This window comes from Ornithorhynchus anatinus, chromosome 7, assembly GCF_004115215.2.
Source record: "Ornithorhynchus anatinus isolate Pmale09 chromosome 7, mOrnAna1.pri.v4, whole genome shotgun sequence".
Lineage (NCBI taxonomy): Eukaryota > Metazoa > Chordata > Mammalia > Monotremata > Ornithorhynchidae > Ornithorhynchus > Ornithorhynchus anatinus.
The window spans coordinates 4,761,683-4,833,625 of NC_041734.1; the positions used below are offsets into that span (position 1 = coordinate 4,761,683).

At 45.0% G+C, this 71,943-nt stretch overlaps 1 protein-coding gene and 1 long non-coding RNA gene across 2 annotated transcripts in view; both read left to right on the forward strand.

The window, feature by feature from the left end:
- Positions 1 to 2,771: 2,771 nt before the first annotated feature.
- ARMC1 (armadillo repeat containing 1) lies at positions 2,772 to 34,638 on the forward strand. Its single transcript, XM_001513428.4, is given in 9 exon segments — positions 2,772 to 2,812; positions 4,921 to 5,133; positions 14,327 to 14,418; positions 29,553 to 29,742; positions 32,271 to 32,300; positions 32,302 to 32,358; positions 32,361 to 32,390; positions 32,492 to 32,566; positions 33,725 to 34,638. Coding segments are annotated over 8 exon segments (849 nt in total). The 5' UTR covers positions 2,772 to 2,812; positions 4,921 to 4,956; the 3' UTR covers positions 33,923 to 34,638.
- Positions 34,639 to 68,892: 34,254 nt separating this feature from the next.
- Positions 68,893 to 71,943, forward strand: part of LOC103170185 — a 4,462-nt gene continuing 1,411 nt past the window's right edge. The window contains exons 1-2 of the long non-coding RNA XR_486004.3: positions 68,893 to 69,289; positions 69,497 to 69,660. This is a non-coding gene — a long non-coding RNA (uncharacterized LOC103170185). The remainder of the gene's footprint in view (positions 69,290 to 69,496; positions 69,661 to 71,943) is intronic.

Here is a 71,943-nt window from a genome sequence, read left to right on the forward strand (position 1 = left end):
CCTTCAGAGATGTTCCTGGTATGTGAGCATCTGGTTCTCAATGCACAAAGAAAGACATTAACACTTTAGCCCAGAGGAGGGGAACTGAACTGACACATCACCTCACCTCGTAAAAAGGTGTCCTGCGTCGGAGAACTGCTAATGACCTTGGCCAGCTTACAAAGGCAAGACAGGGCCTTTTGAGCTTTCAAAATGAGAGACCCGAGCTGAGCCACGGGAAGAAATTTTGCCGCTGGCAGCCTAACTGGTTTTAGTGTTCTCAGTTATGAAGGGAGTTTTTAGGACCGCCCTGTGCTCCAACAGTTTTTATTTGGAGACCTCTCCTTAAGATTCCTTCCCCCTGCCCCCAGTACCGCGAGCTCACTGTGGGCAGGGAATGTCTGTCATATCGTACTCTCCCAAGCACTTAGTAGAGTGCTTTGCCCTGTGATTATTAGGTTATTTCTCTTTGGGTTGAGGCCAAAACTTAATGATTGGAAGTCATTTGTACTGGTTAATACTAGAGAAATATGAGCCTCATCAATAAATTGAAACGTGTAAGAAGAGTCATACGACATCAACGAAATGTCAATATCATGCTGCTGCCTTAAAGTAAGCACTTCAAAAATACGACTGAAGACCAAAGTCTTCCAGGGCCTCAGTCTTTCCCCATACAGAACTCAGTTTATTGGGTGAGAATTGACAGTTTGTTACAAAACCTTTTCTTCCCCTAACCCTTTTCGCTTTGGTGATTTTTATCAATTTCCTAAAAAGTGATTGACTAAAGACTAGCAAGTGTGCTTCATCGCATCCTTGTAGCACTTGTGATGTAAATGACTATTTTTTTTTCATTCCTTGCAACACTGTATTTTTCAAAGTGTGTGGAAGCGAAATGATTCATGTTAATTTTGGGTTTTTTTAGCTGGGCAGCCGCATTTGAGAATAGCTCGTCCAAAATGAAGATGAAATCACAAACTTACATGTTTCGATTTCCTACCCAGCTATTCCTGTGTGATCTATGAAACCTCGGTTTCAGTGTCTAAAGGATGGCACGACAAGTCCGTTTCGATCAATATTTGTTGAGCGCCTTCTGTATGCAGCGTGCTGAGCTATAGGAAGTAGCTTAGTGGAAAGAACACAGGCGTGGGAGTCAAAGGATCTGGGTTCGAGTTCCCAGCCCCACCACTTGCCTGCCAGGTGACAGTCTCTTAATTTCTCCATGCTTCAGGTAGCTCGTCTGGAAAATGGAGATTCGATACTTCTTCTCTTTCCCCTCTAGGCTGGGAGCCCCATGTGGGTCAGGGATTGCGTCCAGTCTGATTACCCTCTCTTCACCCCAGTATTTAGTACAGTGGTTGGCTCACTGTCTTGCCTTATGCCGTCGAGTCGTTTCCGACACATCTCTCCCGGAACGCCCCGCTCTTCACCTGCAGTCGTTCTGGTGGTGGATCCATAGAGTTTTCTTGGTAAAAATCCGCAAGTGGTTTACTGTTGCCGCCTTCCGCCCGATAAACTCGAGTCTCTGCCCTCCATTCTCTCCCCTACCTCCACTGCCCAGCACGGGGGAGTTTTGATTTGTAGCCGACGGCCTGCCACCCGCTAGCCACTGCCCAAGCTAGGAGTGGAAAGGACAGGCCTCCGCTTGACTGTCCCTCCCGTAGCGATGGATAGGTGAGATAGTGCCGGAATAGTAGGGAGTGTAAATTCTCCTACAATGAGGGGACTATTTTGGGTGAACCCTCCCACCCCTTTAAGAAGAAACTCCAGTTCTAGTGGAGCACAGCTTAGTAGACAGAGCCTGGGTTTGGGAATCAGAGGACAAGGTCATGGGTTCGAATCCAGGCTCTGCCACTTGTCAGCTGTGTGACTGTGGGCAAGTCATTTAACTTAATCTGTGCCTCAGTGACCTCAACTGTAAAATGGGGATTAAGACTCTGAGCCTCATGTGGGGCAACCTGATTACCCTGTATCTACCCCAGCGCTTAGAACAGTGCTCTGCACATAGTAAGTGCTTAACAAATACCAACATTATTATTATTAATAATCCCGGCTCCACCATTTGTCAGCTGTGTGACTTTGGGCAAGTCCCTTAAATTCTCTGCGCTTTAGTTACCTCAACTGTAAAATGAGGATTAAGCCTGTGAGCCCCAGGTGGGACAACCTGATTATCTTGTTTCTACCCTAGTGCTTAGAACGGTGCTTGGCACATAGTAAGCGCTTGATAATTACCATCGACATTATTATTGATGGGTTGTCCCCTACACCAAACATGAGGCCATTTCTCCACCACCGTCTCACATTTTTTTTTTAAATGGTATTAAGCGTTTAATAATAATGTTGGTATTTGTTAAGCGCTTACTATGTGCAGACCACTGTTCTAAGCACTGGGGTAGACACAGGGTAATCAGATTGTCCCCCGCGAGGCTCACAGTCTTAATCCCCATTTTACAGATGAGGTAACTGAGGCACAGAGAAGTGAAGTGACTTGCCCACAGTCACACCGCTGACAAGTGGCAGAGCCAGCATTTGAACCCATGACCTCTCACTCCCAAGCCCGGGATCTTTCCACTGAGCCACACTGCTTCCCATATGCCAGGCGCTCTACTAAGCACTAGGGTAGACATGAGATAAGCAGGTTGGACACGGTCCCTGTCCCACATGGGACTCACGGTCTTAATCCCCATTTTACAGACGAGGGAGCTGAAGCCCAGTGAAGTGACTTGTCCAAGGTCACGCAGCAGACAAGTGGTGGAGCTGGGATTAGAACCCAGGTCCTTCTGACTCCCAGACCTGTGCTCTTTCCACTAGGCCACGCCGAAAGAAACGTGCGGAGGTAAGACTGTTCCCCCATCCCGCCCCTCTTTTCTACCCAAAACGTAGCGTGAAAAACGCATGTCCTCGAGGACCTGATGGCTTTATAAGGAATTCCCAGAAATATGATGAGATGATTATAGGGGGCGGGAGTGGGTGCAGATGATCTGTGGTGAGGTAAGAGCTTTCATAATAATAGGTCTCCCACCACCTTCCCCCCTGCTTCTTTCTATTAACTTTGCTTCCTGCCTCCGTCGGCCTGTGGTTCCGTTTTTGAGTTGTCCACCTTCTGGTCCAGCGGAAGAATCCTGGCTCAGGGGCCCGGTGCGACCTGTCACTACGAAGCCTGGCTTTAAGGCAGCGTCAGCACAGCTTCTCTCCTCGTCGTGCCGTTTTCTGGGCCGTTTCCAAGCCGCTTTAAGATGCGGAGCGATTCGGCCACGGCTGCTCTCCGGTCCCGGGGCGGGGGGCCGTCTCAGCCGCAGGATTCGGTTCCCGCCACCGTGCTCCGGCCAGCCGAGGGTGGATGTGGAGAGAAGAGGAGGGGGTTTTGGGGTTGATGGGGTCGGGGAGAGTATGGCGGGACCACGGGCTCTACTGGGACCGCGGAGGTCCGGAGCTGGATCCAAGCGTTGACCGTAGACCGTGTATCTCCCTTCAGTATGCGGTAGCGGGAGTAGAAATGGAATTTAGTGAGCTCCCACTGTGCGCGGTTCACTGTACCGAGCCATTGGGGAGGTGCAAACTATTTTGTCTTCCTCAAACAGGGAAGACAGGCATAACATCCCCCAGATACGGTAGTCCTGAGGGCAGGGATCTTGCCCACCGACTGTATTGTTCGTATTCCAAGTGCTTACTACAGTGCTCTGCACTCAGTAAGTACTCATGCCATTAATTGATATAAAAATGTGGAGAATGGACAATAATAATGTGGTATTTGGTAAGCGATACTATGTGCAAAGCTCTGGTGTGTAGGTACAAGTTAATCGGATCGGACATAGTCCCCATTGCACGTGGGGTTCAGAGCCTAAGGAGGAAGAATAGGCAGTTCACCCCCATTTTACAGATGAGGTCATTGAGGCCTAAAGAAGTGAAATGACTTGTCCATGGTCACATGGCAGGCAGGCAGGCGGTGGAGCTCGAATTAGAACCCAGGTTCTTTGACTCCCAGACCCTTTCATTTGTTCATTTATTCATTTAATCTTGTTTACTGAGCGCTTATTGTGTACTAAGCACTTGGGAGAGTACAAGATAGACACATTCCTGCCCACAACAAGCTCACAGTCTAGAGGGGGAGACAGGCATTAGGATAGATAAATAGATAAATTACAGATGTATACATATGTGCTAAAGGAACAGGAGTGAAGCAGGTCTGGTTATTTCAGGGTTCTGAAAAATAAAATCATAGCTTATTTATGCTAGCTTCTGGGATTCCATAGCCATATATAAATCTGAAAGTGAAATCTGGTCTTTAAAGGCCAGTTCCCAGGGTGTAATGAGTTAAAATATGAAAGTGAAAGTGCAGTTAAATCTGTGTACAGTTGTCCTCCCTCCCTATTTGAAGAAGGTGGTGCAGGGAGTGATGGTGAAGTTCAGCAATGAGCGTACAAGTGTGTGTACGTGAGGCCAGAGAGGCCAGTGTGGGGCCCATAGTCTTGGCCACGTTGCAAACGCAAAAAAGCCATCCCTCACATGGTCCTGTTTGATTTTTGTGGCTTCTGGTGCTCTTTTCTCTTTAGCATCCTTGTCCCTTAGGAAGAGCTTTTGCTCAAAAAGAGCTACTCCCGTCGTGACAGCAGGACATATGCTGGTGTTTCCTCGGCAACTAACTCCCAGTTTTCGGTGTAGCACAGGGTGGGGTGTTTGCGTAGATACGCCCGTATTTAACCGAACAGCGCATCCTTGTACCGAACTAGCTGCTTTGGCCCCTCTGCCTAAGTTCAGGACCGGTTTTACGTGTATTGGAAACTGAAGCACGGTCCGGTCAGTTTTCCTCTAGGTAAATTTCAAATAGCCCTTCACTTTTCAAGTTTTGGGTGGCAGTCGAGGGGATTTGTTCTTGCTACAGCTGTGCTGTTGTCTACCACGGTGTTAAACAGGACTTCATTTCTTTTCTTTTTTTTTCCATAGAGCACTCGGTAGGATTTCATACATGTGGCATAGAGGATGAACTCCTCCACCATGAACGAGGAGCCCGACGCGCTGTCGGTAGTCAACCAGTTGCGGGATCTAGCGGCCGACCCGCTAAACCGGCGGGCCATCGTCCAGGATCAGGGATGTCTGCCGGGCCTCATCTTGTTTATGGATCACCCCAACCCTCCCGTGGTCCATTCAGCTTTGCTGGTAAGTGATACCGCTCTTCAGTGGGCCCGCCTGCTTCAAAGAACCGGGGCCCTGTGATTGCTCTCCCCCTGCCTCAGTTTTGCATCCAGGGTGGGAGTCCCATCCCCCAGCCCGAGAGCTGCAGCATGGCGTACGGATAGAGCACGGGCCTGAGAGTCAGAAGGTCATGGGTTCTAATCCCAGCTCTGCCACTCGTCTGCTGTGTGACCTGGGGCAAATCACTTTACGTCTCTGTGCCTCAGTGACCGCTTCTGGAAAATGGGGTGGGTGCGGCCTAGACCACCTTTCCCTTGCCGGTCAGTACCACCTGCGGGGCCGGCACGGGAATGCCGGAAACGAGTGCCGTCCCCCAGGGTGGTCGTGGGGCGGGATCTGTGCAAATTAATTTCTTGAGCTAAACAGGTAAATGATTTAAATGGAGAAGGGTGCTTCTTACTTCCCTCTCCTTCTTTAGGTAGTCCTGCTCTCTCTCTACTTCCACAGTTAATAACTGTGCTATTTATTAAGTGCTTATTATGTCCCAAGCACTGTACTAAGCGCTGGGGTAGATACGAGGTAATTGGGTTTGACCCGGTCCCTGTCCCACACTGGATTCAGTCTTAATCCCCGTTTTACAGATGAGGTAACTGAGGCCCAGAGAAATGAAGTGATGGTAACCCAGCAGACAAGCGGCGGAGCCGGGATTAGAACCCAGGTCCTCCCGCCATCCAGACCCGAGTTATATCCACCAGGCCACACCGCTTTCCAGTTGTGAGATTAGACTGGGACCCCCGTGTGGAACAGGGACCGTGTTTGACCTGAACCACCTATATATGTTCCAGTGCTTAGAACAGTGCTTGATACGTAGTAAGCACCTAACAAATGCCATAATAATATTAATTGTGTGATATGGTTCAGGGACAAGATGGTGGTGACTATTGATCTGGGTTTTTGCAGTGCTATATTTCCACAATGTTTCAGGCAGTTCACTCATTCTCACGGAGGTTTGGTTCTCCAAGGTAGCACAGGTCATTAGTAGCGTTCTTTGAGGTAGGTTGCTCTGCTTCCGGCTGGGATCCCCACACCAGTTTGAGATGCCCAGTTAGGGCTTGGGAGAGGGAAATCATCATCATCAGTGGTATTTATTGAGTGCTGACTGTGAGCGGAGCACTCTGCTAAGCCACTTGGGAGAGTACAATACAAAGGAGCTGGTAGGCATGTTCCTTGCCCACAGTGAGTTCACAGTCTAATCAGTAAAACACCAGGTTCTCTGTAGTTTTGGAAAGCCCTTAGTGAAAGAAGGTCATGTACTTGGCTTAAGAAGATCATTCTTTGGTGGGGTGGAAGGGGAATCCGTTGGGGCAGGCCTCTAGTTTAGGATCATAGCATTTTATGATAGATCACCAGCTACCAGGGCAGAAAGGGTGTCGGTGAATCTCAAATTTGATAAAAGGTTTGCTAGAGAAGGTTGAAAGTAATAAAAGACTGAAAGGGGGCCTTTGGATTATCTGTGCACTTCAGTTTTCTATTTTTATCCTTGAACCCTACTACCAGTCAGTCAATCAGTGGTATTCATTCAATCATTTATTCATTTAATAGAATTTATTGAGCACTTCCTGTATGCAGAGCACTGTCCTAAGCTCTTGGGAGAGTGCAGTACAACAGGATTAGCAGACACTTTCCCTTTCAGCCATAATGAAAACTCAGCACAGACAAAAATACCGGGCAACTACCAGCAGAGCTAGGCCAGCCTGTCACTCGCCAGTGAAACCCACGACGGGAGGGAAAAAAAGGACACCCGTAAAGCATTTGAATTTGCACAAGACGGTCGGTAAACGTTGAGCCCCCTACAAGTTTGTGGCCAGCAGGATGCTGTCTAAAAGGTGGTGTGGGGAAGCAGAGCTGAGTCGCAGCCAGCTCCGGACTCTGTGGATTTCAGAAAGGGAAGTTCAGATGTTCCAAACTGGACAGGAGCCAGGCAGAAGCTCGGAGATCGTTAAATGCACGGGCCTGCCCCGACCCTGCTGCAGTCACCTTCTCGTCACCTTTGGAGAAAGGAATGATGGAGAAAAACAGAAACCGGGAGCCTGGGTTTTTTTTCTCAGCTCTATGGAAGTGATGTTGATGCCAGCAGTGATTTTAAATGAATACACGCTCCTTTCTATAAACCTGTTAAACTGCTGGAAGAAACAAAATGTCTTACTCTTTAAATTGCTCTCTAGCTAGTATCGGGCTCTAGAAAGGTAAATGTTGATTGCCTGTTAAAGAAGATTCTGATCCTAGGAAGCAATGTGGCTTAATGGATAGAGCATGGGCCTGGGAGTCATAAGGACGTAGGTTCTAATCGTGACTCCACCACTTGTCTGCTGTGTGACCTTAGGCAAGTCACTTAACTACTTTGCGCCTCAGTTATCTCATCTGTAAAATGGGGATTAAGACTGTGAGCCGAGCCCCGTATGAGACTTGGATTGTTTCCAAGCTGATTACTTTGTATCTACCCCAGCGCTTAGAACGGTGTGTGGCACATGGTAAGGGCTTAATAAATACCATAAAAGAAATCTAAGTGAAGTATTTATCACAGAGTGAGTGTCTCTTTGTTCCTTGTATCCGGCTGCCACTTTTCAGTCGGTCCTACCCTGTTTGAAGATTTATTCGTCAAATTAGAATACTTAAGAGAGGAAATTTGGAAAAAAATCTCTGGAGTCCTCTAGACTGTAAGCTCTTTGCGGGCAGGGAGCATGTTACCAACTGTATTATAGCGTACTCTCCCAAGCAGTTAGTACAGTGCTCTGTACGTAGGAAGTGCTCAATAAATACTGTTGTTTGGAGACAATCTTAAAGCTTTTGCATTTTGACTAAGCCCTCCCTAGTCTAAAGATCTGTAACCGCAGTAAACTTTTAGAAGCTTTTAGTGGTTACAGACATGGAAAGCTTAGGTAAGTTCTTTGTAGCCATTTAATAGATCGACTCTCGCATTCTCGGACCCATGGCTTCAAAGGAGGACAGCCCTAAGCAGGGGGAAGCAGGATTTTTAACCAATAGTATTTATTGAGCATCTGTTGCGGGCAGAACACAGTACAAAGCAGTTGGGATTGTTCAGAAGATAAAGGAGATAGAATCTCCGGCACCATGGAGCTTATTCATTCAGTTGTATTTAATGAGCGCTTACTGGAGCTTACAGTCCAAGGGGGCGACAGACATACGATAATTTACAGTTGCGGAAGGTGGGTCTGTTGCGTTGGTGTCAAACACCATTTCTCTCCCTGCCCTGAGGCAAATTTGGTTGCTTGAGTATCTGTGTTGTTTGACTCGTGGTCAGAGGGAGCGTGACCTAGCTCCATGACCGTCCTGAGAGCTAGAACACTTCTCATCTTCCTGGTGCTGCGTTCCTCTACCCATGCTGATGGAGAGACATCCTGCCTATTTGGTCAAAGGCATCAGTGGGCTCACAGTGCAGTTAATGTTTTGCTTCCCTAGCGGGCCATGGGGCAAAGCTTTGAGCAGGTGGGTCAGAGTGACCTAAGAGATCTGCTTTTACCCTTCCCCCACTCCTGCCTAGTTGCCACATTGCGGGGGATGTTGAAAGCCTAGTGACACCTGCCCTGTGGAGTCTTTTACATGGAGACAGTTTGGGAGGTGGTGTTCCGGTACTGTGTCTTCCTCTTTGACTGTATTTCATGCTCAACACAAGACCATCCTTTGTAGCCGAAGACTCGAGTCCATCTTGGTGTGCTCTTCCAAGTTAAATAAGCCTCCCCTCATGCGTGCAATCATCCTGCTTTTTGGCCTCGAGGGAGGCGCTGACCAAGGACTGAAAGTCTGCTCCCTCTGCCGCTGCCTGTCTGCCTGCCAGCCTGCCAGTGCTGGGGATCCACGCTGAGGGGAAAGAGACGATTCTCCGGAAACCACCTCGGGCTTTGAGTCATTTTCTCTCCATTCCTTCCATCCCGTAGTTCCTGGCTAGCTTTGATCTTTAGGGAAAGGAAAGAAAGCCGGTGGAAAGCTCGGCTTTGGCTCAGGACCCCCCGCCCCACTCACCTACCCTATACACCAGGGCACTCCACGGTTACGGTGGCTTTACGTCCCCCTACCACCTCCCTTCGCCCCACTGCTCCATCCCCCCCGTCCCCAATCCCCGCCTCCCCCTAGTTCCCCCCACAGGGCAGGACAGAACCAAAGACTGTGGCCAGGCAGTTGGTCTTGTTAGGTGGCTAAATTAATGTCAAGATTTTGGAAAATCAGAGGTGCCCTCACAGTGAATTTGGGCAAAGTTAGTGTCCACTTTAAAGCAGATATTGTAGTGTTTAGAATGACTCTGAAACTCTTGAGGATTTTTTTAAAATGGCATTTAAGTGCTTACTACGTGCCAGGCACTGTACTAAGATACAGGATAATCGGGTTGGACACAATCCCTGTCCCACACATGGCTCACAGTCTTAATCCCCATTTTACAGATGAGATAACTGAGGTACACAGAAATTAAGTGACTTGCCCAGGGTCACCCAGTAGATGAGTGGTGGAGCTGGGATTAGAATCCAGGTCCTCTGACCCCCAGGCCCATGCTCTTTCCCTTAAGCCACACTGTCCCTCAGGACTCATCAAATGTGGCAAATGGTGAGTAATTCTGCTTCCTGAACGCCAAGAGCCTCTTGAAAGTAGTTGGTGGAAGCAAATCGGATGTGTCCACTTCTCCACTTTTAATTGAATTGTGTTTGAGTAGGGTGAAATGGGCTTGGGAAGGGAATATGACATATGGTGAAGCAATATGCAGCCAAATATTTCCCTCACCAATTAAACTAGTTAGAATGTCCTTTAGGAAGTTAACGGGGTGGAGGCCTGACAAAGGTTTTCTTGTTTTTTTTATTTAATGACCACTCCGTTTCCTCAGCCTGCCACCCTCATTCATCCACTTGATTCTCCTCATCAATCTTCTTGTTCCTTCCTTCCCTCCTTGCCCCATACACACATTGAGTGTCTTTCGTAGCAGTTCCCTCTTCTCATTGCACATGGATACTGGCAAATAGCATTTCTCTCCAGAAGTGCCATCTCTGGACTTCTCCTCCTTTATTGAGGGAAAAAAAAATCTGTACTGAAAATGTTGAGCTTTTATAAATCTTCCTAACTCAGAGGCAATCAATGAGTCGCTATTCTGATCGCTCTTTCAGAAGCCAAGCTTTCTTCCCAAGGGTAAATGGGAAGGCCAGTGTTCCTTAAGACTTTAGTGTAGGATTTGGGGAAAAAGGAAAGATTTGTCATTAGATATGCATTTGATTAGTTTTTGTGCTGATAGTTTGCTTTGTCATCCCCACTGTCCTGTCCTGTCTTTCCGTCCTCTGTAGCACATTACTACACGTAATAGGTGCGGTCTGGAGTCACGTAGCACATACCCTCAAATCCGATAAACAATGACTCTCCCCACCTTCAAAGCCTTATTGAAGGCCCATCTCCTCCAAGAGGCCTTCCCAGACTAAGCCCCGCTTTTCCTCATCTCTCACCCCCTTCTGTGTCGCCCTGACTTGCTTCCTCTTGTTTCCTTTGCTGCCATCCCCCAGCCAAACAGCACTTGTGTCCAACCTGTAATTTTATGTATTTGTATTGATGTCTGTCTCCTCGCCTCCTAGAATGGAAGCTCGTTGTGGGCAGGGAATGTCACTTTGTTGTTGTACTTTTGCAAATGCTTAATGCAGTATTCTGCATACAGTAAGCAATAAATACGACTGACTGAATGAATGGATGAATTACCCCAAAAGGCCTAGCAACCATACTGAAACTTTGGTTTTCCTAAGGTGTTATTTCCTTGATGATCCTTGCCCACTCAGATTGGCTTTATTGAGAGTAACACAATACTTACTGTATACTTACTGAAGGCCAATCTCCTCCAAGACGCCTTCCCAGATTGTCCCACCTTTCCTCATCTCCCATTCCCTTCTGCGTCGCCCTGACCTTCTCCCTTTGCCCCTCCCAGCCCCACAGCACTTACATACGTATCTGTAATTATATTTATTTGTACTGTTGTCTGTCTCCCCCTAGTCTATAAGCTCATTGTAGGCAGGGAATGTGTCTGTTTATTGTAATGTACTCTCCTAAGCGCTTAGTACAATGCTGTGCACACAGTAAGCACTCAATAAATAGTATTGAATGAACGAATAAAAGGGTAGGAGTGCAAGGAGGCAGCAAAAATTAAACACTGGTGATAAGCCCCTGCCCCTGCCCATCCCCCCCCCCCAAAAAACTCCTTGAAATATAAAAAGTACCGGCATAAACACTCAGTAAAAAATCTAGTAGTATATAGATAATCTAGATGATAAAACTAGTAGCCACTCAGTTCTGTAATCAGTGAGAATGAAGCACTGTGGTGAATCACTGGGATAGCAGTAAGATTTTCAGATACCTTGATTTGGAGGCAGATGTTAAAATGGTGCTGTGGTTTGTGGGGGGGGGGAAATTTCTGAGGAAAAATGGATTTTTCTGTACGGATGTGGACCGAAGACCGGGTGCTTGCATTAAAAGTAGCTAATGTGGTTGGAGTTGGCAAAACCATCAAAGTCACTTATGTAATTGACTGATTCTGTGTTTGAAGTCTCAGAATTGAGCATTTGCAAGAACTTCTATAACCTGCCCCATCTCTAGAAGATTGGGCCTCAAAGATGTTGAGCCCTTGTTCTGAAGGACGAAAAATAGGAAGTTGTTAAAAGATACTAGCAGTAATGTTTAAGTGACTACAGTGCACAGAGCACTGCGGTAGATCCTGGGGGAAATAATACCCAGGTGAGAATTAGACACGGCCCCTGACCCTCCAGGGACTCCCAACCTAAGAATAAGGTGGGGAAGGATTTGGCGACAGACACGTATGGGGCAAGTTGAAATGTTAGAAATACAAAAAGCAACATAAAGACAAAGTTCAAAGTCTGTCGTGTGGGACCAGTAGGGGCCTCAGGGTTTAGCCACCCAGGTCATCAAGAGTCCAGTGATACTTAAAGCCTTCCCAACATTCTCAACTTTGTAGAATAATAATAATAACAGTAATTGTGGTATTTGTTAAGCATTTACTGTGTCAAGCACTGTTTTAAGTGCTGGGGTAGATTCAAGGTAATCAGGTTGGACACAATCCCGGTCCCATATGGGGCTCACAGTCTTAGTCCCCATTTTACAGATGAGGTAATTGAGGCGCAGAGAAGTGAAGTGACTTACCCAAGGCCACACAGCAGACACGGTAGAACCAGGATTAGAACCCACAGTCTTCTGACTCCCAGACTCGTGATCTTTCAACTAAGCCAAAAGGGCTCACCCTGATGGTGACAGGAACAACAGCCCACCATTGGGGAAAGTCATGTGTTTTGGCAGAGTGGACTTAATAATAATGATGGTATTTGCTAAGTGCTTCCTATGTGCCAACCGTTGTTCTAAGCGCTGGGGTAGATACAAAGTAATCAGGTTGTCCCCCGTGAAGCTCACAGTCTTAATCCCCATTTTACAGATGAGGTAACTGAGGCCCAGAGACATGAAGTGACTCGCCCAAGGTCATACAGCAGACAAGTGGCAGAGCTGGGATTAGAACCCACGACTTCTGACTCCCAAGCTTGAGCTCTTTCCGCTAAGCCATGCTGCTTCTCTATGAAAATGACATGGACATGAAAGTGACCTAGAGATGACTTATTTCAGTGATTGTAAAATTGCAATGGCTTAAATCCATTCCATCCGCAGAAATGAAGACTTTCATTATTGCAGTCATTCTCCTAGAGTTTTCTAATGGGTGAACCACCGAGTGTTTTCATACCGCGGAGTGTGGCAAAGTTAGAACCAGCAAGAGGAGATGATTCTTTCATGTTGAATATTGAGTATGTTATAGTCACTAAAAATAGTGGTAGAAAAGATGTATTATGGGTGAATTTTTAAATAGGGTAACAATTCTTTCCAGATAGATCTAAATTGAGATGAAAAATAATCAGTGGATTGGAGAAGCAGCGTGGCTCAGTGGAAGGAGCCTGGGCATGGGAGTTAGAGGTCATGGGTTCGAATCCTGACTGCGCCGCTTGCCAGCTGTGTGACTTCCGGCAAGTCACTTAACTTCTCTGGGCCTCAATTTACCTCATCATTAAAATGGGGATTAAAACTGTGAGCCCCACGTGGGACAACCTGATCACCTTGTATCCCCCAGTGCTTAATACAGTGCCTTGCACCTAGTAAGCGCTTAACAAATACCACCACCACCACCACCATTATTTATAAAGTTCCCACCCAATTCATATTAAGTTTGGTTCTGTCCTCAAAAATTGTACAATTACTTCAATTTAGGGAATAAACTATTAACAACATCAGTTTTCAGTTTTTTTTTAAAAAGAGAGGCACACCACCATGGGGATCTTTTTTTTTTCCCTCTGCTTCCCCTCAAGAGTTACCCAGGTAAGAAAGTAGACTTTTCTCCACACATTGTACCGAATGCCAGGCATTTTTTGGAATTCATCCGAATTGCACGTACTACAGTGATTACTTTTTCCCCAACTGCTTCTAAGTGTTTTGAGGTGGCATGTTCAATTTTGGTTTTTAACCCCTGGGCTTTAGAGCTCATCTTTGCATACGTAATTGTGTCTGCAGGTGTTTTCATTCACCTGCCTTCCAGAGTTCGTAGGGAAACGTGGGACTCAAAAATTATTTAATCTTAGGCACATGGAATGAATGATGTTTAAGATGAAAAACTTCTCATCAGAGAAGCTGAGCTAAAGTGATAATTGTTTCATTTGAAGCTCTCATGGCTTTTTCACTGATTCACTAGAATAGTTTTGAGCAGTGGGCTGGCACAGACCTCCACCTCCTGATATTTCTTCAATTGCAGCTTCTGTGGTAGCCATAGAAAAACTTGATCCTTCAAGCCAGATTCCTAGAAATATCATGGGAGGGATAGGAGGAATTTTCTATGCAAGGGAGTTAATTTTGAGCTCATGCATTTAGCCGTAGTCGTATTTATTGAGTGCACTGAACTGGTAACTAGAGTCTCTGCCAGCCTGCTTATTGAAAAGCCCAAGGTTAGCAAAGTTATTTCACATTATAAGTGTCTTGGGTAGCAGAATGTTAAAAAAAAAAAACAACAAAAAAACAAAACTTCATTGCCCAGCATAAGTAGCTTTATTTTGGAATGTTCTTGGAAACAGTTTGTTGGGATTTCTACCCGCTTTTGGAGAACTAACTTTTCTCTCTCTCTCTCTCTGTGTTTCAGGCTCTTCGCTACTTGGCAGAATGCCGTGCCAACAGAGAAAAGATGAAAGGGGAACTGGGTATGATGTTGAGCTTGCAAAATGTAATTCAAAAGTAAGTACAGTACACAACAGATAGATGGTAGATCTGAGATTAGAACCCAGATCCTTCTGACTCCCAGGCCAATGCTCTATCTACCAGGCCAACACCATAACTGAAATGCACATAGTCTCATACATTTATCTTTATGTCCTTTGACATAGTGGAAGATGCTTTTGATCACGATTTTGTACGTACCTTAAATGTATACTTGTCATTTTAACCCAGAAAAAATCCATATAGTCTAATCTTAATTTCATTTCTTGCTTTAAGGAATACATTGTTCTTTTAAGAATTTAATTCTCTGAGTATACTGGGATTGTGACTTACCTTCCCAAGTAGCAAAGAAAGTTTAACTGGTGATTGTAGGTGGACAGAACAATTGATGGGCAAGCAATGTTCATTCTTCAGGGTTTGTCTGCTAGAGAGTCATTTGGAGTGTGTTTGTATTATTTACTTCAGTGCCATCTGCTAGGTATTGATGTGACATGGGATCAGGTTTTGGCATTCTTCTATAAACCAAGTGGCACGAACCGTCTGGGAACCGTGTCTGAAGCCTTCTGTGGTAGGAGGGGCTTTGAGAACGATTCTAGGTCGAATGTAGAAATGCGCTGTGCAGATGACATCCCGAGGCCCTTCCCAGGCTTCTTTGTTTCCTGACCACATGTAGAGGAGTCATAATATTTGAGAGATTTGTTAAGCGCTGCCTATGTGCCAACCACTGTACTAAGGACTGGGGTAGATACAAGATAATCAGATTGGGCACAGTCGTTGTCCCACATTGGGTTCACGGACTAAGTAGGAGAGAGAACAGGAATTCAATCTGTGTTTTTCAGATGAGGAAACCGAGGCACAGAGAAGTGAACTCTGTTGTGTCATACTCTCCCAAGGTACAGTGTTCTGAAAACAGTGAGTTCACAATAAATACCACTGATTGAAGTCCCTTCCACTCTCCTACTCCCCTCCACTACCAGGGACCATTTCATCATTTTGCAAATAGGTAGAAAAAATACTAAGTCATGTTTTTCTGGCACCCCATTTCCCCAGAGAGTTAAATACTGCCTCCGAAGTGCTGTGAGTCCAGATCCAGATTTGGAAAAGAAAAATGCAGGGAAGTGGCCCTTCTACCAAGATTTGAGCATATCTTCTGTGGAAACTTGAGTTCTTTTCATGTAATTTCCACTGGGGACTGCCCACCCATCAGCCCTGGGTTGGACGAGGCTCTCCTTGGGTGCGAGACCCCTCTCTGATGCCAGACCCTCTTCCAGGGTACCTCCAGCAAGAGCAGCCTGGCCTTTGGGCGAGTCTCCTGAAGTAATCCCTCCCACCCCCAACCCTTAGACTTGACAGGCCTCACTCTTGATGACCCCCTTTCCTGGAAGTGGGTAGATGGCTGCTGTGGGAAGGGGGGCTATGTGGACCCTCCAGGCCCCGAGCTGCAGGGGACGTGAATGGGAGTAGGAGTACTTATTGAGTGCCCACTTGGTGTGGTGCACTGTACTAGGCGCTTGGGAAGTAGAGACTTAAAGAAGTGACATGTTCCCTGCCTACCGGCAGCTTACACTTAAACAGGGGCAAGGGGCACAGTTTCACCTCTTCCCCACTTTTTCTCGTTTTGCCCCCGGAGCCGAGTTGGTTGACCCTCTGACTTTCGGAGCCTCTGGACTCCCTCCGTGGTTTAGGCTGGTTTACAGTCCCCTGGAGGCCTAACTCATTCCTCACATTATCCAGAAAGCCTATTCCTTCCATCATTGATTTCTTCTCCACGTATTTTACGCACAAAGGTTTTTGCTTCCTGAATTACAGCTTTTGTCCTGAAAGAAGGGCTCCGGGAAACTAAAGGTGTTTTTTTGGGGTTTTTTTCCCCCTCTTTTCAACCTGGCTCCTGCAGAATGATGTGGTAGATATGCTGAGGAGGCTTTTTGCTATTGTTTTGTTAGAGGCACATCCTCCACCTGTTATTAATCATAATAATAAGAAGAGTCATTATTGTTAGCAGTATGACTCTGGTACTTGTTAAGCACTTATTATTTACCAAGCACAGTACTACGCTCTGGGGTAGATAGAGGCTAATCACGTGGGGCTCCCAGTCTAAATAGGAGAACCGGGATTTAATACCCGTTTTACAGATGAGGCACATAGAGGTTAGCTCCTTCATTCGTTCAGTCGTATTTATTGAGCGCTTACTGTGTGCAGAGCACTGTACTGAGCTCTTAGAAAGTACAGTTCGGCTCGTTGTGAGCAGGAGGTGTGTCTACCAACTCTGTATCGTACTCTCCCAAGTGCTTAGTACAGTATTCTGCATACAGTAAGCGCTCAATAAATCCAATTGATTGCTCAATCGGAGTGACTTGCCTGCGGTCACCCAGCAGAAAAGTGGCAAAGCTGGGGTGAGAGCCCAGGTCCTCTGACTCCCAGGCCCGTGTGCTTTCCACGGGGCAACGCTGCTTCTCAGTCTGAGCAGCATCGAAAATAATCTCCGCTTTTTTCGTCTCTGCCTCTCGGACAGAGCGGAGAGAAGCGACTGCAGTGAACAGAGGTATGGGATTCCAAGCATCTGTTCTCCAGACGTTGCTGTTCCCTGGCAGATGTGTGACTGGCTGCAGGTGACTGATCAGTATCTTAAGTTCATCAGTAGATGTGCTCGCGCCTGGGGGCTGCTCGATCTCTCCAATTGTTTGTCAGGCAGGGCGGAGGGAGCCAAGCGGTGAATCTGAGGGAAACGCAGTTTCTTACCCTGATAATTGTTGCGTTGGATTTGGTGACGCCAGGGCCGCTAAGCAGCCAGGATGAGAAAGAGAGAGAGCCGTCAGAGCATCTGTTTCTGGTTAGGAGGCCTGAGTTAGGGTGAGTCATAGCCGTGTTGTGTGGAGCCGCTCATCTGAGGAGACACCAGACGGATAATCCCACACCCCGAAGGCCCCAGAGGGCAAGGGAAATCTGGAAAGGCCGGCTGCTCCTTGATTAGCCGAAGAGAAAGACTAAGCCTGGCAGGGAGCGCTGGGGAAACCAGAGAGGAGGAGGCCGGTAGGGAGAGTCGGAGGCGACTCTTCAAAGGGAAGGCAGGGAAAGTGGGGACTAGAGAGAAGGACTGCTGTGCCCCTCCCTTTACACATAGCCGTTTCTTACGGAACTTTCCTCACGTGTTCGCTTTGCCGAAACAGTCACAGATTTCTCTCCCATGTAATATGAGTCACGGCGGTGAAAACTGGATCGATTTCAAAGTTACTGTCACCCTGAGTCTTGCCCTGTGAAGTGAATTTAGAGTTTCCTGTGACACTGGATAAGTCTGCCGTTAATTTAGCAAGAGACCAGAACTGGGACACGAGCATCCTAGTGAGCACCAGAGACTAAAAGCCCTTCTCTGGATCTGCCTTTTTAGCTTTGGAGCCCTTTTTCAGCAGAAATTCAAAGACTTCAGCTCCAGGGAATGGAATCTCTAAAATCCAGTTGAAGATCTACCCGTGGACAGGGATTTTCCAGGAAAAAAAGTTTTGAAAGAAGATAGGCTGAAATGGGAAGGGTGCGCTGTATTGTAACCTGTTGTTACTAAGGAGAGGTAAAATTTTGGGATTTAGAAACGGAGGGATGATTTGTCACTAGGCTTGTGAAATTTTGCTAATACTTCAGGAAGAGTGCCTAGAGGGGAATAAAAACACTTTCTGCATCATTTATTTTCTGCTTCTCTTGGCTCCCTCCCCTTGCTTCTTGGGAATGTTCATTTCAGAGTTACAACAGACATCGTGGCTGCCCTCCTTCCATCTGCCCCCTTCTATTTCCTGTGAGGCAGAACCCTTTTAGGTTGCAGTGTCCCTGAACGGAACCGGATAAGGGCTGAGCCAGCAGGTTGAAATGAACTCTTTCAAGTCCACCATCTGAGTGCCATAAATAACAACTGAGAAAGACACAGCACAAGAAGAGAAGAGGGAAAACGATCCCTTTAAAAGGAAGTTTCCGAGTTTGCCGTGAGGGGTCAGCGGGCCTTTAATATTAACATTGGTGTATTCACTGGTTTTATGGAGAGTGCGGAGATCCTAATGGGTCCGTATGGACAATATAAAGTATCATTAGCAGTTTCTCGAATTATAATGAATTAGGATTTATAGCCTAGGAGGAAATATACTCATTTTCTGTTCTGAGGGAAAGTGACTTCTGATGGATAGTAAAGGTCGAAGTTCACTGATTTTTTTTTTTTTTTTTTTTTACTAACACCATTTTGATACTCTTTTCAGTATCGCTAACGCGTATTAAAAATAGTGACGGGGGAACCAATATGCCGAATAGCTCTTATTATAGAACAGCAAATTACAGAGAGTAAAATTCCAATTACTTAGCTAAAAGAGCTTTTCAGGATAGGCCTTATTTGCCCGGGTGTCAGGCTTAACAAGCTGAACTAAATCCAGCACATTAATCAGCTCTTCCAATTTATTACTTGCCTAAGAAGATTAGGGCAATTAATATGAGTTTAATTACCTAGGATCCCTTGCAGATATAACCCCATCGTACCACTGTGATGCCAACCCCTCCCTTTTCCTCTCTTCTCCCTCCCCCTCCTTTATCTCAGTTTTAGTCTTTCGAGCAGTCGTAAATTTTTGGAAACACGAGTCTCGACTCGAGCTATTGATTTTTTTATTATCTTGCGTTTTCCCTTTCAGACGTTGAGAGGAATCTCTTAAATGAGCCAGCAATATGACTGAACAGACCCATAAGACTTTGAAGGTTCTTCTTGGGGGAGATGCTGTCTAGTAGCCAGAAGGTCAGCCTAAGAAGGGAGGCCTCAGTCCCAGATGCGTTTGGCCCTCTGGGTCACCTTGGGCAAATCATTTTTCTTCTCCTTGTCTCACAACCCCATTTAGAAATGAAGATAGCATTGTCTACATTGAGCTGTCTCGTAGGAGTCCGGAAGGGACTGGTGAAATCGTGTTCGCTAAGGCCGTGGAGCGCCACGGGAGAACACGGACTTGACGATGAGAGTATACTGTCCCCGATAGAATCGCATCAGATGATTTAATGGTCTCTATCGATTCGTTTTGGATTTCGAGAGGTATTGAAAACTCTAGTCAGAAATAGGCAGTGTTAAAGGTCTACGGACTGGCTTGTAATTCTGACCTAATTCGGATTTTATGGGGAAACTGGCTTTATGGGCAGGAAATGTGTCTACCCACTCTGTTACATTGTAATAATAATAATAATTCTGGTATTTAAGCGCTTACTATGCACCGGGCACTGTACTGAGCACTGGGGTGGATACAAGCAAATTGGGTTGGACACAGTCTCAGTCCCCATTTTACAGATGAGGGAACTGAGGCACAGGGAAGTTAAGTGACTTGCCCAAGGTCACACAGCAGACGAGAGGCAGAGCTGGGATTAGAACCCGTGGCCTTCTGATACTCAGAGCCGTGTTCTATCCACTACGCCATGCTGCTTCCCGTAATTATACTCTCTCAAGTACTTAGTACAATGCTGTGTACACAGTAAGGGCTCAATAAATAGGATTGATCTAACGAGCTTAATGATCTGTAAATGTTAGCCCTGTCGTCCCGCCCATTTTTATTATCTGAAGATGACAAATATTGCTAGGCCCATACACATTATTGTTGTTCTTGATAATCCAAATTATTTCTGCCATTTTGATTCTAAAAGAATAATCCTTGTCCGAGTTTGCATTATCGTGAAGGACAAAAATAACTTCACCTTTCCTCTCCTCCAAACCAGAAGATGCTCTATACTAAAAAATGGGGACTTTAAGGTCTTTTCCAGCTCTGTAGTTTCATGTCATGGAAAGTTTTGTGGGAGGAGCCTTCACTAATTCACACAAATGTGCACAAATCTTTCTTCTGAAAGGTTAAGTGATATTAAAAAGGTAATGTTTCTCTTCAATTCCTATGTAAACCCCGCATGCCAATTATGCTTATTTTTATGTGAAAGGTTTTTTTTCTCTTTGCAAAATGAACACCTGTTCCATTAATTACCCAGAGAAGGTGTTGTAGGTTGTAATGTGTTGCCAGCTGTGGAAGCTGATGATACTGAAGTTGTTAAAACAAGCTCTTCTCAGAAATGAAACCATTGACTTCTGAGTTGAACGCAATTTAAATTGTATTTTAAAAGGCGGGGTGTTTGAAGGAGAATTGAGGAACGTGGACATGTGCTATAAAGGAACAGAATCATGTGACATGTGCCTATTTGAGGAGCAGATAAGACTGGCTCGGAAAAGGAAACATGACTGGGAGAAGTCTAACTCATTGGGCAGTTCTTATGGGAAAGACAGCACGAGCCTGGGAGTCGGAGGACCTGGGTTCTAATCTCGGCTCTGCCCCTGTCTGCTGTGTGACCTTGGGCAAATCACTTACCTCTTCTGAGTCACCTCTTCTGTGCCTCATCTATAAAATGGGGCTTCGATTCCTGTTCTCTCTCCTACTTAGACTATGAGCCCCATGTAGGACAGGAACCGTATCCAACCTGATTAATAATTATGTTGGTATTTGTTAAGCGCTTACTATGTGCAGAGCACTGTTCTAAACCCTGGGATAGATACAGGGTCATCAGGTTGTCCAACGTGAGGCTCACAATCTTAATGCCCATTTTACAGATGAGGTCACTGAGGCACAGAGAAGTTAAGTGACTTGCCCACAGTCACACAGCTAATTGGCAGAGCCGGGATTCGAACCCATGACCTCTGACTCCCAAGCCTGTAGTCTTTCCCCTGAGCCACGCTGCTTCTCATCTAGCGTGCCTCTATCCACCCCAGCAGTTAGTACAGTGGCCGGCATTTAGTGAGCACTTTTAATAAGTACCATTTAAAAAAATCGTGATGGAGGAAGAGCCAGCATGTAGCAGTCTAGCCAGGAAATCATTTCGGCATCCAGCATGAACCCTGGAAAGCAGTCTTGGCAGGAAAATGAAGCATCTCCTTCATGTAGGTCCCTGAAACTCAGCAGTGGCACCTCACCCCGGAACATCGTAATACTCATTAAATGCTGAAGTTGGCTAACATCTCAAATGTTAGAAATGCAATGACCTTTCCCATAAACTGTGGGAACAGTTATCAGGAAAAAGTGCTGAGGCAGTCGCAGAAAGAAATAGTCTTTCTGACAGCTCACTGAAATCCACAGCCAAGAATGCCTAGGATAATTTTGAAAAGTGAGTGTAGTGTGGGAAGGCGGGTGGAGGGAGAGAGCATGAAGGAGCAGCCCCGCTGAAAGCCTGATCCTGTCAAGGGAGCGACCGAGGAACGTGTTCGGCAGACAACTTCAGCTTCCAAGATTCATGCGTTATTCAGTGGAAAGAGCACGGTCTTGGGAGTCAGAGGTCGTGGGTTCCAATCCTGGCTCTGCCACTTATCAGCTGTGTGACGTTGGACAAGTCATTTAACTTCTCTGTGCCTCAGTAACCTCATCTGTAAAATGGGAATTAAGACTGTGAGCCCCATGTGGGAAAGCCTGATAACCTTGTATCTACCCTTGTGCTTAGAACAGTGCTTGGCACATAACAAATACCACCATCATTATTATTATTATCTATTTACCTACCCACTTCCATATCATGACATAATTGTGGTATTAGGGTACTTGAAACCTCCCCCTGACTAATCAGGGAAACAAGGTTTGTTCCTTGCCTAAATTGATATCAGCCAGGTGCTTAAAAATGAGATTCTCTCCCCCCCACTCCATTTCAAGAGAGGTCTTCTGTTTTCAGTCCAGGGGAAGAATGGGGAGCTAATCGAATGCCCAACCCACAAGTCTGTTAACTTGCTTCAAAAATACACCCGGACTAAACAGACAAACCTGAAGGTTTTGTTGAGAGATAGGGATGAGTTGAGTCTTTCACTTCCATCAGTAGTATTTACTGAGCATCTGCTGTGTGCAAGACTGCTGCAATAAGCACCTGAGAGGGAGAAGCAGAATTGCCTTAATGGATAGAGCACGGGCCTGAGAGTCAGAAGGAACTGGGTTCTGGTCCTAGCCCCGCCACTTGCCTGCTCTGTGACCTTGGCCAAGTCACTTGACTTCTCTGTGCCTGTTACCTCATCTGTAAAACGGGAATGAAGACTGTGAGCCCCATGTGGGACATGGACTGTGTCTAACCTGATTACCTTGTACCGACCCCAGAGCTTAGATCGGTGTCTGGCACATAGTAAGTGCTTAACAAATACGATTAAAAAAAAAAAGTCAGATCCCTGCCCTCAAGGAGCCTAGTTTTTAACCTCTTTTGAGGTATTCCCTCCTTTTTGAGTGGCAGAGATGTGGGTTCCATTCCAAAGGAGTGCTCCAGGAAAGAGCATTAAGTTTCAGTCAGCTCCTGGATTAATTAATGATGAAGTAGCCAGTTTCAGGGGCTCCCAATAGAAATAATTAGGTTCAGCATGTCTTGCCAGCTCTAATGGGTAACATTTTAGTGCTTCTCTCGTAAATAACTGTCCCAAATAGAAAATGGGAACCGGCCACATGAATGGAAGGATTAGGGACTTGGTTAATTCTAGAAGAATTCGTGTTAGGCAAAACCAGCCTCAGAATTGTATTCAGGAAGAGATGACTATTTGGTAGATGGACATTTATTTAATCATTTTACCATGGCACTCAAATTAGTGGAGGGTTCTCCATTCTGATTGAACTGGGTGCACTCTGATCTAGGGCATCGAGATTTCAAAATCGCATCAAATCAATCGGTCCATTGAAATCTTCACCCTTTATCCTGTGACCTATATGCTTGTCTTCAAGAAGTTTAAAAAATTCTGGGAGAGGGAAACAGAGCTTCCTCAGTAACTTTGTTTATACATTTTTTTATGGTTCTTTTGAGCATTTATCTAGAAAAACACAAAACTTTTAAAAATAAATCTGAAAACCCAGAGGTTTCAGGTCAAACTCTGAATTTGGCCTAGTTCCTCATCAAAACTACATTTGTTATGAAAAAATTCAATTTGGAACAAAACATTATGAACTGAATCGGAAGTGCTTTACTGATAGCTTCTTAAGTAACCCTATCATTTTAAGACAGTATTTCTCTAAACATGCTTGTGGTTCTGGTATTTATTCAACCATCTTTGATGTTGGGGGAGAGAATAATCTTATCATACTGACAGGCTATATTATTGACCTCAAGGAATGTTACAGTAATGTAGAAATATTAGGCTTGAAGCTCGAGAATTAGGTAACCTCCATTGAGTTTTAAGATAATTGGCGTCTTTTCTGAAGGGCACCTTCTGTTAATAATGCAAACAATTTTTGGAGGCCTCTTTTAAAATAGGTTTTAAACCGTAATATGTTTGAGATGTCCAGATGAAAGGACTTCAAGTACTAGTTATTGCTACTCAGAATAACCAGAGGACATAGAAATGAGTGCAATATCTAGGCTAATTGGCATGGCCCAGTGGAAAGACTACAGGTCTGGGAATCAGGAGACATGGGTTCTAACCCAGCTCTGCCACTTGCTTGCTATGAGACCTGGGGTAAGTCACGTCACTTCTCTGTGCCTCAGTCGCCTCATCTGTCAAATGGAAATTCAATACCTTTTCTCCCTCTTATTTAGACTGGGAGCCCCAGGAAAAACAGGGACTGTGTCCAACCTTATTAGATAATATCTCCCCCACCATTCAGTACAGTGCCTGGCACATAGTGAGCACTTAGCAAATTCTACAATTATTATTATTTCGATTAATGGCTGATGAATGGCAGATTCCTGATTGGGGCATGTTTGTCAAGGAAAATGGACCGACACAAATGTAAAAAACTCCAGGCAACTGGGCTTCAGAAAGTAGTGTATTTTGACAAGTTGTTTAATTCGCGATTTATCTTTTCGATTATTTGTACGCTGCACACAGAAACCTGCTTCCATTTTGATACAGCCAAAGCCACATATCTGATTAGTAAAAACACGCTTTACTAGTCAGTCCTTTGATACTCAGTATGGTCTATAAAAATAATAAAGTTCACTATCAACTTTTCTTCACATCAGTGACAGGAAAACTTTCTCAATAAGTGGACTGAGATTGCTTGCTGCTCTTTTATGTGGATATCTCTTTAGGCGAATATTTGACATTGAGATGTCAAACCGTATTTTAACCACGGGAATAATAATAATGTTGGTATTTGTTAAGCGCTTACTATGTGCCGAGCACTGTTCTAAGCGCTGGGGTAGACATAGGGGAATCAGGTTGTCCACGTGGGGCTCACAGTCTTCATCCCCATTTTACAGATGAGGGAACTGAGGCACAGAGAAGTTAAGTGACTTGCCCACAGTCACACAGCCGACAAGTGGCAGAGCTGGGATTCGAACTCATGAGCCCCATTCGATCTCATGGGAATGTCATGAGAGTATGTTGTGTGTGTCTGTGTACGTCTGTTTTATCACTGGCCATTGGGTAACTGGTAATTCGGGTTAAAAGCATCAAATAAAAACTTGTATCTTGGTAACTGTTCACTAGTTGCTCTTTGATCCAGATGGCTAGTACATTTTCTACATCAGACATTTATAAGCAGAAGTTTAAATGTTTTAGTTTTCTTTTTATTTTAAAGGGCCCAATTTAATGCTGATTTAAATAATGGAGTAGTCTGAGGGCAATATATCATTCAATTATTCATTGCTGAGACAGTTTCCTAAGGCACCTTCCTGTTAATTTCAAATATAGAAATCCTTGTTCAGCTATTGCCTGTGATGGCCTCTTTGCACGTGCTGTTGAAAACTTAATGGAAATAATTATCCCGAATCAGTCTCCTACTACCTTTAACCTGGTACGAGTGTCTCTGAATGAAATAATGGCTCAGAAGGATCAGATGAGCCATTCACATTTTGATTTCTTCCACACTCATGTCTACATCATTTCAGCTTTGTTGGTTCCCCAATGTGTAAAACTGTGTTTAGGCCAAAAGAGCTACGGACCCAGAAAAATGTTTTTATGAATGAAACCTTTTCAGAAAGCTCTAGACCTTTCAGGTAAGTTTTGCCATATTGATTTTTAAAAGCAATACATGAAAAAACCATTGAGGATTGGTGGTTGACAGACCCAGAAATGGTTAATTTCTCCCCCCAGACAATAGAATAGATAGTAGCCTTAATATTTTTTCCTCTCGTAGGTGGTTATAGTTGACACTGGACCTGGACTGCCAAGGCTGGGAATAATGCTGTATTTGCACAGTGCCCTAATTACCCCTCTCTTTTCCTTTTCCCCACCTCTCAATAATAGTAACAATAATAATAATCGTGGAATTTACGTGCCAGGCACAGTATTAAGCCCAGGGATGGAGGCAAGCAAATCAGGTTGGATACAGTCCCTGTCCTACATGGGGCTTAACGGTCTTTGAGATAACCGAGGCACAGAGAAGTGAAATGACTTGCCCAAGGTCACCGAGTAGACAAGTGGGAAGCCATGCTGCTTCCCCTCTATCCATAGGCTATCTATAGTATGTCTGTGTGTGTCTGTGTCCGTGTGTGTCCATATTTTTGAAATGTGACACAGTGAAGCGAGCACGGGCCTGGGTATCAGAAGGACCTGGGTTCTAATCACAGTTCTACCAGTTAGTTGCTGTGTAACCTTGGGCAAGTCACTTTAAACTTTTCTATGCCTCAGTTTCCTCAACTGTAAAATGGGGATGTTTGCTCTTCTTCCTACTTAAACTGTGAGCCCCACACAGGACAAGGTCTGACCTAATTGCCTTGTACCTACCCCGATGCTTAGAACAGTGTTTAGCATAAAGTATGTACTTAACAGATATTTTTAAAAAGGTGTCCCTGATTACATAGCAAGAATGGGATGGAAATCGATTTGCACGTATATATTTCTTTTTGCCCATTCTTAGCATGAGTTTACATATATTTGACTGGACACTTAGTTTGCTGTTTCCACCCTTGAATGAATTTCTATGTTTGTCTCCCCCATTAGAATTCATTCATTCATTCAATAGTATTTATTGAGCGCTTACTATGTGCAGAGCACTGTACTAAGCGCTTGGGATGAACAAGTCGGCAACAGATAGAGACAGTCCCTGCCGTTTGACGGGCTTACAGTCTAATCGGGGGAGACGGACAGACAAGAACAATGGCACTAAACAGCGTCAAGGGGAAGAACATCTCGTAAAAACAATGGCAACTAAATAGAATCGAGGCGATGTACAATTCATTAACAAAATAAATAGGGTAACGAAAATATATACAGTTGAGCGGACGAGTACAGTGCTGTGGGGATGGGAAGGGAGAGGTGGAGGAGCAGAGGGAAAAGGGGAAAATGAGGCTTTAGCTGCGGAGAGGTAAAGGGGGGATGGCAGAGGGAGTAGAGGGGAAGAGGAGCTCAGTCTGGGAACGCCTCTTGGAGGAGGTGATTTTAAGTAAGGTTTTGAAGAGGGAAAGAGAATTAGTTTGGCGGAGGTGAGGAGGGAGGGCGTTCCAGGACCGCGGGAGACGTGACCCAGGGGTCGACGGCGGGATAGGGCGAGACCGAGGGACGGCGAGGAGGTGGCGGCAGAGGAGCGGAGCGTGCGGGGTGGGCGGTAGAAAGAGAGAAGGGAGGAGAGGTAGGAAGGGCAAGGTGATGGAGAGCCTTGAAGCCTAGAGTGAGGAAGTTTTGTTTGGAGCGGAGGTCGATAGGCAACCACTGGAGTTGTTTAAGAAGGGGAGTGACATGCCCAGATCGTTTCTGCAGGAAGATGAGCCGGGCAGCGGAGTGGAAGAATAGACCGGAGCGGGGCGAGAGAGGAGGAAGGGAGGTCAGAGAGAAGGCTGACACAGTAGTCTAGCCGGATATAACGAAGAGCCCGTAATAGTAAGGTAGCCGTTTGGGTGGAGAGGAAAGGGCGGATCTTGGCGATATTGTAGAGGTGAAACCGGCAGGTCTTGGGTAACGGATAGGATGTGTGGGGTGAACGAGAGGGACGAGTCAAGGATGACACCGAGATTGCGGCCTGCGGGACGGGAAGGATGTCGTGCCATCCACGGTGATAGAGAAGTCTGGGAGAGGACCGGGCTTGGAGGGAAGATGAGGAACTCAGTCTTGCTCATGTTGAGTTTTAGGTGGCGGGCCGACATCCAGGTGGAGACGTCCCGGAGGCAGGAGGAGATGCGAGCCTGAAGGGAGGGGAGAGGACAGGGGCGGAGATGTAGATCTGCGTGTCATCTGCGTAGAGATGGTAGTCAAAGCCGTGAGAGCGGATGAGTTCACCGAGGGAGTGAGTGTAAATGGAGAACAGAAGAGGGCCAAGAACTGACCCTTGAGGAACTCCAACAGTTAAAGGATGGGAGGGGGAGGAGGCTGCGGCGTAGGAGACCGAGAATGATCGGCCAGAGAGGTAAGAGGAGAACCAGGAGAGGACAGAGTCCGTGAAGCCAAGGTGAGATAAGGTATGGAGGAGGAGGGGATGGTCGACAGTGTCAAAGGCAGCAGAGAGGTCAAGGAGGATCAGAATGGAGTAGGAGCCATGGATTTGGCAAGAAGGAGGTCATGGGTGACCTTAGAGAGAGCAGTCTCGGTAGAGTGGAGGGGACGGAAGCCAGATTGGAGGGGGTCTAGGAGAGAATGGGAGTTAAGGAATTCTAGGCATCGATTGTAGACGACTCGTTCTGGATTTTGGAAAGGAAGGGTAGTAGGGAGATAGGACGATAACTGGAGGGGGAAGTGGGGTCAAGAGCGGGTTTTTTTTAGGATGGGGAGACGTGGGCGTGTTTGAAGGCAGAGGGGAAGGAGCCCTTGGAGATTGAGTGGTTAAAAATAGAAGTTAAGGAAGGGAGGAGGGCAGGGGCGACGGTTTTAAGAAGGTGAGAGGGAATGGGGTCCGAGGCGCAGGTGGAGGGGGTGGCACTTGCGAGGAGGGAGGAGATCTCCTCTGAGGGATACTGCAGGGAAGGATGGGAAAGTAGGGGAGGGGTTGTTGGGGGGGAGGGAAGAGGCGGAGGGGTGACTTTGGGGAGCTCAGACCTGATCGTGTTGATTTTCGTGAGGGAAATAGGTGGCCAGATCATTAGGGTGAGAGATGGGGGAGGGGAGGAACAGGGGGCCTAAGCAGAGAGTTAAAGGTCCGGAACAATCGGCGGGGGTGACGGGCATGGGTGTCGATGAGGGAGGAGAAGAAGCTTTGCCTGGCGGAGGAGAGGGCAGAGTTAAGGCAGGAAAGGATAAATTTGAAGTGTGTGAGGTCGGCTTGGTGCTTGGACTTTCGCCAGCAGCGCTCGGCAGCTCGAGCATAGGAGCCTAGGAGGCGGACGGAGGAGGTGATCCAGGGCTGTGGGTTAGTGGAGCGAGAGCGGCGGAGGGAAAGGGGGGCGAGAGAGTCGAGATGAGTAGAGAGGGTGGAGTTGAGAGCGGAGACCCGCTCGTCGAGAGTGGGAAGAGAGGACAGGGCGGCAAGGTGAGGCGAGATGCTATTGAAAGACGGATGGGATCGAGAGAGCGGAGGTCTCTGTGGGGCGAGTAGCGAAGATTTGCAGGGGAGGGAGTGTGAGAGATGAGGCAGGGTGAGAAGGTTATGGTCAGAGAGAGGATTTCAGAGTTGGTGAAAGAGGAGATAGGTGCAGCGGTAGGAGATGACGAGATCGAGGGTGTGACCGAGTCGGTGAGTGGGCGCGTGATGGTGGGAGGAGGAGGTCGGCAGAGTCGAGGAGGATAGCAGGCGGGCGGCAGGGGAGTCGTTGGGTACATCCGTATGGATGTTGAAGTCTCCAAGGATCAGAGTGGGCAGAGAGAAGGAAAGGAGGAAGGTGAGAAAGGGGTCAAGGTGGTTGAAGAAGTCAGAGGTGGGACCGGGAGGGCGGTAGATGACGGCGACAAGTAACTGGAGTGGGTGGTAGAGGCGAATGATATGGGCTTCGAAGGAGGGGAAGGAGGGGGGGGGGGAGGAGGGATAGTGCGGAAGCGGCATCGGGGCGAGAGGAGGAAGTATGTATAGTACAGATAGAATGTATATTGTATCTGGGCAGGGAACATATCTTGTGCGTAGTACAGTTCACTGTACTCAGTAAATGCTATCACTACTAACACAGTTTAGGGTGTAGCATTTTGTACGTCGAGACTGCTTATTAACTCACCTAAGTGCACCATTCTGTTAAAGAAGTATCATAATTGAAGACACGATCCTCTTCCTCAAGCCTGAGGTGCAAAATGATGAAAACACGACAGGAATACAATCAGAACTTAGTACGAATTTGTTTTTTTCCTCTTTCTCTTTAAGGACTACAACTCCAGGGGAGACTAAGCTTCTGGCCTCTGAAATCTACGACATCCTTCAGTCTTCCAACACGGAAGACACCGGCAACATGAACGAAATGAATTCCCGCCGGCGGAAAGCGCAGTTTTTCCTGGGAGCCACAAATAAACGCGCCAAGACGGTGGTTTTACATATAGACGGCCTTGATGATTCGGTAGGTGTGTCCCAGACGCCCGAGCCGAAGGCAGAGTCTGGTACAGAGGAAAAATCACGTGACTAAACTCCCGGCTATGCTTCGCGTTTCCTTTACACAGGGAACAACCTAGACCAGACCCGAGCAGGCTTAATGAGTCCTCCCTTCTGACAACCGACATAGATCTGGGCAAGCTCGTTTCTTAAAGCGCAACCAAAGGGTCAGAATATTTCTTAGCCGCCTTTTCTGTCCCTTGCACCTTTGGGTCTCGAGCAGGGGACAGCTTGTGCCCTTCCTCTCGGTTTTCCTTCAGCAATCTGGCCGGCCAGTCATCGGGACCAGCTTTTCATTTTGAACCCAGTGGCCAAAAGGAAGCTGGAGGTGGGGGGTTTCTAGTAGGTCAGGAATTGGAAGCTTTTGCAAGCTAATAGGCCAGAAGCCACCACTCTGAGTCTTCTCAGTCCTGCTTGGAAACTGGCGGATCTTGGCTAAGATCCGGGATGGACACGTCTGGGAGTCCAGCTCAAAAACGTTGTGGGTGGCCGAGAAAAAAACCACCATCCCGCTTCCAAAACTGGCTCTCGCCTTTCAGTGCACATGTTTGGGCCCCTTGGGAAATTCTCCACAGCCTCCTTACTTTTTGCTCTGCTACTGTCTTTACTTAGAGCTTTCCAAGCGAGTTAGCTTTGAGTCACAATCAGGACGTAGCTCTGCAGGGAGTGGCCCTGGATTCACATCTGTGGGAACCATTACTTGCCCTTGTAAACTTTTTACCAGCAATCTATGGGCCTTTATGCTGGTCTTTGAGGGGCCCATGCCAGTCTGAGCCCGTATTGTAGTACGCGTGTTGCGTGGGTTGCTTTGTTTGGAGTGAGAGTGTCTCCAAGCATTTCCTAAACGTCAAAGAAATGGCAATCGTTTCTTGTCTTGCCGCCTGCCAAGTGAAATACGTCATACCGGTGTTGGCTTCGGCCCATCTAATCTCAAGACCTCCGTCTTTCTTACCGACAAATGAAGGTGAGGTAGCACTTGGCAGGTCGGCCTCTAATCGTCGATGCAAAGATGTGCCTTGCCCGTAGCTAAAAGTGTGTCAACGAATTTAAATGATGGAGAGAGGAGAAGCAGACCTTGCGTTGCCAGAGCCATCAGCATGTTTTCTCAGCTCATTAGAGGAGTTAAATAAAATCTGACTGTGTTCTGGCTGGATTTAGCTTCTGCTCTGGAGTCACTTCAGAAAGCTGTCAAAGAGAGGTCAAAGGTATTAGTTCCAGCCCCATCGGGTCTTACAGTTTAATGGGGGGGAGAGAGTAGACCCCCCAAATGATCAATTTATTGATTTTAATAAATACGGTAGGCAGGAGGAGAGTTTTTGAAATGAGACATAAAGCAATTGAAGAAATCAGGAAGAAAATAATGGGTGCTGAGGTGGCTGCTGTCATGGCCCGAGACCCATCAGGTTTGGATCAGGAGCTAGAAGAATAGGAGAAAGGTGCAACTCAAACCACTACTCCTCTTTTGAGGGAAGAAATTTTGTTTCACAATGTGTGGCCGGTGGCCCTAAGAACCTAAAACCCACAGTGGTTGATCCCGGTGGTTCTTGCAGTAACTCAGTTATAAGAGATACTGACAATTATGATATCTGTTAAGCACTAAGCACAGAATACTGTCCTACTCGTTGGAATAGACACAAGGTAATCAGGTTGAATGCAGTTCCTGTCCCTCGTAGGCTCCCAGTCTAGGTAGGAGGAAAGCAGGTATTGAATCCCCGTTTTTCCAAATGAGGAAATGGAGGCACAGAGAAGCTGAGTGACTTGCCCAAGATCACACAGCAGGCAAATGGTGGTCCTGGGATTAGAACCAAGGTCCTCCGGCTGTCAGGCCCGTTTTCATTCCATTAGGCAACACTGCTTCTCTGTTAAATAAGAAAATGTCAGCACTGCTCCTCCACCCCCCAAAATGTCCATCATTATGGAAGAAAGCCTTTGGGGTAAGGCGGTAATGAGAAGCCCAGTATGTGGCTCTCACTGTCGCTTTAAACATTGGCAGTTCACTGCTTTTTCAGTCCAAAACTGTGCTTTCTCAACACCAGAGGTACGTTTATGGTGTGCGCTGCCCCAGAGGAGCGGTAGCTGAAAGATCCAGGCAGCTGCTTTGATGCGTTCAGTCAGTACGGATACAAGGTGTCTGATAAATAGCAATTTAAACACTAACTGCTCATCGATGAGCACTTTCAGTCAATCAAAACTTAACCACGGGGACTGTTTAGCTGATGAAATGGAGAAAAACACTCTCTCCTTTTCAGCACTTTTTCTCCCCTGATTATTTACACTTGATTCCATTCTGCTTGCTTTGAGATGTAAGCAAAAATTGTCTGTCTTCTTTCTGGGAAAATTCCTAACAGACTCAGAACTAATGCTTAGGTTTCTAAGGAATCAGCTCAATTATTCCTCTCATTTTCCAAAATTATGTGAATATCTAGCCCAGAATGCCATGAAGCAATTCCTCCTTTTTCCCCCATTTCTAAATGGTTGTACTTTCTTACTTTTCAGTCTCGGAGAAATCTGTGTGAAGAAGCCTTGTTTGAAAATTAAAGGTGTCATTAGCTTTACCTTTCAAATGGCAGTTCAGAGATGTGTAGGTACGAATCCGTTTCGGACTTGAAAGCGGAGGTGGGTGCTTTAAATGGATTATCAACGCTTCAGGTTAGTTGCGGAATTAGCACTTGGCATTTTGCTTGTCCTCTTTTCATTTTTTTTTCCTCCTGATCCAGGCATTTGCCACAGCAATAGCATCTACCAAAGTATTGAAAGCACAGCAAGTTGTGAAAAGTGAAAGCGGAGAAGAGGTGAGAGACTGGTTTTAGTTAATAATAATAATAATGATGTTGGTATTTGTAAGCGCTTACTAGGGTGCAGAGCACTGTTCTAAGCACTGGGGTAGACACAGGGGAATCAGGTTGTCCCACGTGGGGCTCACAGTCTTAATCCCCTTTTACAGATGAGGGAATTGAGGCACAGAGAAGTTTACAAGAGAAGTTAAGTGACTTGCCACCAGTCACACAGCTGACAAGTGGCAGATCTGGGATTTGAAACTCTATGACCTCTGACTCCACAAAGCCGTGCTCTTTCCCACTGAGCCACGCTGCTTCCTATCTACCTGACCTGGAGCTTTTTGGGAAAATCTAGGTTTGCCGGGGGGTGAACTATTTCCAACATAAAGAGTTGACAATGAATGCGGAGGGTTGTAGCCAGAGATGTTCGACACTGCATCTTTGGAGTATGGGGCCGTAAGAGGGGGTGAGCAGTCGGGCCACTCACTTCCTGGCTCGATTGAAGGTGGCGGAGTTTTGGTGTGTTATTAGCATTAACTGGGACGACAACATGCCTGGAGGGAAGGTGTTGAGGGCAGGGAAGAATATCGAAGAGTAGGTTTCTTGCCTCCAACGGTGGTCTGGCACATAATAAGCACTTAACGAATACCATTATATTATTATGAGCACTTACTGTGTGAGGGCACTGTACTCAGCGTTGGAGAGTAAGTATACCATTACGGTCGGTAGTCACGTTCCTGCCCACAGTGAGCTTACAGTCCAAAGGGAGGAAGACAGGTAAAAAGGGGCCCTGAGAGTGTTCGCATATAGCCGTGGACACGGGGACATTCCCCCACGTTGACGGTGAAATGATGGTCCTTGTACAGGCGGGCCCTAAGGTCTCAGATGTAAGGACCCAAGGGACCGCTGGGGGGTTGTTTGTCGATTCGGGAAATCCAACCGCTAGATCTCTTTTGCAAGCTTAGAATTGCCAGGAGAAATACAGCTTGCCAGTGTGACCCCACGCTGCCGCGTCTCATCCTCGGAAAGCGAGAAACCCTTTAGCATCATTTTCCTAAACTGCATTCCAAATCCTTCGGGCCTGGGGGGAATCTCCACCCAACAATATTCCTCGGTTTCGATCCCCTCGAGCCCCGGTGCCGATGATGACACTTATCGTTTCCGCTTTCTCAGATGCTGTCCCATTCCAAGATGCCCCTGTCGTAAGTCGAACAGAACACCAGACCTCCCTGATACCTGCCCGAGGACGAGAGCCCCACAAAGGAACAAGATAAAGCCGTGTCTCGCGTCGGCTCCCACCCAGAAGGCGGAGCCAGCTGGCTGAGTACGGCCGCCAACTTTCTTGTCCCGCTCTTTTTACTTGGTGACTGAAGTCTGGGGGCTCGAAGAACTGCGACCCCCCCCGACGGGGGCAGGGGGAGGGTCCAGTTTTCCATTGGCGTGGTGAAACTGTCAAGTGCAATTCGCAATAAGATATCAAGGGGAGTTTTTAGATGACGTATGCTGCATATCCATTTTTACCGGACGTTTAGCCTGCCTGGCGGTTGAAAGGACAGAGGCCTCAGATGGAATTGCTTTTGTTTTGGTTATATTATTTATTTTTGTTTTTTAATTTTGGTGGTTTTTCCTGAACATTTTATTGCCTCACATTTTTATATGGGTCCACTATAGAAAAAAACAAAAACACAAACATTTATTGCATATGCAGCTTTAAGTTTTTACTTCACATTGAGCCATGTGATTGGGAAAACTCATTTTCACCTTGTCTCAGGACCTTACCGAGAAATTCTTTTTTAACTCTAATGTGCATGAATCAATAAGCCTTTTTTTGTTTTTCTTTTTTTTTTGTGTGTGTGTCTCCCTTGTTCCTAATGAAGGATGCTTCTTTTGGTTCTCTAGGCCAGAAATCTAGAAGACAGTAGATCTACATTGTCTTTCTACCTTTTTTTTTGCCTATCCATGTTCACAGAACCTGAGTTTCCTCCACTCTTTGTATATGAGACTTTCTATGAATTGGGATATCCAGTAAACCCCTGTGTACACGTTAGTAATTTCCCAGCCCTCAAACCACTGAAGTCTGATGAGATTTGCAGGCAAAAATCAACGGAGTAGGGAAAAAAAAAACCCGGTATGAATGGGTAGATTATGTTGTAAAGCAACTTGTTCTTAGGAGAATACGTGTAGATGAGTGTGTGGTGTGCGTGTGTGTACATTTATACGCTAGGGACCACCGACTGCTAGTAGGCTGACAGAACAAGTGCTGGAAAGCCGCGATCTGCTGGGGTGTCAATCCCTATAGCTTTACCTGCGGTAGGAAGTGGCTTGGGAGCCTTAGTCTACTCGTTGCACACTGTCCTGCGACTAGCAAAATATCAATAGCTAGAACTGACATTAAACTTGGAAAAAGAAAAGCAAAATGAATGCCTAGAATTGCCATTGTGCCATTACGCGATCAAAGCGGGTTTGCAAGCTACTTTTATACAAAGAGTCTTATTCTTTTCACTTTGTTATTGTGTGCCCGGCCCACAGCAACAACAGCAACAAAAAGCTTCATTTGAAGGGTCAGTGGTTTGTGGTTTTTGGAGAGGAGGCAGTTAGAATATAAATATTTAGATATGTGACGCATTAGTAAGCTTTGGAATATTTGGAAATCAAAGTTGTTCTATCGTATCTACCAAAATGCAGACAACGAACCGCCAATCCATCGTGAAAAAAACAAAACCCCTTTCAGCAGGCAGAAAACGTTCTTTGTAACAACATCCGTACTATATCTGCTCCATTTATTTCCTCGTGACTCGAGCCCAGGATGAGACAGAGTCCAGAACACTTCTCTCCTCTACGTGAATGGAAAGCCTCCAGCAACCTCAGCCAGTTTAGGGCACACAGCTGCGGTGGAGGCGGGGGAGAAGAGGAGGAGAACGGGGAAAGTGTAAAACAGCAAACACCAACAAAGGTCTTGGATTTGACCTGTTCGAAATGTGACTCTAGGGTAGGGTAGGGGAGGTATTTGCAGACTAGCTCTCTGTTTATTTTTCAGTACATCTAGTCTTTCTAATTCAGGTGATGCGCACAGACTGAAAATAGGAGTTTTTGAGTGTACTATTGCTCTAAGTACATAATAGTTCTTGCTGCTTAGAATGTTACAATACCGGTATGTGTATTGAAAAATTTTTAAAAAAAAAAACACAAACCCTCCATTTTTATAGCCATGAATGAAAGTTTACTTTTGTGTTAACATCTGTTTGCGTTTGTTTTTGTTTTTTTTGGCATTGATCGCACATATACTTATTGAATAATTATTACACCTCTTTGATATTAATGGTGTACAGTACAAGGTAGGTATGACAGTTTTGACGTTTTCTGTGGTTTAAAAATCTAAAGTGTGCTCGCTTTGCCAGTATTGCCAGCTCTGTTAGAAACTGTTAGGCATCTGTAAATGCTTTTTTTTTTTTTTGGTGGGGAATGGCGGGGTGGAGGTATATTGAAAATAATAAAAGTAACCTAACAAAAAAACCCCTACCAGTTTCTGCATTTTTGGTGTAGCTTGATTGGTTTCCGATGAGCGTTTGGAATTTCTCTGTATCTGAATATTTTGATTTTTCACTCAAAGGCCCAAGTGACATCAGTGAGAATAAATCGCCAAGGGACTGGTTTGGGGGACAGAGGATTTCTACAAGAGAAATTATGTTCTTGGTTGTTATGCTCTCTCACCGTTTGACAGACAAGTAATTCATATTCCTCATTTTCCCTTATGAGCAGTAAGTACAGCGATGGTCTTCTTGAAACTTGGAATTTATGAATATTAGTTTTTGCCTCAGAGCAGACTGAGAAAGAGAAGGGCCAACTCATAAAGGGAGTTCAGGGTACAATACTGTATTTATAAGAATTTTGCTATGTCAAAGGAGTAAAGGGAAGATTTATAGAAAATGAAAAAACAATCTTCTTCTGAAAACACCCACAACTAAGCCCTAATTTCCCATACCCTCTCTCCCTCTCTGTCACCCTGAAACTTGGATTGTACCCTTTAAGCACTTGATATTCACCCCACCCTCAGCCTCACAGCACTTATATAGATATTGTAACTTATTTGAATTATGCTTCCCCTTCTAGATTGTAAGCTCTTTGTGGGTATATGTAGCTTGTCTTCCAGCTCTGTAGTATTGTGCTCTCCCAAGTGCTTAGTACAGTGCTCTGCACACAGTGAACACTCAAAAATGTGGATTAATTGCTTAATTGTATGTAAGATGTTTGTACCTAATTTAGCCATGGTCAATATCAGTCTAGGCTTTGAGCAAAGAACCCTGAAGTTGTCTCAACTCTCTTTTCTTCATCATCATCGTCAATGGTATTAATTGAGGGTTTACTATATGCATATCACTGTACTAAGTGCTTGGAAGACTACAGTCCAATAGAGTTGGTAGACCTGCTGGCTTTCCACAATGAGCTTACAAGCTAGAGGGGGAGAGAGACATTAATATAAATAATTTTATATAATTTAAAGATATGTACATAAGTGCTGTGGGGTTAGGGTGGGACAAACATCAAATGTCCAGAGGTCACAGATCCAAGTGCACTGACAAATACAGGTCCGAAAAATGATTCCTATGATTCCCCGCTGCTGCCCAGAAAGAAGGAAGAATGTTTGAGGAGGGTAGAGGGAATAAAGGGAAAAGGAGGAAAGGAAGAATCCAAAACCAGAAGGGGGAACTCAGGCTCAGTGGGTGGATGTACCTTGGGCTGATTAGCAATGGGAGCAGCTGAGGAGACCAGCAGGAAACCATGGTGTGTCTCACCCCGCAGGCCAGAGAGAAGAGGAGAGGAGATAGATGAAACACTAGGGAACTATGGAATCGGTAAGTGACAAATTAAAAATCAAGGAGGGGAGGAAGAGGATAGTTGGAAGCAAATCACACTCCTTAGTTAAAGACAATTAAACTGTGCTGTCTGTGTGTTCACAGCATAAAGAACCAGAGGGCCAGAAGGCCTGTGAAAGAAGTTGAATATTTTACTCGTTTTGGGAGCCAGGCAAGACAAGGAGCTTAAAGGGTTTGGTTTGGGAAAACTTACTTTTATGTCTCTAGGAGAAAAAAGAACGGGATCTATCCCTACATCCCAGACATGTGAAGGAACTCGGATATTCTAGCTGGAAGTATTGGATACTGGACAATGGGTTGAGTTTGAAGCGTTTGCGTGCTTACCTATGTTCAGAGCCCTGTACTAAGCTCTTGGAGAGTAAAATAACAGAGTTAGTGGACATGTTCCCTGCCCACAGAACTTACCGTCCAAAGGGGAGACAAATAAGATGAATTGCCATTCATATTTTACCAGAGATTCCAAATCCTGAAGGAAGTTGGTTTTAGAGGAGTTCGTAAATTGCCAATAACCACACAAGTATTGAGGCTTCAAAGAACTAAGAAAGCGACTGGTTTGGTTCTTTTTTTTTTTTCAGCCCTGTTTAGGAACTCTGTTCTCCTCCGAAGACCTGAAGTGACCAAGTCTGGAAGTTTAACTCAGAAGGTTGAGGTGGGCCATTGCCTTCATGGGGGCATAGATCATTCCAAGTGAAACAATAAATGCCAATTGAAATCCTCTAAGGCAAGGTGAGGGGTAACAAGACTACTGCTCAAACGCCCCTGCCCCCAGGGATAATGTTCCCTTTCTAAGAGTAAATAAATGGCAAAAGATATTTAAGAGTGCCACAGAATTATGACAGTTAAAATAAGGAGGTGGAGATGTTGCGGTTGCGATTACCTTTGGAAAGCAGAGACGTGTGGAAGGGAGTGGGAGACAAGAGTCCGTCAGAATCTCTAGCCAAAGTTGTACATCTTTCTCAGGTAAAGTGATAATGAAAGCTCTTTCCAGTCCCTGCAAGCAAGACATATTCCACAACACAGAACCCGCAACCGCCAAAGCTTACTCATGAGGTAATGTTTATTCCATAGCTTGTGTTTCTGCTGTGCTTCGTGCACTTTCGCTGTACGTTTGGGTGGCTGGACCCTTGTTTCATGGGGGCATCTGAGATATCGTTAGCTTCCCTAGAAAAAGTGCTGGAGGCGGGGATGCTGAAAAATTGTCCAGCTGAATGTCGAGAACTGTTTCAGGGTTTTAGTAGCTGCCTGATCATTACCTCGTGAGGAGAAGAGAGAACTGTTTACTACAGCCTTGGCGTCTTAAAAAGACTGTCAGAGCCAAGCCGGCCAGGACAAAGAATTATCCTTTCAGTTTTCCTTTGACTTTGCCCTCTGTTGCAAACTTTGAATTCAGTAGCTTCTTTGAACAGATCCCGGCCAAAAAAAAACAAAAAAGGCAACTTTGGTCGCTGCGAGATGAATAAACACTAGCTCTGTTTAGTGTGGTAGGAGGAAAAAAAAAGTTCCTAAATTTCTTCAGATTGCTTAAAGTAGTAGCAAAATACATGCTTAATAGAAATTAGATTTTTTTTTCAAAAACCGGTAACAGGAATTGCAGTATAAATTGGTAAATTGAAGGAGCTGTGACAACCACAATAAGTTTGTATAGCTACCTGCAGTATTCGCATGACAAATTGCAGCTTTTAATATTACATGAACAGCGCATAATGTTGGTCTATGAATCTTGTTAATTGGTGTTGCGAGGTTCTCTTTGGTCATAAATTCTCCAAACAGCAAAAGTTTTATTTCAGAATTCTAAATGCAAATATAAAAATGTCACCGCTTTACAGGACCGTGCTCATTTAAAGATCATTTTGGAGAATTTGGTTGTTTTATAAAGAGTAATGAGCCATAGTATGTCCCTCTTCTCTGCAGTTTTACCTATTCATGTGACTTTTCTTATTTTAGAAAATGATGACTATTACCCATTTATGTTCAGTAATTTGGTTAGGTGTACACATGGAATGCTTTTATAAAGTGCTCCTTTACATAAAAATACTTATTAATGCTTACTGTAGATGAATAGTACTGACTACTTAATTCTCAATTGTCTACATTGCCAAAACAATGAAGACATATCACTGACTCTAATACAGAAATAACAATCATTTAACCTAGTTGAACATTTACTATGTCATTTACTGTACAGAAGCAATCTCATTATTAGAGTGAATGTAAACAGTTTGTTTTTGTGTATGTCCTGGCATATAATATGCCTATGTTCATAACGATAACTTCATGGCCATTTTATTTTTCAAATGAAGGTCGAGCTAAAGCCAAACCACTCTAAACCAGGGAGTTTGTGATTAAATTACTCACTCTCTGCCGATGAGGTGTTGAAGAAACATCAGTGAAATAATTTAGAGCCGGAAGTAAATCTCCATGGAGTCCAGATTCACACGATCTCTGGGGAAGTTGCCTCTAAGGGCCTTGTTCGTTCTTTTTTCTTAAAAAAAAAAAAAAGAAAATGGTATTTTGTTAAGCACTTACTTTGCTCACCTGGCAATTAAATGCTGGGGTAGGTACCAGCCAATCGGGTCAGACATAGTCCCTGTCCTACATGGAGCTCACAGTTTTAATTCCCATTTTACAGATGAGGAGGCCCAGAGAAATGACTTGCCCAAGGTCACAAAGCAGATGAGTAGCAGAGCCTGGATTAGAACCCAGGTCCCCTTATGCTAGCATTAGAGATCTGTCATTCTTTATGTTAAATAAAAGTGTCATTAGCTAGTCCTAAATGGGCTGTAATCACTATCCAAGTCAACCAAATACTTCCAAGGTTATGTTTCTCAGTGCTGGAGTAGATAAAAGATATTCAGACCACCTCTTGTCTGCTGTGCGACCATGGGCAAGTCACTTCACTTCTCTGTGCCTCAGTTAGCTCATCTGTAAAATGGGGATTAAGACCGTATCTTACCTTGTATCTACCCCAGCGCTTAGAACAGTGCTTGGCACATAGTAAGCACTTGACAAATGCCATTATTATAATTTATTATTATTAATCCCTCTCCCACCTGCTTTTCACCCTTTAAAAGGGAGTTGGAGCTGGAATTTTGATCCCCATTTTACAGATGGGGAAACTGAGACACAGAAGTTAATTTACTTGTCCAAAGTAACCCAGAAGCAAGGGGTAGAGCTGGGGCTAGAAGGAATCTAGTGACCTGCCTCAGATCAATGAAATACAGAAGGTAAACAGATTTTCATAAGATTGTTAACTTGGGCACAGATCTAGCTTTAGATTCTAAATAAGAGCGCAAAATAATAGTGCAAAATAATCATCTGATACACTAATAACTGCCTGATTTGAAATTGGTTTTCTTTTACCTTTCAGTGGTAACCTTGAAATAAGTTCTATAAATGTCACTGGACACTTTTAAATATGTAAATGCAGCAAGAATATTTGTATCCAAAATGACCAAGTGCAGCCCAACGTTGAAGAAAGAATCAAATGGTTATTTAAAAAAAAATCACCTACTGATAACAAATATTGTAACTCTTTGTGTTTTGAAGAGTACTGTAAATCTTGAAATTTAATTTTGAACCTCATTGAGACCGTTTTTTCTTAGCATGGGATGAAATGTTTTAAAATAAATTGGAATAAAGCTTTTGACTGGCTTTTAAAGGAAACTAAATATTTCAAAATCAGTGTGGTTTCAGAGTTAGGTTCCATTATGATACTATTTTTGGATAACACAATTTATGGCCGATAATTATTGTTGCTCTGAGTTTCTATGAACTAGAAGGCAGTACTCCCTATTTTAAAGATAAGTAAAATTGACGTAAAAAAAAAAAAGAATGCATTCTCCAATGAACCTTCCAAAGTAACAAGTACATTGCCATTTAAAACAATTTCTAGGTTTAAATTAGAACAAATATGTAAAATGTATGAAAGGAAGTAGATTTGAGAAAATCCTTGTTGCTTAGGCTAAAGATCTTTGAACTTCTTATCTACTTAGTCTAGTTCATTCTTTATGTGAGAAAACTTTTGTACATATGAAGATTTCAATCTAGCTGCGGAGCTACACTCTTCAGCAGTCTATCTGACACTCTTCTGAACACTTCGCATCTAGATTGTAAACTCGTCAGGGGCATGGAATGTGTCGACCAATTCTGTTGTATTGTACTCTTCCAAATGCTTAATACAGAAGAGCAGCGAGAAGCAGCTTGGCCTAGTGGATAGAGTAAAGCCTGGGAGTCAGAGGGCCTGGATTCTAATCCTGACTCCACCACTTGTCTGCTGTGTGATCTTGGACAAGTCACTTCACTTCTCTGGGCCTCAGTTACCTCACCGTAAAATGGGGATTAAGACTGGGAGCCCCATGTAGGATATGGACTATGTCCAACCTGATGCCTGGCACAGAGTAAGCATTTAAATACCACAGTAGTTATTACAATAAGCACTCAAATACCATTGATTGATTGAAGCTACGGCAAAGCACCTGAACGGACTAGAGTCTGGGAAATAGCCTCCTGATGTGAGTTTCCTTGGTTCCTGTTAGCTTCTCAAGTATCAGTTGAAGCAAATTACCATTTGGCATAAATCTCTAGTTTTGTTTGGGTCTTTAGGTTTAAATCCAGGAAACAAAGACAGAGGATTTCAAAGCTTCTCATGCAACCTCTCTTGTCGTGGACTCAGCCATGCAGTGTCTTTAAAATTTTCATTTTGTTTTGTTTATGGTATTTGTTAAATGCTTACTGTGTGCCAAGCACTGTTCTAAGTCCTGGAGTAGATATAAGTTAGCCAGGTTGGGCGCAGCCCCTATCCCAAATGGGGCTGTTTTAATTCCCATTTTACAGATGAGTTAACTGAGACACAGAGAAGTGAAGTGACTTGCCAGAGTTCACACAGCAGACAGGTGGCGGAGCCAAGATTGGGACCCAGGCAGGTCCTTCTGACTCCAAAACCTGTGTCTATCCACTAGGCAACACTGCTTTTCATGCCATACCTGTTATTTCAACTGACTTTCATAGCATTTGCTGAAGAAATATTTCTTCTTCTGGGAACCTTGTACTGAACAATGTGAGTATAATCTTCATGGATGGGAAGCCAATTCTTGGATCCCCAAAGTCATCCCTATAAAAGAAATGCACTGCAGGGAAGGGCTGGGATATATTACTAGAATAAGCAGTGATTTTTATGCTTTGAACAACAACTTCTTTTAAGCCTTTTAATGCGCAGGTGTGTATTACACATAATTGAAATCCAAGTTTCCCCCTAATGAGAGTGGGAGAAAATTAATCTTTTGGTCTTCAGATTACTGTTCCAGTTGTTACCTTTGTGCTGGACAGAAGTCATAGAGCCAAGAAGTGGGTTCTTAAGCCAAAATTGTGGTTTTCTGACAGCTTCTTCCTAAATCTTTGTGTGGTCAATGAAGGGTGCTTACATTTTTCTCTGGAACTGGGTCTATTGGAAGTTAGCAATGAGGAGCAGCATGGCTCAGTGGAAAGAGCACGGGATTGGGAGTCGGAGGTCATGGGTTCGAATCCCAGCTCTGCCACTTGTCAGCTGTGTGACTGTGGGCAAGTCACTTAACTTCTCTCTGCCTCAGTTCCCTCATCTGTAAAATGGGGATGAAGACTGTGAGCCTCATGTGGGACAACCTAATTACCCTGTATACCCCAGCGCTTAGAACAGTGCTCTGTACATAGTAAGCACTTAATAAATACCAACATTATTATTATGGGAGCTTGGTTTGAAGAAAAGGGAAGCTGGCTGCTCTTGGGATAGCATCGTTTTGGGTGAGACATTTTTTCACTTGGAACCTTAATAATTTGGTGTTTGTTAAGCACTCACTTTGTGCTACGTGCTGGGATAGATACAACATACTCAGATCAGACACAGTTTCTGTCCCACATGAGGCTCACAGTCTAAGTAGGAGGGAGAACAGGTATTTAATCCTTGTACAGATGAGGAAACTGAAGCACAGAGAAGTTAGTGACTTGCCCAAGACCACCCAAGCAGGCAGGTGGTAGAGCCAGGATTAGAACCCAGGTCTACTGACTCTGGAAGGAGCATGGGTCTGGTAGTCAGAGGACCTGGGCTCCAATCCCAGCTTCACTAATTCCCTGCTGTGTGACCTTGGGCAAGTCACTTAACTTCTCTCTGTCTCAGTTCCCTCATGGGGATTCAATGCCTGTTCTCACTCCTACTTAGAATGTGGGGTCTCAGTGGAAAGAGCCCGAGCTTGGGAGTCAGAGGTCATGGGTTCGAATCCCGGCTCTGCCACTTGTCAGCTGTGTGACTGTGGGCAAGTCACTTAACTTCTCTGGGCCTCAGTTCCCTCATCTGTAAAATGGGGATTAACTGTGAGCCTCACGTGGGACAACTTGATTATCCTGTATCTACCTCAGTGCTTAGAACAGTGCTCTGCACATAGTAAGCGCTTAACAAATACCAGCATTATTATTGTTATTATGTGAGCCTCACGTGGGACCGGATGAACCTGTATTTACCTCAGATCTTAGTACAGTGTTTGGCACATAGTAAGCAACTAGCAATTATTATTATAATCATCATCATCATCTGTCTAGTGTTCTAACCACTAGGCAAAAATACTGCTTCTTAGAAAAGTTTCCTCTTTCCCAAGCAAGGGTCAGTCCATTTTCTGTTAGAAAAAGAGGGATCACTCAATCGATCATATTTCTTGAGCACTCACTGTATCCAGAGCACTGTATTAAGCACGTGGGAGAGCTCAGTTTAACAGTCGATAGTTTCCTGCCCCCAACAAGCTTACAGTCTTGTAGGAAGGAGGATGCTGGGGTCTCCTATTATAAACTCCTTGAGGGCGTGAGTTTTGTCACTGCTTGGTACAGTGCTCTGCACCCAGAAGGAGCTCCATAAATATTGATTAATCAGTTCTCCGCTGTTTCATTTCCCCATTAATGTGTGAGCTTCTTAAGGGCGGGAACTGTCTTTTGCTTCTATCGCCTGTCCCCGTCATAGAATACGCTGCACAGAGTAGCTGCTTGATCAGTTACGATGTGGATGGTACCCCCGCAAGGTGAGGATACGAGTTTTCTCTTGAGAAGAATTCCCAGCGGCTACAGTGTCGGAGAGGGGACGGACTCTCCCTGGTTTGACCTTGGTGCCGAGGGAGAGCACCATCAGGAGAGGGCCGGCCTGCCAGCCTGGGCAGGGAGGCGCCCAAGGCGACGAGGAAGCTGGTCCCAAGACCAACACCTCATCGCCTGGAAGGCTGCCAGCGCCGAATGCTAGCAACGTGCCCTCTGGCGTTTAGGAAGTTGTGAGCTACCCCCTGTGGCTACTTGGCTGTTCCCTTCCAATGGTGAATCTTTCCGAATACTTCAACAAGAAGAGCAAACTGTTGAAGGATAACACCTCAGCTCTCAGCTCTCTAGGTGATCCTTGGGCAGGCTAACGCCCCGGAGCGGTAACTGGCTATCGGTACCGGAGCTAATCGGAGGCCACATATGAGGCTGTAGCCTCCCTGGGGAGAGAAAATGGCCAACTGTTGGGCCATTAACAAAGTGAGGAGATAAACTGTCACTCCAGAAATCACCCCTGTGTGTGTGGCCCATCAGCTGAACTGTGAAAACAAGGCTGAGACTGGTTCCCGTCCCGCAGGCCCGCAATCTCGGTGTCATCCTTGACTCGTCCCTCTCGTTCACCCCACACATCCTATCCGTTACCAAGACCTGCCGGTTTCACCTCTACAATATCGCCAAGATCCGCCCTTTCCTCTCCACCCAAACGGCTACCTTACTATTGCAGGCTCTCGTTATATCCCGGCTAGACTACTGTGTCAGCCTTCTCTCTGACCTCCCTTCCTCCTCTCTCGCCCCGCTCCGGTCTATTCTTCACTCCGCTGCCCGGCTCATCTTCCTGCAGAAACGATCTGGGCATGTCACTCCCCTTCTTAAACAACTCCAGTGGTTGCCTATCGACCTCCGCTCCAAACAAAAACTCCTCACTCTAGGCTTCGAGGCTCTCCATCACCTTGCCCCTTCCTACCTCTCCTCCCTTCTCTCTTTCTACCGCCCACCCCGCACGCTCCGCTCCTCTGCCGCCCACCTCCTCGCCGTCCCTCGGTCTCGCCCATCCCGCCGTCAACCCCCGGGTCACGTCCTCCCGCGGTCCCGGAACGCCCTCCCTCCTCACCTCCGCCAAACTGATTCTCTTTCCCTCTTCAAAACCTTACTTAAAAATCACCTCCTCCAAGAGGCCTTCCCAGACTGAACTCCTCTTCCCCCTCTACTCCCTCTGCCATCCCCCCTTTACCTCTCCGCAGCTAAAGCCTCATTTTCCCCTTTTCCCTCTGCTCCTCCACTCTCCCTTCCCATCCCCACAGCACTGTACTCGTCCGCTCAACTGTATATATTTTCGTTACCCTATTTATTTTGTTAATGAATTGTACATCGCCTTGATTCTATTTAGTTGCCATTGTTTTTACGAGATGTTCTTCCCCTTGACGCTGTTTAGTGCCATCGTTCTTGTCTGTCCGTCTCCCCCGATTAGACTGTAAGCCCGTCAAACGGCAGGGACTGTCTCTATCTGTTGCCGACTTGTTCATCCCAAGCGCTTAGTACAGTGCTCTGCACATAGTAAGCGCTCAATAAATACTATTGAATGAATGAAAGATTGTGGCTTGGAGATATTTTTTTCCCCCGTGGGAGGGTTTTTGTAGCAGCCCATATAGACTCTACCATCCATTGCAGTGCGGTGACTGGAAACCCTCTGTGTAAGGGAGAATGAAGGAGCCATCCGTCACTCAATTTATATTTCTACCGTGAAGTGTTTCACTTTCAGGTTAAGAAGTTCTACGCTATTTACTGTAGGAATAATAATGTTGGTATTTGTTAAGTGCTTCCTAGGTGCCAAGCACTGATCTAAGCGCTGGGGTAGATACAAGGTCATCTGGTTGTCCCATGTGGGGCTCACAGTCTTCATCCCCATTTTACAGATGAGCTCACTGATGCACAGAGAAGTGAAGGGACTTGCCTGAGGTCACAGCAGACAAGTGGCAGAACGGGGATTAGAACCCATCACCTTCTGACTCGCAGGCCCATGTTCTTTCCACTAAGCCACGACTATCTCCAATCGTATTTAATAAATGCTTACGTTTGCAGAGCACTGTACTAAGCACTTGGTGGGTATATTATAATACTATAACAGACATCTTGCCCTATTCACAACAATATTTTTTTTTGTTGTTGTTAAAAAAACAAACAAACAAGCATCGGAAGTTGCAAACCACCCTCTGTCCATCAGGGAAGCAGCGTGGCTCAGTGGAAAGAGCACGGGCTTGGGAGTTGAAGGTCATGGGTTCGAATCCCGACTCTGCCACTTGTCAGCTGTGTGACCGCGGGCAAGTCACTTAACTTCTCTGTGCTTCAGCGACCTCATCTGTTAAATGGGGATTAAGACTGTGAGCCTCACGTGGGACAACCTGATTACCCTGTATCTACCCCAGGGCTTAGAACAGTGCTCTGCACATAGTAAGCACTTAACAAATACCAACATTATCATTATTATTATTACTATTTGGAGACTGTGAGATCTGTAAGCACAGTCTCCCAGCTTTCTGGATCTTGTAATACAGAAGTCCCAGAATGTTTTAGGACTTAAAGTGAACAGATTTAGACAAGCACGGGGAGTCAGAGGACCTGGTTTCTAATTCTGGTTCCACCACTTACCTCCCATGTGACCTTGGGCAGGTCACTTCTCTATGCCTTCATTTCCTCAGCAAAATAGGGATTCAATATTTATTCTATCTCCTATTTAAACTATGAGACTCATGTGGGACACGATTACCTTGTATCTACCCCAGTACTAAGTACAGTGCATGGTAAATAGTAAGCACTTTAAAAAATACTATAATCGTAATACTATTACCATCCGAAGACACTCTGGGCTAAACCTGAAAGTCCAAGCTTTTAAAATGAAGACCTGTTGACACTGAGTAGTTTAGGATGGGGAGCAAGACAATCCCACTTCCAGAGCATCTGTTTATCTCTGTAAAAACCGCTCACAAAAATCTGGTCCTGTCCTAGTGAAACTGGTACATATGGTTCGTCGGCTGATACTCTACTGGTATTGCTGTATTGATATGCTTGCTCACTACAGGATAAAGTGATATCACCAGTAGTTTTGGAGGGAAATATGGGCTTGCTGTTATAATTGAACCTGTCATCTAGAAGATTTAGCAGACTGGGTAAATTCCATCTGACAGCAGAAGGCCTAAGTATGTACAGAATAAAAAGTTGGAAATAATTTTGGACATTTTTTTCATTAAATGAGTTACAAGTATTGGGCGTGCAAAATAGTTTGTGTAGTTTATAGTCCACTAAATTAGAAGCTCCTTGAGGGCAGGGATCAGTCCTTCTGACTCTGTTGTACGCTGTCAAACTCTTAACACACCAGATGCACAAACAGATGCTCAATCCATTTGAAGTCAACTGTTTAGGCCCTTTTACACTCGGTCTTGTGATTCTGGTAGGATTCAGCGTGGGAAAGTCAAAGTGTGCATTAGGTTTAATGAGGAAAGGATCAATTCCATCTATCCCCGTATCTTTAGGAATGTCCCCTTTAGACTGCGAGCCCCATATGGGGCAGGGACTGTACCCTAGTGCTTAGTACAGTGCTTGGCACATAGTAAGCACTTAAGGGCATGCATAACAAATACCAATGTTTATGTTGTGATGTTTGAAATGGCTTGTTGTGCTCTACATCCTTCTGATTCCACTGCTTATACTTACTTTTAGGTCTGTCTTGTGGATCGGGAATGTGCTTTGTGTTTCACATGTGCTTAGTACAGAGTACTGCGCTCAGTAGATCCTTAAAAATTCCTTTGCTACCGTTAGAGTGCTCTCAAGGTCTAGATCTACTTCCTTCGCCACAAAGGATGTGATTACAATTTTTTTTGTGTGGTTGAATCCACTTGATTAAGAGGAGAGGATTTCAGTCAAGCATTTTAAATTGCAGTCTGTGAGGAAAGATAAGTATACACTCTGCCCAGGCACTGCCTGTTTACGATGCAGAGATGAAAGGATTTCCAGGGATAGGAGTTGTCCCCAGAGGAACAACCCTTCCATCCTGACCCCCACCAGAGAACTCTCTGTTCCCTGGCATTTAAAACCTAAGGCTGCCAGGAGCGGGTTCCTGTGACTGATTCTCTCAGAACGGAAACTGGAGGCAAATTGGAAAACCCATTTAGAGGCAACGTTGGCATTTTGCTTTTAATACAAATTCCTCTCAATGCCGTGTACTCTCTTTCGGATTAATTGCCTGTGTATATAACTTTATCAGAGAACCAAGTTTAAGGGAAGGGTCTCCCAGGACAGAGATGTTAGTCTTTTAACCCAGCGATGAGCTTGTGCTAGTCAGTTTGGATCAGAAGGGTGAGGTTCACACTCCTCAGGGTCAAAAACCGCTGGTAAGCACAGTTTGCTTTTAAAGTAATGCTCAGTTCCACCGCTCACCAAACCCCCACAACCGTCATACACGGAGTTCAGTGACTTGCTGTTTAGAGGTCTAGTCTGGCAGACAAAGTAGTTCACCCTCCGGTCAGAGGTTTTATTTTGCTGCGGGAGGTGAGCATCTCAGGGATCGAACAGGTCTTTCCCATCCCTAACGAGTATGGAAAATCCCACTGCCACAGAGCCGAGGACAGCGTAACTAAGTCTTCGCTGGCTGCTGAGACGCCTGCTTTATCTGAACATTGCACTAGATGGCAGCATGGAAATATTATTTTTCAATTTTCAACTACCACAGGGGAGGTAGGGGAGGTTTAAAGTCCCCCACCCAGTTTATTTAGATCCCTGTTAACACTGATGTAGACAGTACCTGCTTTTGGGTCATTTCGCAGTTTCCTTAGAAGAGGCAGGGGCACAGAGGTGAGCCACCTTGACCTCATTTCCCTCTTCGATTTCTTCGCTTGGCTACCCCGTTGGTTAAGAACTAAAAAGACAAAGTTCTCCTGCTGGCCCTGGGTGCCTTTTAGCTAGTGAGAGACAAAGTGACTTAGTGGAAAGACGGAACCGGGAGTCAGGAGACCTGGATCCTTGTCCCAACTCAGCAGCTTGGTGACTTTGGTTAAGTCACTGAACCGCTCTGGGCCTCCGTTTCCTCCTCTGAAAATGGGGACAGGGCATCTGCTTCCCTGCTCCGCCCCCCACCCCGAGCTTAGGTTGTGAGCTTCGAGTGGAACAAGGACTGTATCCGATCTGACCATCTTGCGTCTATCCCAGAGCTTACCACAAAGTAAATGTTTAATAAGTTCTATAGTTATAATACTCCCACAACTAAACTTTGAAAAATTTCTTCTAAATTTGTGGTACACTGTTGGCTACTGGAAGATTCCCAGAGTAGTGATCAATCAGTGGTATTTATCGAGCGCTTTCTGTATGCGGAGCACAATAGCAAGCTCACGGGAGAGTACGATACAGCAGAGTTGGTAGAAATGTTCCTTGCCCACATGACCTTACAGTCTATAGGGGGTTATATGTAAATCTTTTAGAGAAGCAGTCTGGCCAAATGGAAAGAGCATGAAGCTGGGAATTGGAAGACCTGGGTTCTAATCCTGACTCTGCCATTTGCCGGCCGTGTGACTTTGGGCGAGGCACTTGACTTCTCTGTGCCCGTTTTCTCATCTGCAAAACATCTGCAAATACCCGTTCTCCCTCCTTCTTAGGCTGTGAGCTCCAGGTGGGACAGGGACCGTGTCCAACTTAATTAACTTGTATCTACCCCAGGGCTTAGTACCGTGGTCAGCACTGAGTAGGTGCTTAAATGCCACAATTTATTATTATTATTACTTTTTCTTTGTGCGGGATTAAAGAATGATAGGAAGGTATAGAACTGCCAGAAGCTTAACACCCTGTTTATTTTTTAGCTTAATTCTCACGTTTTAAGAAAATTGCAGGGAACAGAGTTGTCAACGACCACACAATCCAGTAGATTGGAGTTTGGCTCTTTCCCCGACTCAAAGACATGCTCCTTGAACCCCTCCCTCCTGCATAATGATATAGAGATTGAAATTCCCATTACGATGGCAATTATAGCTTTGGGCTTGATACTGCCTTTTGCCTTGCATCTCCATCTCCTACCTAAATGCTGACAGAATATACAGGCTCTGATTTAATGCCGTCCCCCGCCCCCCGGCCAAACCAACCCCAAACACCCAACTACAAATGAATCCGCCCTCCCCATCCTCCGCCCCATAATCCTAATGTTGTCAATGTCAAACCGCACAGCCGAACTCATTGAAAAGCTCCCCTTGCCTCATTTAAGGCCTTTGTGATTGGCCTTGCGGTGTCTGAACTTGAACTGTGGCAGTAAGGCCGGGAGGAAACAGTGTCTCCTCCCCGCCACCTCTTTTTTTTTTTAAAAAAAAATTTTGGAATCTATTACGTTGCCATAATGTTTTAAAAGGCTTTTTACCTCTCGGGGAGCGTGCAACACCTGTGCTGGGTAGACGTCGCAGGCTACTAGCATTCTTTGCCCAGCAGTTCAAGGTGTTGGCTTTTATCTCTAAAACCCAATGTGACTGAAGTCCCAGAGACTCTGGGGACACCCCTCTCTTCTGTTCCCCACTTGGAGGGCGAGATCAAGGAACAAGCAGCCCCCGCTGAAGGTTTGAAGTGCAGGGACCCAGGGGCAGGCCATTTCAGAGCAGGGAAGATGACTCCGGAATTTACTCCCTCCTAGAGGTCCAACAGAGCTCGGGTCTGTTTGCCTTCGGGGTACAGAGAAAGATCCATCTGTTTGCTCAAGCATTTGTTTGAGTGGTAGCCTTCTGCTGGCTCCCCTCACCCCACCCACCCACCACAACCACTCCACCGAGTGGGAACACTTGTCCGCCAGCGTATATTCAGGGGTCTAGTATTGGCAAAACACTCTTCGTTTACGGGAGGATTTTCAGCTAAGGAACTCCGGCTAGCATCGTGGGGTACGAAGGATAATCGACACCACGGACAAAGGGGAAGCTTGTGAAGGGAGAGAGGTTTTGTTTTTCACACGCTGTGATTCGTGTTATTGGATTTCATCATTTATTGCAACGCTGAATCCCCGTAGTGTTGTGGAAGCTGGACTTTGTTGCAGACCTACAGAGCCTTTGGAACTGTTCCAGGCGCAGAAGAAGAGTCTGTTCTTGTACAAGGACAAGAAGCGTGTAAAGCCCTGGGCAGGAGCGGTCTTTTCCCGTTAGTATGCCAGACAGCAAACATTCTTGTTAAACTTGTGCAATGACTCTTTTCATTACCTCCGTTTTCACTCGCTTGTAATTGCATCCTTTTGTCTAAAGACCTGAAATCCTTCTGGTTTGGTTTCAGCCTCAAAGTCATTTTTTTTTTTAAATGGAAATCTGGATTAGGAATGGGGGGTGTGTGTGGGAGGGAGTGAGGTTTTTCCCCATAAGCGGGGGTGGGGGGTGGCGCATCTCCTAGAATGCAAAACTCAGAAATGTTAAGTATATAGACTAAGAGCTTCTTAAGAGCTGTGTTTTCCCAAAAGGCAGAGGCCCAGGACTTGTGTGAATTGTCCTTTGTGTGTTGGACAGTGCTTAACACAGCACTGTTATTGAGTGAAATATAAAGCTTGGGAAGTTTCTGAACAGTAGGGATGGTGTATTTTCAGCAAAACTTTATTTATTACAAGCATAGAAGTATTTAAAGATAATGTGCTTAGCAGGAGAATGACTTGAGCTCTTCCCGATCCATATGCTTTTTAAAATTGCCAAACTCAAAATTATTTGCAAAATTAAACTCCCATATAAATAGAAAATAATTATTTGCAAAAGAATGTTCTCCCCCTCCCCCCTTCACTCATGGCAAAGATTTGGAAAGGAATATTACCATTCATGACATCATCAAAAGATTAAATCTGTTACAAAAACAAAATCTGATGTTAATTCTTTAAAATTGAAGGCCATAATTTGTTTACTTCCTGGAAAAAAACCAACAACTTCAAAGTAAATGTCAAAGTAACCACAATACCTGAAATTTAATCACTAATAGTTGTAGCAATTTGTTAGTGCTTTCTGTTTGCTGAGCACTGTACTATGTGCTGGCTTAGATACAATTCAAACAGATCAGACTCAGTCCCTGTATCAAGCAAGGTACAAAGTTTAGAGAACATTTAAGCATTTGTACAGCTCAGGAGACTGAGGCAGAGAAGTTAAATGTCTTATCCAAGGTCACACAGAAGGCAGATGCCTGATCCAGGGCTAAAACCTGGTCTCCTGACTCCCAGTGCTTTCATTTTTCCAAAGCACTTTACAATCACCTTTCTCCTTTACCTTATGAGGTAAAAAGAGGTAGATAATATTATTCTTATTTTACAGAGGAGAAAACTGAAGCCCAGAGAAGTGAAATGAGTTCCTCCACATTGTACAGCTGATCAGTAAGAATGGTTTGAATCAAGGTTTCCCAGATTTGTGCCCTCTCTACTAAACTACTCTGCCCCCAATGTGAAAAAGAGCACAGGAGAAAAGTCAAATCTGAAGGCCAACAGGCTGCTTAGGCATGAGGCCTTGACTCCTTCTGTATTTTAAGCTCCTCCTGGGCAGGGAATGAGTCTACCGACTCATATTGTACCGCCCCCCAAGTGCTTAGTACAGTGCCTTGCACACAGTAAGTTCTCCAATATTATAGGGAAGCAGCATGGCCTAGTGGATAGATCCCGGGCCTGGGAGTCACAAGGATCTGGGTTCTTATTCCAGCTCGGCCATTTGTCAGCTGTGTGACTTTGGGCAAGTCAATTAACTTCTCTGTGCCTCAGTTACTACCTGTTTTGCACTTGAGCCCCATGTGGGACAGGGACTCTGTCCCAGCTGATTAGCTTTTATCTTCCCCAGGACTTAGAACAGCGCTTGACACATAAATAGGAAGCGCTTAACAAACATCCTCATTTGAGAGGTGAATAGCGGTTCTTTCCGATCATAGTAGCGCAAAGTGAGGAGAGGAAAGAATATTTAGAGGGCATCTTTGAGAAGAAAGTTTTCTTTAAGGAGACCTTCTAGGAGAAGGTGGTAATATAGGAGGTCTTTGAAGAAGGGGAAAACTGTGGTCAGGCAGATTTGAAGCAGGAGTTCCAGGTGGGAGGAATGGAATGAGCAAGGGGCTGAAAAGGGGAAGAGTTGAATATGAAGAAGATCAAAGATGGAGTGTAGTGGGAGGAGAGAGTAGAGAAGCCAGAGGGAGATAACTGATGGATGCCCTAAAGCCAGTGTTTGAGGATGAGGAGAGTGGGCTAACCACTGAAGAGTTCTGTGGAATTCGTTCAGTCGTATTTCTTGAGCGCTTCATTCATTCAATCGTATGTATTGAGTGCTTACTGCGTGCAGAGCACTCTACTAAGTGCTTGGAAAAGTACAATCCAGCAACAGATAGAGACAATCCCTATCCAACAATGGGCTCACAGTCTAGAAGCAGGGAAACAGACATCAGAACAAGTGAACAGGCGATATAAATACATAGAATTAGAGATATATGCACATCATTGATAAAATAAATAGAATAAATATGTTCATAGATGCACAAGTGCTGTGGGATGGGAGGGGAGTAGAACAGAGGGAGGGGGTCGGGGCGATGGGGAAGGGAGGAGGAGCAGAGGAAAAGAGGGGCTTAGTCTGGGAAGGCCTCCTGGAGGAGGTGAGCTTTCAGTAGGACTTTGACCGGGGGACGTGTGCTAGTTTGGTCCTCCTTGCTTAGGGTTTTCTCATTTGTTTTCACCACAGAGCACATGTTTGGAGATCCTCCCGTCATTGATTCTTGATGAATGTCCTCCCCGGAAAAGGTTCCTGGGTTGAGCACTGCTTTGATGTCGGTGAAGCTGCCCATGCTGGAAGACCCCGGTGTCGGGGAGCCGGTCTCGTCATGTATTGGTACGTGCGTTGCACCGGTGGAACTGCTTTGGATGCCTAATGAGGGGTCAGTCCAGGTCTCTCACTAATATAATGATTATGAGGTATATGAGACATTTACTAAGTGCCAGACCCTGTGCTAAATGCTGGGAGAGATACAAGATTATCAATTTAGATGGTCTCTTTCTCATATGGGGTCTCCCTGAGAATTAATGCAGGAAGAGAGATTATCCCCATTTTATATATGAGGAAACTGAGGCTCAGAGCGTTATGGCAAGGTCACACAGGTCATTCAGAAGACCAGTGGCTGGGCTGGAATTAGACACTGAGTCTCCTGACTCCCGGCCCCACGCTCTTTCCGGTAATAATAATAATGATGGTATTTGTTCTGTGCTTACTATGTGCTAGGCGCTGTTCTAAGGACTGAGGTAGATACGAGATAATTGGGTTGGATACAGTCCCTGTCCCATGTAGGGCTCACAGTCTCGATCCCCATTTTGCCGATGAGGTAACTGAGGCACAGAGAAGTAGTCAGTAAAGTGACTTGCCCAAGGTCACACAGCAGGCAAGTAACAGAGCCGGTGTTAGAACCCAGGTCCTTCTGATTCCCAGACCTGTGCTCTATCCACTAGGCAACACTGCTTCTCGACTGGTCACAGCACTGCACCCCTCCAATTCCAGTGCCTTTCATGCTCACTCCACTGCAGTGCATGATCTACAGCAGCTCTGCCCAGCATTCAGTCTGATCTGAGTGGAGGTAGGGCCCCTTCCTCCCCCCTGCCACACTCCCAACCCCCTGACCTTTCATCAGTGGTATTTTAAGTGCTTACTATATACCAACTACTGTACTAAGCGCTAGGGTAGATATAAAGTCATCAGGTTGGACACAGACATAGACTGTCCCACATGGGGCTCACAGTCTTAATCCCCATTTTACAGATGAGGGAACTGAGGCACAGCGAAGTGAAGTGGCTTGCCCATGGTCACACAGCAGACAAGTGGCAGAGCCGGAATTGGAACCCAGGTCCTTCTGACTCCCAGTCTCTATCCACTAGGCCACGCTGCTTCTCACTAGCCCCTTGCGGATGAATCCGTATTGTCCTACCCTCAGCCATCACTCAAGCTCTTCCTCCCAGAGCAGCCCGTGAATAATTTCACATTTTCCAATTCCTTCGAAAATAAATTAAGTGGCAGTAAGGTAGCCTGACGAGGAAAAAAAGGCTTTGCCGCCAACTTGCAAACCACAACCTATAGTCACTTGACAGAGTCACTTAAAAACTTGAGCTGTCAACCTGATGGTCCTCAGAATTTCACCGAGACCAGAAATTAAGCTTTCACAGTCTGCCATCTGGGCCCTGTAAAGAGGAGAACACTATTGAATCCGCAAAACCAATTTTTCAAAGATAAAAATAAAAAGGTCTTTAACCGGCAGAACTGGAGAAATGGTGTGGTGTCGCGTTCTAAAATATCCCATGTGTCCAAGTGCTATGGCGATATATGAGATTATATATATATGTGTGTGTGTATATATATGTACAGTATGCGTGTGCGCACGTGTGTATACACACACACGCACGTCGTACTTGTTAAGTATTTGCTGTGGCCAGACACTGTACTAAGAACTGGGGTAGATACAAAATAATCAGGTAGGACAAAGTTCTCGTCCTACCTGGGTTTCATAGTCCGCTGGAAGGAGTTGGATTTAACCCCCCATTTTACAGCCGAGGTAACAGAGACACAGAAATTAAGTGACTTGCCCCAGGTCACACAGCAGACTAGTGGCAGAGCCGGGATTAGGATCCCGGTCTTCTGACTCCCAGGCCCGCGCCCTTTCCACTAGGCCGCACTGCAGCCTCTTTATAAATATTCCAGTGAACCAAAGAAAATGCTACCCTGCTCAGTTCACTTCCTCGTCGTCAGTACTATCTGAGTGCCTGTTGGGTGCAGAACACTGAACTAAATGCTTGGACGACCTCAGTAGACTTAGTTGCCATGATCCCTGCTATCTATCCTAAAGAAGCTTACAGTCTAGTGAGAAAGGCAGTCATTAAAATTACTTACAAAAAGGAGGAAGATAGAAAAGGTGATGTGTAGATGAGTTAGTCTTTGGGTAATAAAGTACTGAGATGAGCTACGAGAGGTTGTCAGCTTATTTTAAATTTGGGATTTGATGTGCCTGAAATGATGTTGCTTACAAAATGCATTTTTCTGACATTTGAGGCTCTGTAATTATATTTATGGAATCCTCATTATTCTAATTTACTATTTATAGATATTGAGTGAGACTCTACTTTGGAACCAGTTGGAAGCTCTGGGTGTGGTCAAGGCCTTGGAATGTGGAAAAGATTTCAGCTGGTAAGTAAACTATTTTAAGTTAATAGGGGCTTTCTCTCTTTGGAAGCAAGAGAAAGCACCTAATGCCCACGGGTTTATGGTTGTGTTATTTATAATGTGCATTAGTAGGGAATGCTCAAGGTTTCTTTGTTGCTCTCTCCTTTGCCTTTTTTCCCCCACTGCTATCCTGACACTAGCTCCCTCCACCTAACTGCCCACCCACACACAGGGAAGGAGCCGTTCACATTTTTGAGACGGAAAGGATACTGGGTATTATTTATAAAACTTAGCGAGAAAGAGAGAGAGGCTTAGTAGCTGTGACCATTTCTGCTTCGGTCTAACTAGCATTTGTGTTTAAAAGGCCATTGAACAGTTCTGCATTTTAGCAGTAATTAGGATTTCTGATCTGATATCTGATTGAGTCAGTTATTAGGTGGATTTGATATTTGTGGATATGGTTCCATTTCTGCATTAGGTTGAGGTGACACAGATGGGGTACATTTCCTTTGTAGTTGTGTCTTCCCGAAGACTCCCAAAAGTCAGTTCTTAAATGGGCTAGTGCCAGTAATAATAATAATAATGGTATTTTTATTTTTTATTATTATTAATAATAATAATTGTATTTGTTAAGCCCTTACTATGTGCCAAGCACTGTTCTAAGCACTGGAGTAGATACAAGTTAATCAGGTTGGACCCAGTCCCTGTCCCGCATGGGGCTCACAGTCTTAATCCCCATTTTAGAGCTGAGGTAACTGAGGCCCAGAGAAGTTAAGTGTTTTGGTCAAAGTCACACAGCAGACATCTGGCAGAGCCAGGATTAGAATCCAGGTCCTTCTGACTCCCAGGCCTGGTCTCTGTCCACTAGACCATGCCAATCTGGGGTTTGCCTTCTGATCCGGCAGCAGACTTCACCGGGAGGGTTTCGAGATAGAAACAGTGGATGTGACTCCAGAAAATTTGGTCCTTTCTGCAAACCCTCATCTCCACTGAAGAAAGGGCAGCACTTACTTGTTCCTTTGGTTGGTCTGGGTTGGAAATTGAACCATTCTACTGAAAAATTCTTTGAAATATTTTTGGTCCCTGTGGAGATGGCCTAGAGTATGGATATAGGGCAGACCTCACCAGAAAGAACGCTTCGCCGTAAGCGTGTGCTGGTCAGAGGGCTTTGGAGGTAGGGTGTCCATGGACCGCACTAAATATCTGGATGATTAGTTGCCTGTGACATTTTTGTCTCACCAAGGATGCAGTGTGGTGTGATGATGTCAGCTGTGCCATTTTGTTAGCCCAAATCTAGAGCTTCTCTTTGGGGACCCCTTTGTTCCAGAGCTGTTGCGTTACCCTCTCACGTTAACACGGCGGCTGATTCTGGGATATGGGATTTTGTGGCCAGAGCCAAGACCCGGGGCGCTGGAAATCAAAAATAAAAAGATTGGAAATAGAGCTGCCGGATACCATATCTGTACCAGTCATATGAGTCCATATGAAAATTGGACTGTCCGGTATAAAACCGGATGAATGGCCACCCCCCTCAGAGATGATGCTCTCGTAAACCCTGCTTTTCTGGTTTTTATTTTATTTTTTTTAAAGGGGAAATGAAATGCAAAAACTAATAGACGTGTCCCTTCAATTCTATAGATGCATCTGGACCATGTCTGGTTAGGTTAGAATTGCCTCCTTAAATGCCATTTAACATTGTTTTGTGCCTTAATCCACTTTCACCCCCCAGTGAATTACCAACGCATGCGCAGGGCCCAAACATTCAGTCCCTCGGAACAACTCACCACTCCTCACCCACTCCCCCACCTGCCCCAAGCCCCTTCCTCTATTAGCTTGCGCGATGCCCTAGCCTCCCGATGGATGAGTGCATTTCTAAAATGCATTTCAGGCCACGAAAGGGGATTTCTCAGCATCCCTTGCCATACCCACTTCCCACCCCTTCCAGAATCCTACCTGGGGGCCTTGTAAAACACTAGATCTTGTCTATTTCTTCCAGAGGGATATTTCACCTGGGTTATTATCACAACTATTTTGCTACGTGCAATGAAATTAACAGTGATTCCATTTGTTGAAATCATATGTAGACGGCAAGCGCTCTCTGCCTTATTACCAAATGAGTACAGCGTGCCCTTCAATAATTCTCTAAACTCTCAAATGCCTTGGAAATAATCTGCTGGAATATTACTGAACTGTGACTGAAGCACCATTTGTGCTAAATGTGACAGCGCACGAATGATATTCCTCTATAAAAGTTCAGACTACATTAATCTTTGGGGGAGGTTCATTGACTGGGAAGATAGCTTAGGCTCAGAATAAAGACACCAAGGGCCCAATCGAGGAATCTTTTTCCACCCAGGATTTTCAGGTTCAATCTCCTATTTAACCCGAGCTGTTGAAGAGGACAGAGAAAAGAAATTACCACTGGTACGGGAATGGGATGCTGGTGTGGGAAATGAATGCAGTGTTTCTAACCTTTCCAAGCTGGGGGCAGACAGTGTCTGCCATTCGCTCAATCAATCAATCAATCAATCAGCAGTGTTTATTGAGTCCTTACTGTGTGCAGGGCACTGGATTCAGCCCTTGGACGGAGATTTAGAGATCAGAGGAAAGGATCCTCCTGACCGAGGACTGGGTGGAAAATGAGTTGTGACTTTGGCAGGTCGACGCTCCCGGTGACTCTGACTCTCCAGATCTAAATAATGTGGTCAGTCAGTGGTATTTATCGAGCACTTACTGTGTGTAGAGCCCTGTACTGAGCTCTTGGGGAGAAGACAGTACAATAATATAACAGATACATTCCCTACCCACAACAAGATTGCAGACTAGAGGAGGAGAGAGACATTAATATAAATAAATTACAGATATGAACATAAGTAGAGGAGAAAAAACACATTCTTCCCCTATTCAGCCTCTTCAAAGCACCCAAGTTTGTATTTTTTATGTCTACAAGGATGAAGCGGTAGTTGTAATAATATTTACATGATTAACGTGTGCAGAACACTGTACTAAGGACTGGGGAAAGTACGTAGGTGAAAATTAAACCCAGATCCTGTCCCTCAGGGGGCTCATAGTCTAAAAACATCTAGTGACTTGGGAAAAATGCTCACTTTTCCCTATTATATATTCACGCATTTCATTTTGCTGCCATTTCCTTTCGTGGCTCACACTTACTCCCAGATGAAAAAATGACCTTTAAAACCTCCTCAGGAATGGTCCAAATGCCAACTAATCCGGGAGAGGGTCTCAGAGTGGGAGAACTGGGCTCCATACTTACAGTCTCCTAACATCAAGATGAGATTTTCTTGCCTTTTGTCATGGTCTTCCTTGGAATTATTTATTACAACTTCCAGCAGCATTTAAAAAATTGGTATTTCAAAATAATAATAATGATATCAAGTATGTTATCCCCATTTTACAGATGAAGAAATGAGACCGAGGGAGATTAAATGACTAACCCAAGACCACCCACAGCAAGAAGTGATAGAACTGGGGATCCAGAGGGGAGAAGCATTGTGGTCTAGTGGATAGAGCCAGGACCTAGGCATCAGGGGACCGGGGTCGTAATCCTTGCTCTGCCATTTGTCTGCTAATGTGACCTTGGGCAAGTCACTTCACATCTCTGTGTCACAGTTACCTCATCTGTAAAATGGGAATTAAGACTTTGAGTCACCTGTGGGACAGGGACCGTGTCCAGCTCGATTAGCTTGTATCTATCTACCCCACACTTAGAATGGTGCCGGGCACATAGTAAGCACATAAATGCCCCAATTCTTGTATTACTAACCTCGTGTGGGTTAGGGACTATGTCCCAGTTTATTATCTTGTATTTACCCCGGGACTTAGCATATTTCATAACTATTGTATGCTGATATTTATGCTGGTGATTTAGGACTGGATAGACTTGAAAAGATTTGAATTTGAAAAAAGTCATTTAGAAAAAAGTACCTCCAAAATGAATTTCTGGAATTGGACAAAAAAAAAAGAGTCCATCTGTTTTCTGTATCTTGGGCAGAAAAACCCAAACTGATAGCATTTCTTTTTGTATCCTGAACAATTCCTGGCTTTGGTCCAGTGGAAAGAGCATGGCTCTGGGAATCAAGACACCTGGGTGGTAATCCTAGTTCTGCCCCCTGGGGCTACGTTATCAGTGGCAAAGCCTTCTACCTGCAAGAAGGCTTAGGGAAGCAGCGTGGCTCAGTGGAAAGAGCCGGGACTTCGGAGTCAGAGGTCATGAGTTCGACTCCCAGCTCTGGTCAGGATGAAGCTCCTGAAAATTATCTGGCTCTGGTCAGGATGAAGAATGAACCACCAGTTAGGTCATGATGCTATATAGCACAGCATCAGTGGTCGCTGTGGACAGGGAACTTGTCTACTAACTCTGTTATATTGTATTCTTCCAAGTGCTTAGTACAGTGCTCTTCACGCAGTAAGGGCTCAATAAATACGATTGTTCGACTGGTCTCGTCACTTTGGTCATAAATGGGTCTGGTGTGTAAAAACCAATTTTGTGCATATTTTGCAAAGTACCTCATCTGTAAAATGGGGGCTAAGACTGTGAGTCCCACTGTGGGACAGGGACTGCGTCCAACCTGAAAACCTTGTATCTACCCCAATGCTTAGTACCATGCCTGGTACATATTAAGTGCTTATCAAATACCTTTAAAAAAAACAATCAATTCCTTTGCCCAGGTTCTCTGATCTCAAAGGCTCAGGATTGAGGCTCATCTATGGATGTTGAGGGGGATTCAATCCATAACCATCACTGAACTGTGGTTTCCCTTTTCCACATAGGGTAGAATTCAGTTGTTATTCTGATGTCATTGCATAGTGGGGGATGTTTCAGCAAAATAGTCGAGCAAGTGCTAGTTTCAGTGCCAATGAATGAAAACAGAAAGGAAAAAAAGCAGGTTGGTATTGAAAGCTTTATCGGCAGTGTGGGCTAATGAAGAAGCATGTTGACTTGGGTATTCAGATGCTCATTATGCAGTTGAGTCATTTTCGTTTTTCCTTCCCCCAGAAACATTTCTGTTTGCCTTTGGGCTGGGCCCTTGTCATTGTGCCGGTAAGGAAGATCTCTGAGTACACACTACTAATGGTGATATGTGGGATGATAATCTGCCGTTGCTAGAAGTGGTGCTAAATATTTAGCATTACTTATTCTCCAACTTTGCTGGGAGAGAAGCTGGTTTGGGCTTCCTGCATAACCTAGTAAAAAGAATACAGACCCGACAGTTGGGGAACCCGGGTCCTAATCTCAGCTCTGCCATTTGTCTGCTGAGTGACCTTTGGCAAGTCACTTAACTTCTCTGGGTCTGTTTCCTCTTCTGAAAAGGGGGATTAGATACCTGTTCTTTCTCATCTTTAGACTATGAGGCCCTCTAGGACAGGGACAGTGTATCTTGTATCCACATCAGCTATTAATACATTGCTTGGTACATAGTATATAACAAATACCACTATTTTATCATTATTATAATTATGATTACTATTGACAGACTATTATTCTTGTTGTTGGTGTTCTTTACAAGCCAACAATCTACCTGGAATGACACCCTACTCCCCCATCTGGGATGGGACCATTCAGCTGACTCTGAGGGCAGGCTCTCTCTGTGATCATAACCCAGGCATCTACCCATTTTCAATTCCAAAAAGGACTGTCTTATTTATGCCCATATCAGAGCTCCTTGAATTTTCAAAATCTGCGAGAAACCATAATCCACCTAATCTCACACAACCTAAACCAGCAGTCTTTAGACCTTCGGTCCTACAGAGGACAAGAGAGGGAGAGGAACCAGAGGAACAGTTTTCAATTTCCTCCTCTTCCTGTGCCCTGTTTCTAATATCTCCAAAAACACAAAATAAAAAAAAAAGTCAGTGACAATAAACCAATGAGCTCATCTTGTCCAAAGCAGATGTGACCTAAGGAAATGATGACACTTTACAAGGCCGATTATCTTCTTGATTTTGAGTAATCATCGTGCTTGTGCGTCCCAGCCCTCTTTCTGGCTCTCACCACGTGCTGATTAATTCCTGGTTACTAATTCCTGGTTTCCTGTTGCTGTCCTCACATACCTCATCGTATCAGTGGTACTTTACCTGGTGTGGCCTGCAGCTTTTGATAGCATGTGGAACGCATCTCTTCTTCTAAGGCAACTTGGTCCAGGTCGGAGAAGATCGTTCTCTACTCACAGGCCTGTGAATTGCTCCTATCTTTCCCAGAAGATTTATAAATGAATCTGTTATTGAGTAACTTATGTGTGCAGAGCCCTGAACTTAACATTTGGGGGAATACAAGAAAGTTAATGAACGTGGTCCCCACCCTCAAGGAGTTTGCAGTCTTCTGCGGAAGATATAAAAATAATTTACAGGTAGGAGTAAGAAAAGAGGATAGATGAATGAGTTAGAACTTGGGCTACATAAGGTCTGCCCGTTAATGATGCTGGAGGTTGAGAGTTGGCAAGAGCTCAGATGGGAAATGATGAAGTGACGGGGAGTATAAAGTGGAGAGATTAGAAAGTAATCTGTCTCCAATGATACCCGTTCATCACCCTTGGTCTTGCCTCCAACGGTCCCCTCGAGCTGCGCCTCATGTCCCGATCCACCATCTCGAGCCAAATGGCCTCATTGGCGATGGGGAGAGCCCGTGAAATACCAAGACCTTGGAGAAACGTGGGGCTCCAAGGGCAATCCCAAGGCGACTGTGAGCGCGTCATTGGGCAGGGACTGTCTCTATCTGTTGCCGAATGGTACATTCCAAGTGCTTAGTACAGTGCTCTGCACATAGTAAGCACTCAAATACTATTGAATGAATGAATGAAAGATGGTGAGGGTTGGAGGCATTCTGATGTGGTGGCGGCTCCAGGAGAGCAGCTCTGGGGCAGGGGCTGGGAGATGCTCCATGGCACCTAGGCATCTGGGGGGGTGTGGGAAGGGGGTGGTGGTCTTGGGCTGCTGGAGCCAGTCCAGCAGTGGAGCCTGACCCTAGGATTGCTGGGGGTGGGGGAATGCAGCTCATGGACAGGGAGGCCCTGGTGCTTCACAGAGGTGGTCCATAGCAGTGGGTGTTCAGGCCCTTGGGGTGAGCCATGGGTGAGAGGGGAAGGGGGAGGAATGGGAGGGCACATTGGCTCCGCAGCAGAGTCAGCTTGGAGAGGCCTGCGCTGCAGAACTCCCCCTGGCCCACGGGGATGACAGTATGGCTCAAATCTCCCTCTGTGCACCACGGAACCCAAACTCAGACCGTGGTTTAGAGAGCCGATTAGACCGTAAGCCCGTCAAACGGCAGGGACTGTCTCTATCTGTTGCCGACTTGTTCATCCCAAGCACTTAGTACAGTGCTCTGCACATAGTAAGCGCTCAATAAATACTATTGAATGAATGAATGAAAGATGTGGGGGACCCCCTGCGGCAGCAGGGTCGCTATTCTCGGGGCCCCGGGACATTGGGCACGAAGACAGGCGAGGAGGCAGGGAGGAGGGCAGGCACCACCACTGTTTCCAGGAAGCAGCCCAGCAGGCCTGAGCCACTCGAGCCTAACCACCAAAGTATTCAATTGGCTGATTTTCAATTCTGACCTCAAAGTACGCTTCATATTGGTCAGCATCCTTTTCTCAGGAATTTGCTCATGAACAGAGGGCAGTGGGGATCAGAGCCAAGAAGCAAACAAAGGTTTGGTGTTTTAGGAAGACCTCTTTATGGGCATGAAGAACAAGAAAGAGAAAGACCTTGGTGACAGAGAACTAGCAGGAACTTTTGAGAGGAAAACGATAAAAGAAGAATAATGTTAGTAATGCTTATTTAACAGTGATGAGTACGTTTTTTCCAACACCATACTCCTTGGTATGTCAGAGACCTTAAGGGGAGCAATAACACTTTCAGGCCACAAAAAGTTTCGTTTAATGTGTTTGGTGTCTATGCAGAGCACACCCCTTTTCAAAGCTGTAAACAACCTGGTAGATTATAAGAAGATCCCCAAGGTCAAGGATCTTGCCTTATATTCTCCCAAAAGCTTGATGCAGTGCTCAGCACACAATAGTTGCTCAGTAGATGCGACTGACTGGATAGAAATGGGCTCGTCATGAATATCATGCCTGATATAATTAGCATTTTAGTGATAAGTCTTGTTGGTGTAGGGCCTTTGACACTGCTAAAATTCATCAAATGGTCCTCCTCTTGTGCCTCTTGTCTTCCAGCCTAAGGATTTTACTTTTCACCTTTTTGTTTTTTAACCGTTGCTCCTCTCCCCTGAGGGTTCTCTTATTTAACACCACAATCCTGAACTACTGTAAACCCTCTATTGTACTAATGTGATGAAAATAACCCTAGGAATTTAGTTATTAGGACCAAGCGATAAGAAATGTTTATAAAGTTTCTAAATGAACAAATCTGCTTGTGGACAAACTTTTAGGAAGAAGATAACTTCTTCACACTTGGCTCATTGTCAGGGATCAGTCACAGTAGCTAATCTTTTCCTACACGCTGCTGACAAAAATGCTATCGCAGGCAGTTAGGAAATTGCAAATGGGAAGAAAACTTTTGTAGCCATTAGGACAAGTTCCTGATACTCCCCCAAAGAGAGCAGAGTTCCTTTGTTAGGAAATCAACCTTGTTGTCTTATTACATGAAAGTTCAGTGTGTTTTTTTATAGAAGACCCTGGACGCTCCAAAGACTCTTCTGGGAAAATGGGTTCATGGCCTAGTATCACTAACTTTTTTATTGGGGAAAATGGACACAGCTGAACGTTAAAATTGTTCACATTCTCAAGTATCCACACTTCAATATTTGTAGAATTTATACTATCTGTTCATCCTGCCTCTTCTTATCTGACGATTACTCCCTCCTCCTTCAAATCCCCATTGAAGGCACAGGTCTTCCTAAAGGCCTTCCCTGACAAGTCCTCATTTTCTCATCTCTCACTCCCTTCTGCATCATCCTTACAAGTGGATTTGCTCCCTTTATTCACCCCTCCCTCAACCCCAAAGTACTTGTGTATGTATCTGCAATTTATTTATTTATTTGCATTATTCTCTGTCTCCCTCTCTAGACTGTAAGCTCGATGTGGACGGGGGTCATGTCTTCCAACTCTGTTATATTGTTATATTGTATTCTCCCAAACCCTATGTACAGTGCTCTGCACACAGTAAGTGCTCAATAGTAGGATTGATCGATTGATCTGTGCTTAGTTCTTGAGTTGTATCTGACAGTTGAAGAAGTGAGGTCATTATCTTGTTCAAATGGCAAGTTCCAATTTCTTGAACCTCTATGGAGAAGCCTGAATGATGCCATTTTCTCTTACCTTTCATAGTTTTGCTTAGTCAGTTGAGGTGAGAGATCAGTTCTTACCAGGAACTCTGACTGGTAGAGTCAGGAGGGGCTACTGAATCAAGTTTTGAGGCCAGACCTCTCTAGGGAAGAGAAGAAATTGATGATTTAATCTTGTTTCAGCACAAATTACAGCTCATTTGCAGCTTCATTTAGGCGGTTGGTGTATCCCAACTTTTTCTGGTCAATGAGACTGCTGAAATTGCACGTGGCCGGAATTCAGGGTGGTTGGAGTAGGCCCGGCCAACTGGTCGGTTACTGGGCTAGGCAGACAGACACTGTGGCTTTAAAGGCTGGTCCCAGTGGAGGCTTCTCTCTCCTCCCTCCCCACCCCTGCAGGCCTCCCCTCTCCCAACCCCAACCTCCAGCCCCTCTTTCCCAAGCTGACATGAAAGAATGAATTGAAAAACAGCCTGGCAGCCAGGCCCTGAGAGTCAGAGGTCCTGGGTTCTAATCCCAACTCTGCCAATTGCTTGCTATGTTGACTTTGGGCTACTCTGGGCCTCAATTTCCTCATCTTTAAAATGGGGATTCAATACCTGTTCCCTCGCCTACTTAGAGAAGCAGCGTGGCTTAGTGGAAAGAGCACGGGCTTGGGAGTCAGAGTTCATGGGTGCTAAGCCCGACTCCGCCACTTGTCTGCTGTGTGACCTTGGGCAAGTCATGTAACTTCTCTGGGCCTCAGCTCATCTGTAAAAATGGGGATTAAAAAATGAGCCTCACCTGGGGCAATCTGATCACCCTGTATCTACTCCAGCTCTTAGAACAGTGCTCTGCACATAGTAAGTGCTTAACAAATACCATAATTATTATTATTATTAGACTGGGCAGGGATGGGTCCAATCTGGTAAGCTTGTATCTACTCCAGTGCTTAGAACAGTGTTTTACATATACTAAGCACTTAACAAATATCATTGAAAAAAGGAAAAAGAAATGTGACTTTTTTTGAGGAATGGGGTGCTGCCATGTGCCTTCTGTTGAGTTTCAGGTTTAAACTTGTAGAGTTTGGCAATCACCTTTGCCTTGCATGGTTTTTTTCATCCCTTTTTGAACTTTGGATGCCTGGAAGGCAGGGGCCATCTTCTCTTTGCTCTGTTCAGGCTCTGAAATGCTGGGCATAGTTAAATTGCATTTTGGAATGCTCTGCTTATCACAATTAGAAAAGTTGTTCCTAAAAGTCCCTCTCTGACCCAAATTGGTCTCATCGGAGAACCAGCACCGGTTATGCACCCTACATTTTAGCAGCCACTAGGATAACTACTCAAAATCTTGGATTCATATGGGGAGTTTGAGAAATCAAGGCCGCAAGAGTCTGGAGGCGAGAAACGTAGAGTCTTTCAATGCTGTTAACTATCATGTTTTCCCTCTCACTGTTTTAATAGCAAATGTGATAGCAGAATATTAAATTCATAAATTGAAAAAGACTAGACAGTATTACTTATTTGCTGGGTGGTTGGCAGAATATTCCCAGAAGAACCTTTAATTACGGATGCTGAAATCTCTGCTGTACTTAATGCCTTTCTATCTCTGTTGCAGTTGAGTAAAACATTCCTTGTCTGTTTTCTTAACACTTGGCAAAATAAGTAAAAGGAGGAAGAAGTGAGGGTGAAAAAGGAGGTAAAAAGAGATAATTTAAATATTTTAATAGTCTGAAAGTAATGCTTAAAACAGTGATTTGCAAATCTCTGCTATACTCATTGTCTTTCTATCTCTGTTGCAATTGATCAAAATATTCCTTGTCTCTTTTCTTAACACTTGGCAAAATAAGTAAAAGGAGGAAGAAGTGAGGGTGAAAAAAGTAAAAAGAGATAATTTGAATATTTTAATAGTCTGTTTGAAAGTAGTGCTTAAAACAGTGATTTGAATATAGTAAGCACTTAACAAATACTGTAACAAAAAATCAAGCATTAGGGGAGGCAGTGTGGTTTTGTGGAATGAGTATGGAGGTGGGAATCAAGAGACCTGGTTTCCAGTTTCACTTTGCCCCAGACCTGTGTGTGATGTTGGGCAAGTTACTTAACCTTCCTGAATTTTAGTTTCCTCTTCTGTAAACCCGGGTTAATTATGCCTGCCTCCCTCCACTTATCAGGGGTGTTGTTAGGATAAAATGAGATTAGTTGATATAAAAGTGCTTTAGAAAAATAAGTGTTCTACAAAAAACAAAGGATTATTATTTTAACTGATACCCTTAATAAATAGGTTCTATTTGGTATTAAAGGGCAAATCCCTTTGGCAAAAATCTGTTTTCCTGCCTTAGTGATGACTATGTTGTAATAGTCTCAATGTCCCAGCTTCCACAGGAACACAAAGAGCAAATCAGACTAGTTTTTCCCACTTCCTGGAACTGGAATGATGCTTGGACTCTTTTTAGTCCACTTTCCAAGAGAAGTCTTTCTTGGGGTGGAGAGGTGAAGGAATTTTCCACCCTAAAAGGGAATTAACTCAACTGTCAGGGAGCAAGTATTTTCTCAACACCAAGGGAGAGGGTATCTCTTTACTAAATTATGGCCTGTTGTGAGCAGTGTAGGGATGGGCTGTGATTAGAAATGGCTGCTTGGGCCTACCAGAGGTAAAGTTTGCCTCTCAGGATCATGAAATGAATCCCAATTAATTTCTCATTTCTACCCCTTGACACTTCAACTAAAATGCAAATTGATCCTTTATTTACACAGCTCTGGGTTCTTTGGCCTGAATATCACACCTGAACATTCCTTTTTAATTTTTTTTAAATGTACTTGTAGAGTGCTTACTATGCGCCAGGTATCGTACTAAGCGCTGAAGGTAAAAAGATAAGTAAAAAGTTCCTTTTTCCATAGTCCTAAAATATGCCTCCCCAGGTTTGTAACCCACACTCAGTGACTGAATCTGTAGATTTTTGAAAGCTCAAAGTTCTCGAGTCTCTCCCAACTGAATCTTTGACTGCTGCCTTGACAACCTATGCTTGAATTGGTCCTACTTTTCCATCCGGTGGGGGATGTAATAAGAATTGGGAGCTTGGATAAATCTAGAAAGGACAGGGGGTTTTAGCCTAGGAAAGAGTGTCGATCTTAAATAACGTCATTCCCGGCTCAGGCCAATGGGTCATTCCGTCCAGAATCCTGTCTCGGACAGTGGCAACAGATGCTTGGGGAGATGAGGGTGATCGTCCTCTGTTTCTCGCTCATGAGGCGGCTTTGAGTTTTTCTCATAGATTGCAGCCTTGGACTTCAAGAAAAGAAATAATACTTCATACACAAGCAGCATCAATAACCCTGGTTTCTTTTTATTGTGGGAACGGGGGAGTATCGCTGAAGGGGAGGAATGTAATTTTTTTTTCAGCTGTCTTCTCGACTCTTCAGCATGCCTTCTTGGAAAGGTAATGGTCCTCCATACGGTAGTCTAATTTAGGGGGAGTAGAGTGAGATGGGAAAAATAAGATTGTATTAAGACCGAAAAACAATGTGAGGCGTATTGTTGTTTTCTGTAATCGTCACTATACTGAAGAGTCTTAGTAACAAAGCCTTTTGATTTTTTTTTTAAATGTTAACTGCCATCTGTCACTTCCACCCACCACCGAATACAGAAGACTGCACAATTTTCCCATGGAGCTGAACAAACTGCCGTGTGTGGATCCAATGGAGTCTGCCCTAGGCAGGCCTGGCTCCCTCTCTTTTAGACGCAGGCGAGGGAGAGGTAGCCCGAAGCCACCGTTGATTTGTGGGAACTTTCCAGATTGCCCTGTAGCCGGTGAGTTAAATGCCTGCATTTAAGAGATTAACCTGCGATGCCCGGTGCAGTAAGTGGAGGAGGAGTGGCCGCAGGGATTCGAACAGGATTCGGGACCTGAAGCTCCAGGTCTCTCGATAAATCAGTTAGGCAGGTGGACGTGTTCCTTCCCGAAGACGCGGGGAAAGGCTCGAGAGGCTGTTTCAACCTTGAAAGTCTAGGATTCGGAAAAGTCACTGAAAAATAAGGAGGCAGGACCCGCTTAAAGAGGAGCCTGGATTGGCTACATTAAAGATGCTTCGAGAGGCAGCGCGTCACTTTTAGTTCTCTTTGATAGTAATAACAATAATGTTGGTATTTGTTAACGCTTTCTATGTGCAGAGCACTGTTCTAAGCGCTGGGGTAGATACAGGGTAATCAGGTGGTCTCACGTGAGGCTCACAGTTAATCCCCATTTTACAGATGAGGTAACTGAGGCACAGAGAAGTGAAGTGACTTGCCCACAGTCACACAGCTGACAAGTGGCGGAGCCGGGATTCGAACCCATGACCTCTGACTCCCAAGCCCGGGCTCTTTCCACTGAGACACGCTGATAGTAGGTTATTCTTGAAGAGTACCACCGTAATTATTTTGGTAGCAATTATATTTACGATGGCACTCAATCACTCTACTGTCCCACTGTCCCAGTGTGTTTTTTGTTTTGTTTGTTATGGTATGCTTAGTATGTGCTTAGTATGTGTCAGGCACTGTGCTAAATGCTAAGGTAGATACAAGCTAATCGGGTTGGATCCGGTCCCCATCCCACATGGGGCTCACATCTTAACCCCCATTTTACAGATGAGGGAACCGAGGCACAGAGAAATTAAGTGATCTGCTCAAGGTCACACAGCAAACAAGTGGCAGAGCTGGGATTAGAATCCAGATCCTTCTTACTCCCAGGCCCGTGCTCTATCCATTAGGTCATGCTGCTTTTCTAGCCCGAACTCAGAGGAACAGTATCTTCTCAACATCATGGTCAAACCTTCTCACCTAACTTTTCCTGTAATAGTCCATCATGGACTGAACATCCAACTTCATATTTAACCCTCTGGACTCTAAGATCCTCCAAGAGAAGCAGCGTTTCTTAGTGGAAAGAGCCCGGGCTTGGGAGTCAGAGGTTATGGATTCTAATCCCGGCTCTGCCACTTGTCAGCGGTGTGACTTTGAGTAAGTCACTTCACTTCTCTGTGCCTCAGTTACCTCATCTGCAAAATGGGGATTAAGACTGTGAGCCCCACGTGGGACAACCTGATTGTAATAATAATGCTGGTGTTTGTTTTCTTGTATCTACCCCAGTACTTAGAACAGTGCTTGGCACATAACAAATACCATTATTATCATTATTATTATTATCATTTTCCTCTAGTCTGCAAGCTCCTTGAGGGTAGGGAGTGTGTCTACTGACTTTGTTGTATTGTAGTCTTCCACAAGATTAGTTCATTCCTCTGCATACAGTAAGTGCTCAAAAAATGCCATTGATTTATTGATTAACCTTTCTTCTACTTTGAACAATCCAAATAGAGCCCTCTAGTACCCCCAGGTCTCCCCACATCATCATCCACAGCAATAGTTTTGAAGTGTGCGCCCCATCTACATGCGAGGCATTCTAAGACACAATCCCTGTCCCTGACTTTACAAACAAGCGAGGAAGACAGAGATGTAGTTCGACAAAAGTAGAATCATTAGAAGTGTAAAAGCCGCAGTTATAAATACTTATTAGGATGAATTGATTTAGCCACCTGTGCTTATTGAACTGAGGAGTTTTCAGGAGTTCTGTGGCGGCTGATGGAATGGGGCAATTAGGAAAAGTGTGTCGGGGAGGCCGGGGGGGGGGAAGGGGACGAGTCTAGTCACCCTATTGTGGACCTGTCATCCATGACACTAACATGAAGGAAAATGGGATGTGGTATTCTCTGAGTCGGAGCAGGGAAGTTGAAGATCAACTTGATGGAATCCCACTTTCCTCCGCAGGTAAGTACCACCCTCTAGACTTGTCAACTCGATGAGGGCAGGGAATGTGTCTACCAACTGTATTACATTCTATTATCCCAAACGCTCTGTACGGTGCTCTGCACACAGTCAGCACTCAATAAATATGATTGACTGATAAATCAGTCTGAGTGCTCTCTTTATGTGGAATAGTCTAGTGCCGGTGGAAACTTCATGTCTTTTCCAGAGGATGGTTTTTGGATGGGCATTTCAAAGATGCTCAGACTGCATTCTTTGTCAGCACTATCTTCAGTTCTTTCCAGGCAGTTCTTTCCA